Genomic DNA, 72,089 nt, shown 5'->3' on the forward strand with positions numbered 1-72,089 from the left:
GCTGCAAACAAAGGGGTCAAAGGTTTGCCGTCAATTCACTTCCAGGCAGAAAAACATTTTCCTCAAAAGAAACAATTTATTTAGAATAAAACAAAAGCAGCTCAACTGTGAGCGCACGTTTGAGTGACAGCTACTTTTAAGCTGTGTGAGCCATAAAAAGGGTTTTTCTTTACTTTTCCAGAAATCTTGTGTACACAGCACAAAGCAAGAGGTCATTTTTTTTCCACTTAAAACACCGGCATTGGCATCACAATAGCAGATACACAACTTTAAGCTGCCATTTTAGTAAAATGCACAAATACTAAACAGATTAGCTTTCTTCCATCAAGAGGCCCATGTAAACTCCACATAAGCCACAACTTCTCTTCAAAAAGGTCCATTAGAGCTTTGAATTCTGTATCTTCATCCGCTGTTCACCAGTTTTGTTTGCAGGGGGAAAAAAAGGTTATTCAGTACAAATGTTTACAGTATTAAAAATATATATATTTCCCCTATGCCATTATAGATAAACATGTTAGTAAGACCTTCCTGGATAGTTCACCTTGACTTCAAAAAGCACCAATAATACCCACTGGCACAAATCTTGAAATGAATTTACTGTACGAATAGACAAGTAGAACAATAGGGTGATTTTTTTAAAGACTGCAATTAAGTGAGAATATAGGACTGAAAATAATCCTTTATACTCAGGTAACTGAGTAAAACGTCAAAAATTTTCAGGAAAAATGCAAGTTATGATCAATATATTTTAAATATAACTTAAGAAAAATGAAACTATAAAAAGGTGGAGTTTAGTCAAACTTTTACCCCATTTTCATTCTATAATTTATATGGGGCAATGCAGAACTACTCCATTACTTTGATAGGGGCTAGGATACAAAGCCATTTAAAAATCCACCTTTACCTGTGTTACCAAAACAGCAAAGACAGCAGCTATTATTTTCTTACAAATAATTGGTAAACAGCCAAAAAACAATTTAGGACTCTTACTTCCATTTCCATTTAAATCACACATATAAAACTCTTCATTAAGCTAGACAGTTCACTGTGGCTACCTGAAATCATTTTTTCCCTTTAGGGACATCACTACAAACCAGAATGTTAACAGGGTCAGCTTCACTTCTCTCCTCTTCTTGTTCTCATACCTCACTCCTATCTCAAAACCAAACACTGTGGCAGAGGCAGAAAAAAAATGTCCAGAAATTCTCTCCAAAAATTTTTTTCACATAAAAGGTCAGTAAGGCCCTCTTGTCTCAAGAGGATTTTCTAATTCTGTTACCACAGGGTTTTTGGTAATGGCTCCTATATGGACCCAAACTGTAGTTCAAGCTGTATGCATTATGAGCAATTTCACTGTTTAAGGAAAGTGTATTAAAACTTTTTTAAAACAAAACAAAAAAGTGAAAAACTGCACATCAAGTTTTTAAATAAATTTAAACAGTGTTCGCCTCTGACTGCAACATATACACACCTTACTTTTTACTACTGTACCTCAAATGATCTAATTCAAGTTAAGAAGGGCCAGAATATAATACCTTCAAAATGTGACAAAAGCTTGTACCAGTCAGAGAATAGACATTTCAAGGTGTAATCCTTAAAGAGAAAACTATATACTCTCACTTGAGAGTCAAAGTATACAACCAGGATTTAATTTTTTGTGAGGAAAACTCTTTATAGAAATCCCACTTACAAATGACAAAATATTTAAAAAATGGCTAGGAGCTGAATGACTGCTTATTTTTTCCATAAACTTTGAAGCTGTGATCTAAGTCTTAATTAGCTTGATGTTTTTCACCAGTAATAACTAATAAGTCATTAAATGATACACTGATGAAATTTTTTTTCCATTCACTTGAATTGAGTTTCAGAAAAATCAAATATTTTTTTTAAGTGAAAGAAAAAAAAAACAATGGTTGTTACAAAATGCTGAGATTATGAAATTCTGGCTAATGAGAATTAGAACCAGATAATTTTAGACTTTTGCTTTCATTCCATTCTGAAGGTTTAGTTTACCAATATTATGAACCTCTATAATAGAATGGGCAACACAAATAAAATTCATCTGAATGATGGCACTCTCTAGGTAAGTACCAAACTGAACATAGTTATTTATAATACATACATTTAGAAATGGTATCAAGCCATTGTTTCAAAAACACTAAAGCATAAATTGCCCAGATCTAACAAAAGTTATGGTATCAGATAAAGATTCAAACATGGAACAAAATCCATACTACTCTTCGTTAAGATGTCACATTAACTTAAGGAAAAAAAAAAGAAGAAAAGAAAAAGGGATATCACACACACTTTGAATTACAGTAAAATTAGATGTTATGGACTTCACTCTCTAAAAGAGCAAAATCGTTTGTCCAGCCATCTTATCAAGATATCCAAAAAGTGAATGGTTAGTGAGATTATTTAAACTGGAAAAATGTATCTAGCCACAATTACACTTTGACCCCATGTATGTACAGACTACAGACTTCCATTAGTTTCCGAACAAATGTCTACTCCGTATTAGCATGCCAAGCACGGATTTTTAAAAGCAAAACCACCAAAATCTTAACTGTAGGATTTCAGGCATTTTCCCTACACACACACCAAGGATCTTTGTGCTCATAGTGGAGTACCTTCCTTCCTTCTCTCAAAATGGCTAGTTTTTCCAGTTTAAAAACAAAAAACATGAAAACTTTCAAACTTAAAAAGAAAATTTATAAATACACAGTAGAAACCAAAAAAGATGACACAGCAGTGATGAGGACTTCATGCTGACATGCATTAGACACCTGTCATAACGGAAAAGAAAACATTACATGACACTTCCCTGGGCTATTATTGGTGCTATTTCAAAACTACCAGCTTTGATAACAGAAAGAAAACAGTTGGGTTCTGCCAGGCTTTCAATAAGTCACTTTCACAGAATAGAAACATGACCATGATCCAAAAGGTCCTAAAGTTGCTAATCATAATTAAATATCAAGGGCATTAGCTGAAGTCCTCAGCACTTAAAATCAAGGGTTGAAAACAGACTTACTAATGACATGAGAAACTAGAGGTGCTGGTGGAGGGGTAGACGAAAAACCAAGAAAAAAACCCATCTATTACTGTTAAGCAGAAAAAAAACCAGAAGTCAACTTAATCTTCAGCTTTGAAAAAAAAACTGGGAAGGTGGGCTAAATTATTTTGTGTTAATTCCAGGTGTCCAGGAAAATAAAACAATGAGAAAGGGTTTTCCTACACTGACATTTCAATTCTCTGTGGTCGAACACCAGTGAAAATATTGAACATGAAAGTTCAAAGACATTCAAAACATTTTCAACAATGTAGTCGCTGCTACTGTTTAGATAGGAAAATAAAAATATAAGCAAAATTTTTGAAAAGCATGTCAAAGGCATTTCACAAAGACATTAAAAAATTCCTTAATCCAGATTTGGCTGATTAATGCCCACTGAAAAATAAGACGACTTAGGAGCCTGCAGACAACTCTTCTTTCTATTATTGAAACCAGAAATTTGAATGGATACAGAAACTCATCTCTGATGAAAAACACGTTTTGAAATATACACAATTAAATTAGAACTGTACCTGCTACACCTCTCTGAAAAAGTCAGTAAAAACGCCACCACACACCAATAACTGACCAAAGAATTCTGATTTTAAAAGCGCCTACTCACTTCTTGCATACTAGCATAAGACATAAATGGTTTGTAACATACTCCTCAATTTTTACTGAACAGTTACAGCTACAAACCAAAAGTGCATATACGGGATACAGAACTCAAGAACTAATCATAAAAATGTGTATGCTAAAGCAAATTCTGGGAATAAACCATGTGTTTTAAGAGAAATAGTCAAATACCTGATTAAAATAGTCATATAATTTACCAGCTTATACTTTTCTTTGAGATTCCTGATCAATTTTCAGCTACATAAAGTAACATTTCTGGTACAGGAATTATTTACCTACATACCAACCAAGCCACTTTTAGTTGCCTATTATCAGCTTTATATAATCAGTGGGCTCTTTTCTCCAAATTTCCAAAATTTTGGTTTTGTAACTTCGAGGATTTTTTTTTAAGCTCAAGGTTAAAAATGAAAAATTCTGAAGAAAAAAATACTCCTAAGAGGGGGTACTCCGAATTAAAGTAACTCCATCTGCCTGCTACCTTCAGGGCATCCCTTTCACTTGAAATAGCTAAACTGTCCTGACTTCTATTTTAAAGAGGTTTATAAAAATACAAAAAGAAAAAAGCTACAACTAAACATTTTAATTAAAGAAAATGTCATCTGATGCTGTATCCCATTACACATCATAAAACAAGAACCAAAATACAAGTTACACATGGACTTTAGGACGCACCACGGACAATGATCATAACCAGGTAATCTTCTTCAGATTTGGCCAGTGCCTTGGCAGGGGAATCCAGGAACTGCTGGGAGAACTCACAGGGTGGGAAGGCATGAAGGACCCCGGTGTTTTCCTTGTCTTTGTTGCCCCCCACAGGGAGGCTTATCACCCCTGCAGCCTGCTTTTGCTTTAAATAGGACACAAGGTTCCTAAGTGGCCTCTGAGTAGAGGTGGCAGTGTCTGATGTGACTGAAGAGGAGGACCTGCTGTCAGAACTTCCAGGCACCGCCAGAAGAACGGCATAACCATTGGGCCCTGCCACTTTGATGCGTCGAGTTACTTCATCCAACTTGGGCTGGTCCAAACGAAGCCGCTGAGTGATCTTGAGCTGGGCCACCTTGCCTCCTGTTGAGCCCTCCACAAGGAGACTACTTGCCACTTGCAGGTCACCCTGCAACAGATGCATGTTGGAAGGAAAATTGCTGTTCTTCAACAGAAGCATGCCTTGCCAGGCCAAACAGAGTTTGGGAGAGGCCGACGATGCAGGGGCTGTCGCACCATCCTGTTTCTGGGAAGGAGACTTCAACTTTGAGGAAGCAGTGCTGGTACTGGGTGCATTCCCATCAGACCTGTCGTCTTTTTTCAGAGGGCTTTTTCCCTCAGTGGGAGCAGTTGTCCGGTGTTTCCTATCCCGTTCAGCTGATGCAGAATTTTTTCGGTCTCGCTTGTCACTCTGGCTCTTCTCCAAACTACCTCGTCTGTCTCTGACTGGAGAGGGCCTTTCCAAGAGAAGAAGACGGGAAGATCGATCATTGTCGCTGTTGTAGCGATCCCGGCTACTGCTCAATTCTGGACTGCGGTCAGGAGAAGGAGCGCAGTGGCGTTTTCGTGGACGCTCACTCTCGGGGGACCTATCCAGATGCCGTCCCCCGCTCTCCTCAGGCAGCCTTCGCTTCCTAGGTTGGTCTCTGCTGCTGGGCAGATCTCGCTCACCTCTGTCTCGGTCCAAGGACCAGCCATCCCGCCTACGATCCAAGCTATCCAGTGGCTCATAAGCAGGCAGAGCAGTAGCTGCAGTCCGAGTGCTGCGTTCACGGACTGGGGGCGGAGGTGGCACCCAATCAGAGTCAGAATAAAGGTCCCTATCACGATCTCTGTATAACAAGGGTGGTGTTCTATCCCGAGCACCTCGCAAAGGGTCAGGTGCCCGATGTCCAAAAGCATCTGTCACCAGTTCATAATGAGTTAACGGCAAAGGCTGCAGATACTGCTGCTGGTAACGATGTTCTGTGTCTGCGAAGTCTACTCTAAGGCGACGATCTGGGCCACCAAGTGGGAAGCCCCGCATATGGGTCCAGGCAGCATGAGCTGCATCCAGGCTCTCATACTGGATATATGCCCAAGTATCACCTTTGCGGTAGTCTATGGTGCGTATGGTGCCAAATCGGTCAAACTCTCTTGCCAAGGCAGCAAGAGGTACCCAGGGTCCCAGACCACCTACCCAGAGGCGGGTAGTGGGTGTAGCTTTACCATAACCAATTTTGATAGGATTCCGAATTATAATTTTACCAGACATTGCTATTTTGGCTCGGTGAGACATGTCTAGGTTCTCAAATTTGAGAAAGCCGTAAGTACTGGTCTGACCCCGAGAAGGCCTCTTTATGTCTACTTCTGTAATGACTCCAAAGCGGTCAAAGGCCCTTCTTAGATCACTCTCTGTCACAGTGATGTCTAAATTGCCCAAAAAAAGCGTCCTGTTCGCTCGTTGATCATCCTCGGGTGAGATCTCATCTACTTCTCTGAAAGGAGCAGCACCTGCTCCAGCTCCCACCCTTGGCTCAAGACTATATGCTGGGCGTACTCTCTCGTAGAACGCGTAGTCCCGATCCCTTTCCAGGTCTCGGGGCAATGGTGGTGGAGGGGGAGGAGGCAGGCGGCCAAGGGCCAGCTGCTGCAACCGGTAGTCTCTGTATCCCAAGGCTGCGCCACCAGGGGAAAGCGATCTCTGGCTTCCACCTCCTCCTCCAGGGGGGTGCCGGTGACTACCTACAGACGCCCCAACCACGCTGGCTGAGGGAGGGTAAGAATCTTTGTCTAAAGGGGAGCGGCTGCGGCGCCGGCTCACATACACAGCTTCTATCTTCAGGGGCCGGTCATAGAGCACTAGGCGGCCTCTGGCATGCTTAGCCGCCCGCGCGTCCTCTGGCCGCCGGAAGTTCACAAAGGCTACTCTCTCATCCCCGCTGCCAGAACTCGAGAGATGACTGATTTTGACACTTACATCACCGAAACGTTTGAACTCGTGAAACAGTCCGTCCTCCACTGCTTCGTCACTCAGTTGGGACCCCAACTCGCTAATCTTAAGTGTCTTGTATTCCACGCCGTCCCCGCCGCCAGGAGCTGAGGAGGCGGCCCCAGAGGAACGTGACTCCCCGCCTCCACCTCGGGAGCTGCTGCGCGACTCGCCCCCGCCCGAGGAATTTTTGGTGCTTGGGGAGCTGTAACTATGCAAGCGGCTACTGGAGCTGCCCCCTCCAGTGTCATACTCGCGGCTGCCGCCTCGGCTGCTGGACTTGTCCAGATGAAGGCTGCGCCGCGACCCGCCACCGCTGTCGGTCTTTCCGCTGCTGCTCCCATTGCTGCCACCAGAGCCCCCTAACTTCTTGCTCCGCTCCCCGCGGGAAGTCGAGTCCTCACCACCACGGGAGCGTTTAGGCTTGACTGGGGAGCGCTCTTTTCCTTTCATTGTTGCGGGCCGTCGGAGGTCGTCTCCGTAGAGCAGATTGACCCGCCGCCCCGCGAGCGTTTCACACAGCGGAGCCGCACGCCGCCATCTTGGACTCCGCCGCGGCAACGGATCCCGCCCCGCAGTCCTCATTGGTCAATTAGCTCCTGTCTTCTACAGTATCATTGGGAAAACTATTTGTCTATCTTCACATCTCCCCGCGTTTCGGGAAGGCGCCCGCCCATCCACTGTAATTGGGTTCACGACGCCGTAGTCAGATACCTCATTGGTTATATTCGTTGTCCATCTCAACGGTTCCTCGCGCCCGGCTATAGCTCCGCCCCTCGCATTCTGTGGTCACCTGACCCAAAATCTGGAGGCGTTGATTGGACAAAAAGTCTCCCCTGTAACGGTACTTCTTGCGCGGTAAAAGCAGTGATCCCACCTCCTCATCCCTTTCATTGGTTTGTGACGCGGTCCTTTAACCCACTATTTGGAAAGTCGGGCCATCTGGTCTGGTGGTCTTTTTTCTGAAAGGCCGGCTCACAGAGATCTCGCGAGAAAGAGAGCGAGCGAGCGAGCGAAAGAGCGCTCCCTCTCGACCCCTTCTTCCAACTCCTCCGGCGGCTGAAAGGAGTTTAAATCTGATTGGATGTTGACGAAGAAGTTGATAGGCTGCAATAACTGTCGATCACTCGCTTAAAGGGGTAGACCCATATACTGAGGAAGCCGACTGAAGGTGAAAGTAAAAAAACGCTTTTGCTGTGCGACGTCACAAAGACGTCGCGAGATGGTGACTGTGAGCTGGGTCCGTCTCCCCGCGCTTTAGGCAGTTGTTCAGTCTCGCTGCTTGATTGGCTGTGCTTTGGTTCTCGGAGCTGGAAACTTCTGGGGTTCCCACTAACTGCCTTTGCGGTACTAGGAACTGGGTAGGCCCTCCGACTGTCAAGGCTCACGAATCCCTCAGGAAGCCTCCCAGGGTGCCCTGCGGACACCATCTTACCCTCTCTGGCCTCTGCGTGACCAACATGAAAAAGCCCCATTTTCCCAGCCCCCCGCGCGCAAGAGCACCGCCCTCGGTCCTTGGGGCGCACAGGGCATGCAGGGCCGGGAGTTCATAGTTCACAAAGTCCCGGGTCATTCTGACGGCCCGGGGCGGTGCTGAGGTCAGGCGAGGGCTCTTCAGGGTCCTGCAACAAAGAATCCACACAGCCAAGACGCAGCCCTCGCTCGGCAGCCCGGCTCTCCTTGGCGCTCCCGGTACCCGCCCAAGTACTCCGGGCAATCTAGGGGAGTGACAAACACTCCCAGCTTCGCCACCCGCGGGCGTGGCCGGAACTGCTGGGCCACGGGGGACGAGTCTGTGGGGTTCCTGCTTTATGTTGCGAATTCACGTGGATTTTAGTCCAGATATTGTTTTGTATTCTTTTTAATATGTAATGCTCTTCTGTGTTAATCAAGTGACATCTATGCTCCATGCAGATGTGTCGTTTTTTCCTGTAATTTCCGGACACCCAAAGTTAGTTTATATTTGAACCCAGTAGTACAGCCACGTTGCTGTCTCTCTAAATCCGTCTCGGCTCCTTCGAGCATCATCCGCTTCAAAACCCAACTTTAATTCTCTCCGCAGACCTTTATTGTGTAAGATCATAAAGCACCCGTGCCGGGTTGCTGGGGTTATCGAGACAAGAACAAGTACAGCCTTTGTCGTGCTGCTCCCTGTCAGGTGAAGGGAAGCAGTGCTGAGTTCGTCACGGCGGTTAGGCTTTCTGCAGTGCTCCTGGGTATCCTCGGAGAGAAGACGATTTTTGTATTGATCCTCTCAACTACATCTCTCCAGGTCCAATGTGTAGTAGAGAATGTGAGGTGTTTTTAATCATGACATTTTTCAAGGTGACATTAATACCCTAAACTTGAAAACTTTTATGATTAGGGACTGCAACCTGTTTAGCTTGTTTAGCCGTTTTTCCTTTTCTAAGTAATCTTGAGGAAAGTGAAAATCTAATCTTGATTAGATCGAAGAACTTGAAAGAAGCCCAATATATAAAAGCATAAAGATACACGGTATTGTAGTGTGTAAACATACTCATTGAATTAAAACTACTAAAAACTAAGTAAGGCATAGGACAATGTGTATAGCATGCTACCATTTGTGGTTTTAAAAAATAAATGTATGTACATATATATTTTATATATTCATGGAAATTATTGAAAATACTTGGGAAATAGTTACTAAGATTATGCCGAGGAGGGTCTGGGTAGGATACTCAGTTATTCATTGTGTAAGTTTATGTGTTATTAGAAAACTTGTTTTACCATGTGCATGCTATTACTGTTTCATTTTTTTAAAATACCAGTTATTTTTAGCTTTCCTTAAAAACTTTTTGTGGCAAAAAATAAAAATATACATAAGTAGAATACTATAAAGAACCCCTATGTACCCAACACCCAATTTCAACAAATACTGACTTGTGTCAGTCTTGTTTCATTTACACTGTCTTCTCCCACATACCCCTCTTCATTATTTTGTTCCAGGCTAATCTGGTACATTTCATACCCAGGACCTGGAATTAGCCATTTCTCCAAGGAGTTCTGGTTCCCTTTAGTAGGAAATGATATTTAAAGATAAAAATAGGGATAGTGGAGAAAAAAACAACTAACACATTGTTTGTAAAAGCACCACTCAGAAAAAAACTTTACATAGCTGGGGGTTTTAATCTGTTGTAAGGTTAATAAAATACAAAATTGAAGTTAAATAAATTGGTTACTCAATGTAATAGCTAATCCAAATAAACCAGGTTCCAGAGTGACTATTTTTGGCTTAAACTGACCTGCTTAGGTGACTCACTGATCAAAGAAAAAAATAATCAAATCAGTATAGTTTAAGGATTGAGAAAGCACAAAAGTTGAGGGAAAGAATTTAGGGAGTTGGCACCAGTATGTACTGCAGGACCTAAGGCTGTGCTAAGCTTAGTGGCCTTTGCCATTTGAAATACCAGAGAGCTTCAGGGAAGCAACTGCCCTTAGCTGGCTGCAGCAGGAAGGCTTGCCTAAGGGGAGACCTGATAGCCTGTCTGGTGTCAAAATGATTAGTATATTTAATGGGTAGACAGAAAAGGCCTGGATTCCATTATCAGTAACAGCCAAAATATAGCCTGTGAGGTGTGTTGTGTGTGTATTCTCAACAGAACTGAATAATGACATGTTGAGCCATACTGTAGTCATGTGACTGGTTTTCATTTCCTTTGTGTTATTTAAAGTATGAAGCTGCTTACTGAGAACACATTAGCCTGTGTTCACCCGTGTTTAGAGAGGACTGAGAGAGCATAAAAATGACCTATAGTTTAGAAGGCCAGGACTTTAAACCCTTTTTCTGGTGTTGATGGAGTTGTCAAGGTCCAGTCCAGGCTTTAATTTGGTCCCTTTATGATCTATGGCCAGATTGTGACGTCAGCTGTTCTGGGTTAGGAAGGTCTTTCAGAGGTCATGAAAACAGTTTAGCTACTGATATAAGCATCCAATATGGAGTTTCTTATGTCAGGCTTCCAAAATGGAGTTACTTATGTCAGGTTTGCCTGCTTTCACACCTACTGCCTCTGTAAACAAACCCCACTCTAAAAGGCATGCTTGTGAATCCCAAATCAGATAACACCATATGTGCTTAGACATACCCCACCTTAAAGGGCATGCCAGTGAATGCCCAAACCAGGTGTGTACTGTTTCCTCTTATCTCTGACCCCTGGATGGATGCACTGGACTATATAAAGAACTGGACATAGAGTGCCTGTGCAAGTTCATCCCAGAGGTCCCTGACACTAGACAACAGACGTAAGTTCCAAGGCTTGCTCCTTCTCATTTCCCTGTGCTCCTGCTCTCTCATGGATTCGTCACCCCGCTGGACTGTCTCCGCTGCACCGACTTCCCCTTTGGAAAGACTAGACCCTGATAGGACAGCCTGGACCCGAACCATCCGTCTTGACTGGTATGAGATGTATTGATCTGTTATATCTGATTCCCCCCTTTGAGTGTTGTGTGAAAGGAAAGTGCAAAACAAACCATGTGATTTGTGCTCAAGGGTGTAAAATTCATTACTCCGTGTTGCGGATTCATACTTCCTGACCCACTCAGGTCAGCTCCCAACAGTTTTCCTGACCATCGTAGCAGTATGCTGATCTCTCCTTTTAGTGCCTTGTCAAAAACCAAGAAATAGCATCGAGGGAAAGCTGCCATAGCTCATCATGGCATTAGTGTTGGCTCCTTGAAACTGAACAATTCAAAGGCATTAGAGGACACAGCCCAGCAGCCAAGGCCTTACAACTAGCTTTCTGTATAAAGTGTCTTTTCATTCTCCTTTAAAATCAGCTTCAGATGTAAAACGAAAAAGCAAAATAAAAGTTATGTGCATGGAAGAAAACCATACAATTAAAAGAAATCAGTATGTTTTCAACCAAATACCTTCTTTTCACCCTCTTTCTTAGGTTTTATTGTTTGTGTATCCTCAGTACACACACAGGCAATTATAATTGCAATATGAAATTTAACTTGGAAGCTGAGAGCCATTTGATTTCCTGGCAGATGCAAAAGGCCTGAAACTGGGAATTGAAATTTTCTTTCCCACCAACAATAATGGATTAAAATTTCCTATTTCATCATTTTTCATAAAGTGGGTGGTCTCCTGACAGTGAAACTTGTTTTGTTTGGTCTCAGAAAAAGTGTGCATTTTACCCAGAGGCATATATTAAATCTCCAAAAATAGCAAACAATCAGCTAGGGCCCAGTTTGCATTTTAAAGTCCCTTATTTGTGGTTTGTGGGGTTTTTTTAACAGCTCTATTAAGATACAATTTACATACCATAAAGTTCATCCATTTAAAGTGTACAACTCAATGGTTTTTAGTATACTTACAGAGCTGTGCATGTGGTTCATCCTTTAACATTGTTACAGAAAGTACTCTGCTATAACTTCTGCATGAATAGGCCTAATATAATTATTTTTCATTTATTAGACATAGCGCAGTAGCTAAAGCATGGACTCTGGAATCAGTCAGCCTGGATTAAGTTCCAGCTCTCCTGTGGACCTCAGAAAAATAACTGTCAATTTCTCTGGGCCTTGATTTTTTTTGTCTTTTCATGAGAATAATCATAGTATTTCTTCACTGGGAGGATTAAATGGGAATCAAACATAGAGCATAGAACAGTGCCTGGTACATGGTAAGTACTACATGAATGTTATTACTAATATATTTTCTCTTTGAATTTAATGCATATGGAATTAGATTAACCATGATCCTTAGTTCATGATGCACAATTATCAGTGGTCCATCCATGGGGCTTTAACCTTTGCATTTACTTATCAAGAACATGGTGAATACCCAGGAACCTACCACTTAATCCAAGAAATAGAAAGTTACTGATAATTTATACTTAATCTTAAATGTTTCTCCCTTATCCACTGCCTACCCTCATAGGTAGCTACTATCCTGACCTTATCCACTGCCTACCCTCATAGGTAGCTACTATCCTGAATCTGGCACTTACTTGTGTATTAAGAACTTTAAATAATTTTTTTAAGGCATTTAAAAAAACATACATATGTGTGTGTGTGTATGTGCACACATGCACCTTAAAATACATTATTTTATTTTTGCTTGTTCTTTAACTCTATTTAAATTTATATTTGAACAATATAGTATTTGTAATCTCTTGAGACTTGCATTTTTCATTCATAATGTTACTATAATTCTTCCATGTTGTCATATTTAGCTATAGTTTATTTCCATTGCTGTAAAATATTCCATTGTATTGAATATACCACCATTTATTTATCCATTCTTCTTTTGATGTGCAAATGGATCATTTTCTGTTTTTGTGCTATTATGAACAGTACTACTATAAAGATTCTTTTTATGTCTCCTGAGGCCCACCTGCAAAAATTTCTCTGGGATAGGATAGGGAGGTTGTGGGTAGGGGGTACCTAGGAATGGAATTACTGGATTAAAGGGTATATTGAATAGTCAGTTTTAAAAGATAATGCCCAATTGTTTTCTAAATTGGTTTCTATCAGTTTATCAAAGATCTCTTATACAGCAATCTTTTCACTTAATTGAAATTTTTTAAAAAGTTCTTATTTAAATAAGGTTGAGTTTAACAACCTTTAAGGGTTAACACTTTTGATATCTTGTCTAAGAAATCACCTTCATTAACTCCAACCCTGCCACCAGTATTTTCACCTGTACTAAAGTTTTGTTCTTCCTTACTAGATTTTGAAATCAGTTCAGCAGTTTCCATGAACAGCTGTCTATGATTGGGGTTTCATTATATCTATGAGTTAATTCAGGGAAAAGTGACATCTTTATGAATTTAAGTCTTCTTTCAATGAATAGAGATATCTTTCCATTTAATTGGGTCTTACTTAATTTCCTTTAGCAAAATTTTTATAATTTTGTGAGTTCTCTTGCATGTCTTTAATTATTGTTTGTTGCTATTGTTAATGGTGTCTTTTTTTTTAAAGTTGTGCTATTAGTTGTCAGTGATTTGAAATACAGATACTTCTAAACTGTCCTGTTATTTATATTAATTTAGCATGTAGTCACTGAGTTTTCTATGAGACAATCATATCATCTACAAATTATGAAAGTATTTATTTCTTTCTAATCCTCATCATTTTACATTTATCTGGCTTTGTTGTGCTAACTATAATATTTGACACAACATTAGATAGATAGCACTACTATGTTATTCCTTACTTTAAAGGGAATACTTCTAATGTTTCTTCATTTAGGATGATATTTATTACGTGTTTTGTGTGTTTGCTTTTTGTTAACTTTATGTTAAGGAAATCTGCTTAGTCTTAGTTTGATAAAATTTTTTATCATGAACAGATGTTCAATTTCTCCCAAAGTGAAAGATAATAAAGAGACAAGGCAATAATACCAATGCATGGTGCCACATTATATCTTAAATTGGGGCAGAAGCTATAAAGAAAAATACTAGGACAACTAAGGAAATTTGAATATGTGTTGTGAATTAGTTAACAGTAATGTATCAATGTCATACTTCCTGATTTTAATCATTATGTGGTGGTTATTAAGACAATGCCTTCAATCTCAGAAACACATGCTGAGATAGTAAAGGGTAAAGGGAAATGATATCTCCAACTTAGTCTAAATGGTTCAGAAAACTTCCAAGGCGTAGATCACTTCATTCTATTTTCTTGTCCTGCAATTCTTAAGCAGCCTCATAATCTCATATGGCTTTTCAAGTTCCAGCCATAAAATAAGCATTCCAGTCAACTAGCAGGGAAGAAGGGAGGAACAATGTCATGTCCTCCTACTTTTAAGACAGTACCCGGAAGCAGCTCACTAAAATTTCACCTCTAGCTCATTGGCCAAAATGTGGCAAGGAAGGCTGGGAAATGTATTTTTTATTTACTTTAGCCCAGCCAAAAATCAGGTCTTATTTCTAAGGAAAAAGGGGAGCATAGACATTGGGTCAACCAGCAGTCTCCTGCACAACTACCTGGGAGGGAATTACAGGACACGAAACATATAAAGCTTGAGGTACTTAGTAGGATTCAATGAAAATATCACTCCATGATTCCACTTATATTATCCAATTTGATCCTCAAAGTAAGCATATAAGGTAGGGCAAATATGATTATTTTAATTGCAGATTAGGCAAATAAGACTCAGAGAGGCTAATTATAGCTGTTGCTGGCTGTGTTAGTTTTTGTTTTGTTTTAAAGAAGATAGTGAAGTCAAGGGCAAGAAGCAGTAGCACAGTTCTGGAGTCCTTGCTTCTCCACACAGAATCTAACCCCCATAAAGTCCTGTAATTCACTTTCTGTGAATTTCTCAGGCTGGCACATCAATTTGCAAAGTGTGGGATAGAACGCAGGTTCCCCTGCGGCCACCATGGGATGCTTTCCACTGTTTCCCACGTATTCCTGGTTTTTGGAAATGACATGGCCCTCCAGCAGCAGCTTTTCCTCCCCACAGATAGAAATATGAACAAAGAAAACATATTGCTTAATCCAGTCATCGATAGATAACATTTTAAAAACAAAACCCAGCTTTTTTGAGCATATACTACATACCAGGCCTTCTACTAAAATTTTCCTTACATTAACTCCTGTCACCCTCACAACCACCCCAGAAGGCAGGTAGGCTTATATCCACTTTTCTTAGGTAAGGAAATAGTGCTTAGAAACACAGTGTATTTTACAAATATTTAAGTAGAATAATATGTGTATGCTAGGAGATTTTTTTTTTCTAGTCTGGGAAAAGCATTTGATTTGAAGTCATTGTATACATTATGGGTGACACAGCTGGTTGCCTAACCAATATCCATTCTCCTCTTCATTGTTGTGAATAAGTACAATACTTTGAGGGGGAAAATTTTGTAATACATGGTATAGATCATTCATAGGCCACTAATGTAATGGGAAAATATATAGTATCTGCCTATTTTAAGAATGGTGCTTTAACCTCAGTAGTTTATAGCTACTGGAAGAGAGTATTTCATTTAGCTGTAGGCAGTTTAGAGGAAAAAATTAGGTGTCTTGCAAAGGAGATGAGGATTCAGGGACTCTCAATTACTGGACAAAGCTTCTAAAGTCAGAGGCAGTAAAAGCTTGATCTCCTGCTCCTTATTGGGTATTAGACAAAATCCTCTTGCTGAGTCAGGTGGAGATTCAGATTTAAAGAGCTCTGGATAGTGTATTCTGTATCATCTTCTTATCTTCTGCATGTCAAATTGCACTCACCTGTAAAAACTAGTGTTATAAGGTCAATAGAATGTAAATGCTTCTGTCAGAAATTGGACAGAAATTCCAACTGGACAAAAAATCGTGGATTCAGATATTTTCTGGGGTGTTTAGTACTTACAGTTTCTCACACAAATGCAATTAATTTCTGAGATCTCACAGCCATCTCTGTGAGCTTGCTGCTATCTAGAAGAGACCAGCTTTGAGGAAACCCAGTCCCTCAACACACCTGTAAATCATTTAGTGGAAAAAATGAACTTCTGCAAATGTTTGTGTATATATAGCAAGAGCATAAACAATATTTCCAGGACATTTAAAAAATCATAAATTAGTCTTTTTTAAACATGTTCTATGTGCCTAGCACAGTGAAAATACAGGGAGAAATTGTACAACATGATATAATTTGCTTGAATGGGGACAAAAATCAGGTGCACTTAAAATCAGTAAAATATTAAAGTATAAAAATTTTAAAGTTAAGTACAAAAGTTTAGTGATAGGAGTGCTCTGTGTGGACTGAGGTAGACAGGGGTGTTATATGTGTTCTTTGAAAAATTTCAGACAATAAGGAATGCACAATGTAGAATTCTGGTTAAGTTCCAAGTACCATTTTGTACAGGGTGTTGACCCTAAATTTCCTTACTGTGTAACTTTGGACATATTACTTAACCTCTCTGTAAATTGAAGCTATTATGAGGAAATAATATAGTATATAAATTATGAGAATGGGAGGAATTATTATGGGTGAGTTGTGAGATGGTATTTAAGCTTCTAATGACCCTAGAGTCTTGGAGGCAGGTTGAGAGATCTATATCTGGGATCTTAGTAATTAGTGTAATTGGGGATAGAACAAATTGATTATTGTCTGAGATATTGTTAGATAGTAGAAAGAATTCTTGGATACAGTTGATGATTATCTCTATGATCCCTCCCAGTTTGGAAATTCTCAGACTTGGGAAATCCTATAATCACATAGGGTAAAAGACAGCCCAAAGAACATGGTTACAGTTGGGGGCTAGACTAGAAAGAGAGCCCTAGGGCTGTCTTTGGAGCCCAGTGACAGATGCTCCAAAGAGCATTTCTAATCATAGGACAGATGTTTCTATACAATGCTTTGCTTGAATGAATTGAGGTAAGAGCAGACAGCCCCCTTCACCAATCCCTCAGGTGCAAAAAGAAATTTCTAGTGAAGTGGGTGGGTGTCTATGTATTATTATGAAACCAGCTCTTTGTGGGCTCAGCTGCTTTATAGGAAAACAGGGACTTGATCTAGATCCATGAGAATGAATTATTTCCAGCATCTCTTTTATCACTGTTATCATGGGTCAAATTATCATCATCCTGCACTTCAATAGCCTTCTAAACAGCCCAGCTAGATCCACTCAGCAACTTGAGTGATCTTTCCAAAACACAAATCTGATGGCTTCTTGCTCCTCAGAGAAGGACAAATGCCTAACATGGCCTATAAAACCCTAAATAAGGGTCTTTAATATCATTCTAGCCTCATCTTGGTCCCCACCCCCAACTGGCCTTTCTCCTGTCCTACACACTTACTTAACTCCCTTCCATCCCAGAGTGAAGTCTCTTCACCCTCATCACTATGGGAATTCGTACTCATACTTCAGGTATCAGCTTAGGTCACCTCCTCAGGACGGTCATCCCTGACCAGAATGAAGTTCTCTGTTAGAGGCTCTCATCTGTCCCCGTAATGTGTCTCTCCTCCACCACTCCTGTAACATAAAATTGTAACCTGTAACCTGTTACAATTTTGCATTTGTTGTATTATTTGATTTACAGTTTAGTGCATTTGATTCAGGTCTATCTGTCCCCAAGTCTTCATAAAGACAGGCCTTTGTGTCTGGTTACTTACCATTTTATCTACAGTTTTCAGCACACTCATGGGCACATAATAGGCACATAAAATTTTCGTTGAGTTAATAAATGAATATAATCTATGGCAGTATTTCTCATTATCCCATATAATGGTTCTAAGAAAAAAAATAAAATGAGTTTCAAAAACACTTCATACCATATTACTCAAGCTTCTACCCCTATACCCACTCATCCTCGCATATAAAAGCCTGGCAAATCCTGAATTAAAGAAGTCCCCAACTTATTCTGACTATAGAATGTAAATCAGGGTTCCCCAGGACACACTCTGACATACATTTCATACCCCAAGGCATGACATTTCTACTCAAGGAAGACATCCTGGATGCCCATACTCAAGCTGTTTCTGGAAGTAGCAAACGGCAGGAAGAGTTCTAAATGTTTCCTAAGAGGAATTACCCAGGAGTTAAGCAGCCCTGGTAATCTAGGCAAGTCTAGGATTTAAGTTTCAAAAATGGAGCCTCAAGCATGAATAAGTTCTGTGAATTGAAGTTGGAAAATTCAAGTGTTAAGTGGCAGATTTCTAAGCTTTGATGGCTAATATATGGGCATTTTAACTAGCTTCTTAGTGAAGACTACAGCATAATAAACCGCATGGTTCAAAGGATTTTATCCAGTAACTGGATTTAAAGAGGTACAACTACCACTCTGAGGGTAAGTAAAAACTTCACTTGTTGGTTTTGTGACATTTTGTCAATTGCTATTTATTTTAGGATTTAACATTAACTTCCTTTTTGTCAAATCCAGTGTTTCCCTTTTGCCCCCAGTGTTCACCCTCCCTGATCTTTTGGTATCTTTTTGACAGTGTTCAGCAACCCTCCCTCTTGAAATTTCTCTCTGCCCTTGTTTCTGTGACCTGCACTTTCATGCAATTCCATTTTAACCAATATTCATTGATCATCTGTGATGTGCCAGACACTGGACTATCATCATTCATTTATTAACTCATTCATCAACATTAATTGAGTTCCTACTGGATCTTGGGCACTGTGCCAGTGACTGAAATACAAAGATGAACAAGATACAATCCCTGACCTAAGGAGCTGCACAGTCTAGTGAAGGCGACAACTAACATATCATGGAATGATGAAGCTGTGATAGAAAAACAGACTTAGGGGCTTTGTCCTCAGAGAAAGAATCAATTGTTTCTCTCTGACAGGGGGAGATACAGTGCACAGTACAGTGCCTGGCACTTGCCAAATCTTCATTAAATATTTGTCAAAGGAACAAAAATCCTCCACAGCAGAGAGAACAGCATGATCTTCAAAGAGAAACCTACAAGCTAAAGTAGTGTTTTTCAACTCAGTGGGGCAGAGTTTTAGATTCTCTGGGGGCTGGAGCAGTGATGTTGGGGATAAGGTTTCATCTGAAAGAGATATTTTCCTGCTGTTACTGTTTAACCTATAAATTTTATGCACATGCATATTTACAACCACATTGCATAAATTATTAATTTACAGATTCAATTTTATACACTTATATATCAAGAATGAGAGTGAAATCATTGTTTTCATAATACAAATTACAGAAATAAAAGCATGAACTAAGAAAGCTGGTGCATACATATAGAAAAAACAGAGGTACTGCAGAAAACCCATTGCTTTCTTGGGTGTACTGGTGAGATTTGTAGGTTTAATAAAAGGGGGAGCAGAATACTGGGTTGTGAAGGACCATACACTGTACTTTAGGGTTTGTTAACCAGTCTCAGAATCAAATCACCTGAGGATCTCTTTTTAAAAAGCAAATTCCTGGGCTCTACCTGTCTCAGGGTTCTCCAGAGAAACAGAACCAATAGGATACAGATAGACATAGATATAGAGGTTGTAAATATAGATGATGTAGATATAAATACAGACATAGACACAGATATAGACATAGACATAGACATAGATATAGATATAGATATAGATATAGATATAGATATAGATATAGATATAGATATAGATAGATATAGATACATCCCAAGATCTGCTGTCAGCAAGCAGGAGACCCAGAAGAGCTGATGATGGTATATATTTCAGTCCGAGTCTGAGGGCCTGAGCACCAGGAGAGCCATGTGTAAGTTCTGGTCCAAAAGCCACCAAGCTTGAGATCTAGGAAGCACCGATTTCTCAGTTTCAGTCTAAGGACAGGAAAAGACCAACGTTTTGCTTCAACAGGTCAGGTAGGAGGAGTTGTCTTATACTCAACCTTTTTGTGCTTTTCAATCTTTAATTGATTGATAAGACTCATCCCCATTAGGGGGACAACCTGCTTTACTGAGTCTACTGATTCAAATGTTAATCTCATCCAGAAACACCCTCACATACATCCAGAACAATGTTTGACCAAATGTCTGGGCACCCTATGGTCATACAGTTAACTACCATACTACTGCATAGTGTATAATGAAATTTGAGAAACCTTTGAGGCCACTTGGAATCAAAGAAGGTTTTCAAGAAGGGAAGTTGTTTGATTAAATTATTTGGAAAATACTTAAGCAGGATCCCTAGTTGTTATGTGGAAGGTGAATGGTGGGGTGGGGTGGGGTAGGGAAAGTCGGGCAGAATGCAGCGGGGCAGAACAAGATTGCAGAATGAGAGCTTATTATGCAGGACCCAATGATGAGGTCCTATTCTCCCCTATGCTAATAACTCCCGGCCCCTTGCTATTGCTCCATAACAAATTACCCCAGTGCTTAGCAGCTTAACACAGTTGTGGACCAGGAATCTGAGAAGGGCTCCACTGGGCATTCCAAACTTGAAGTCACCCTTGTTGCACTTAGATATTGGCTGGTGTTCAAGTTGTCTCATCAGGGCTGGGCATCCAAGATGAGCCATTCACATGGCTAGCAGTTGACATGGCTTGTTGGGTAGAGTAGTCTGAGGACAGCCTGACTTCTTACATGGCATCTGGCTTCATTAAAAGACAACCAGGCAGAAGCTACATGGCCTTTTCTGACCTAGCCTCAGAAGTTACACAATATAACTTCCACCATACTCAATTACTTGAAGCAGTCACAAGCCTGTCCAGATTCAAGGGGAAGGGAATTGAACTCCACTTCTGGATGGGGATAGTGGCTAGGTCACAGTGTTGAAGGGCATGTGAGATGGCAAATACTGTTGTATTTGGAAGATGTAACTCCCAAACTAACCTCTTATCCTGCCCTCCACTTAAAAGTCTTGTCAGTACCCCAAACTAAAGTCTAAAACAGGATTTGTATCACAACCACCTTCAATCCCAATAATCTTATTTGGGTAATGTGATTACTTAAAAAAGACAACATAGCCTAAATCTTATCTTTGACTTCTCTTTGTCTGAAATAACCTGCTACCATGTCCTGTCTTTTCTTCCTCCTTCATTTTGGCTCTTGAGTTTTCTTCATCCCTGCCACCACCCTGCCCAGCTCTTCCTCCCCTCTTGGTCTCCTAGCTGTTCTTCTCACCACCATCTGCTCCCTTGCAGGTACCCATTTTGCCCATTTTACATACCCTAGCCTGGTTAGTATTTCCCAAATCCCACATTCCACTTTCCAACTCAGCATTCTGGGGTGGGTATCTAATGGAAGTCCTCTATCTAGCCTGAGAATGGGTTCCTCAGAAAGTGAGCTCTGAGACAGAGCTTAGCATGAAGGGTGTTTCTTCTGGAGTGACTTTGAGATTGATGTATGTGAAAGGAAAGAGTAAGGGCTAGGATCAGGAATAAGAAAAAGTGGAGCTGAGGTAAGACCCTGCCAGCCCCCTGGGGAGCTCTGGTGTTAGAATGTCTCACTGATTAGTGACCTTCAGAATTGTCCCGAGATGGGCTGAGATGGCCAGGCTTTTGCATTTCTGCATTGTTCAGTCACTAGATAGGCCACATGGGAAGGAGCATGCCCTTGGGCGAGGCAGCTCTCTGAAGTTCAGGAAACCCCTGAAGTGGCTGACGGGCAGCCAGTATCCACTCACAGGGCTCCCAGAGCTGGACCAACAAGTCCTTCACTGAAGTGGCCCATGTGCAGCCTGTCCCAGAGTCCCCCCATTCACCAGTACCCTTGCATCTTCAACCATACCACCCAGGCGCAGCTTTTCCTCAGTGCACTCAGGCTCAACTACAAGTCCTTCTTTCATTTGACCTTCAGCAATTCCCATTCCATATCACTTTCCATTCTGGCTTGCCCTCTGATTATTTCCTAGAACCCATCCCAGCTACGTTAGGCACTCTTTGAGAGTAGGAGTAGAGGCATGGATTATGCCAGGATGTCCAGCACAGAGGTAAGTACCTATGTATTTATAGTGGGAGCTCAAGAGTTGCTTGGTGATCTGTTAGCCAGAGCCTCTGGCAAAAGCAGAGATTGCTCAGAGTGCACTCTTTGCAATTTCAATGACTACAGCAGAATGAATGATTAGGAAACCATCACCTCATTGTGTTTCTGGGGGAGAAGAAAGGTGAAACCCTTATCATAATCCAGAACTTGCTGTGCCAAGTCAGGAGCAGGGGCAGAACATGAAGAACAGCACCACTCTGGCTCAGGTGAGAGCCTGAGATCCGACTCCCACTCCCTTGTTCCTGGCCTCAGAGCAGAGCCAGGGATCCTGCTGGGTCTCACAGGGTGCCATGTGCATTTAACTAATTAGTGTCTGTAAAGTGTTGCCCAAGTGCCAAGTGTAATTATTGCGACCAATCATTGCCCGGGGAGGCTGCATTCCAGCCATTGTTGAGGGAGGGACAGAAATGATAGTGTGTTCTCTGGGGGTCTGTGGACACAAAGCTGTTTTCCTGCCCTCAGAGGATCAGGCACCTGGATATAGCTTTCTCACACCCAGGGCACACCTGGGTGAGAATCCCCCCCATAGGATCCTCTTTCTCAGTAGATTCATTACTGCTCTGGGGAGAGGGGAAGGCATTCCCAAAGTGCACTGCCAGAAGCCAGCACTGAGTTTGCCTGGGTGTGTGTTTAGGCTCGAAGGCCACTCACAGTGACAGATACCTCCTCCTTTGGACCCCAGAGAGATTGCGGGCAAAATTTACATGGGATTTTCCTGCTACATAACAGTGTCTGAAATTTAACAGTATCCTCCACAATCATAATAATAAATTAAAAATAAAGTACTTTGGGGATCCCTAAATGGAAGTTCCATGTGGTTTTTATATTTAGAGTTCTGTTTCTCCTTCCTGGTAGATTTTATAAATACCATGGGGAATGCTGAGGAGAACTCAGTTTCCATATTGATTCTCTTTCTTTCATGTAAGAAACATCAAGAAATTTCGATCATGTGACCTTTCTCCCTGAAGGTTTATAGAATTATGTTTGTAGAAACAGAAAGGTAAATAGGAAAGGAAGAAAAGAAGGGAACAAAGGTGTGGACACAACTTAAGTAATATGTTTATTTTGAAAGAAACTCAATTCCATCTTATGTCTGGAGATAAATACAGGTTCATCCCAATATCCTAAACTTGCATAGTTGAAGCCTTGGGATAATACTATTTAACACTGGCTAACCACTTGCCTCGTGTCCAGCATGAGTCTAAGGTGCTTCGTAGGTATCTCATTTACTTCTCACATTAATGCTGGAAGTAGATACTATTATTCACTTATTTTACAGAATAGAAACTGAGGCTTATGGGAATTAAATACCTTACTCCAAGTATCAATCTGAGACCATAGCCAGGGCTTCTAAAAATATCACTCTGCTACCAAAGGCTCGGGCACACCGTAAATGGATATGAACTGCCATTTTTAAAATGGAGAGCCAGGGCCCTGTAAGACCCAGGGATCATGAGGATACTCTCCTGCTGGCTGACTCTGGACACCAGAGCAGCATTTCTCCCCCTCTTCATCTACTCAGGGCCTGTGCAGTCTCAGAAGCCTTATTGGTGATACCTTCCTGGTAGGAAGTAAGTATTGAACCTCTTTCCCTGGGTGAAATTTGAGTCTGTGTCCATTGTTTACACTGGCTCAGAAATAACATTAAAGATATTCTTTTATTTAAAAAAAACTTTCATTTACACATCTAGAGCAAAATCTCTCCTGTTGCAGACCCTCTGCTCCACTGGCCTTGGTCACCTGCCTGCATCATGTACTCTCAAAGCATCTGGAACTTTCCCTTCAGAAGGCTTGTCATGGTGTGGGACTCTGTTTTGACATAATTATTTGTCCAGGATCTCTCTGCCTCACCAGACTGCAAACTCCATGGGTTAGCAACTGAGTTGGTGTTGCTCTGCACAGCACCCCAAGGGCCCAGCACAATGCCTGATGTGGCACAGGCGCTTGGGTACTGCTGAAGGAAGGCAGGATGGGTGGTGAGAAAATGCTGCCACAAGCTGTAAGAGAAAACTACTTCTCTGAAACCTTTAAAGATCCAATTAATTTCTCATAGAAAATAAAAAATTTTCAATCTACCATTTCAATCATTTTTTGAAATGAGAGTAATAACTGACTCCCATTGTGGTTAAGAATGCTTGTTCTGGAGTCAGAGGGCCTGGTTCTCACGCTCTGACTTGGATCACCACTCACTGCGTAATGATGAGCAAGTGTTTTAATCTCTCAGGGTGGTTATTTCCTCCGTCAAGTGGGGCAAATACCAATGTCAAAGCAGTGATGTAAAACTTAAATGAGTTAACACAAGTGAGTGTTCAGACTTGAACCTGGTACATGGGAATCCAGAAATGTTGGCTTTATTCTCAGTATAGCTATCAGCTTAGAACTCACACAGATTCGCATGCTGCAGATTTGTATCATTCCTAAGAATTCATAAACTATGAAACCAAATTGAGGTCAGGTGTAAAGGCCTCTGGACCCTATATCCTTGCTGTCAGGTTTCCTTAAGAGGCCAAAGAGAACCTCTCCCAAGCCCAGCCTCCCAAGAGTCATTTATTTTATTGCAGTTGTTCCATGGTCTCAGGAAATGGAATTTCTTCTCTTCCAAGGCCTCTGGCTGTGTATAGAGACTTCTGCCTTCTCTACTGCCTGGTTGGATTACATGCTTCAGAAAGATGCTTGTAATTCAGAGAACCCGTGACTCCATGAGAAGATCAGGTTCCACTGAATATCAGTCAAGTTCTCCAGCATTCCCTCCCCCTGGCGCAGCTCTAGGACTCTTTCCCTGTATGCCCCTATATGCTTTACCCACCCTCCATATTCTGCCCCAGTCACCTCAAATGGCCAAAATTTCCAATTTAATAATAAAAATTCACTGCTCTAAGCACTTAACAGAAATGTTCATTGTGACCCACAGAACCCAGTAGGGCAGATGCTGGTGTCAGCTCTCCTTACAGGTGATGAAACCGAGGGGAAGCAAGGCTGCCTGGCGTGCCTAAGGTGCTCAGCTGGATAGCGCAGAGCCAAGATCTGAATTGGCCTCTGGGCCCTCACACATCACACATCACACAGCCCCTGATGGAAGGGCTCCTCTCCACCATCCCTGGAGAGCTCTCCTTGAACTTTCTCATTAGTCAAGAAAATGAGAGGCAAGAAGAGAAACAAAGGCATGTGCCCAAGCTGAGGCATGGAGAGGTTAGTGATGTGAGTAGGCGCTGGCTCTGGAGCTGGGCTGCATGGTTAGTCAGCATGCTGGATTTTGAGCTTACTCAACTTGAAGAGTAAATGGGAATGATAATAATTATACAAATCTTATGTGGTTGTTTTAAATGTTAACTTAAAATATCTTTGAACAGTGTCTGGCATATATTAAATGCTCAGTACTACTTTTCTACCTTTTTTTTTCTTTTTCTTTTTTTTTTTTTTTGGTCATTTTACATTCTCAGAAGGCAGAGGCAGCAATGAATGCTTTTGTAGATGATAGACTTGGAATCTGAAGAGTGGATCTGAGTGCCAGGTATCTTACCTATTCTGTGATCATGTACCCAGCATTTTTTCTCTCATAGGCCTCCCTTTTTCTCTTTTCTCAGCCCTAAAATGGGCCTGAAAATAATTTTACTCCTCTGAGATAGTGTCTGTAGCAAAGCTTTGTAAGTTCTAAATCTAAAATACTGTGCAAGTAGTAACTGGAGAATTATCCCATGTGTTGCTCAGGGCTTCTCCTAGGAGTAGGTAGATAGTTGCCTTTCAGAAGGTCTTCAGACTGCAAGCACCTCCGCCTTTTAGAATTCCACCACTGGAGCGTTATTGTCTGATTCCCAGGCTTTTTGGTTTTTGAGACTCTCCTATTAAAGAAGTCTCAGAAAGTAAGAAGTCTCAGGGATGTGGCTGCCGTCTCTGAGGAGCTGACATACTGTCACAGGGTGGACAGGTCACACTGAATGACTCACCCAGGAGGCAACAGCTGGGTCTCTGAGTGAAAGGGGCCAGGGGCAGGTTTAGTGTGAGGAAGAAAGGAAGACCATTCTTTTGGTTATCTCTCTCAGAAAGTGGAAACAGCTGCTCTGATAGTGACTGCCCTATCCCCAGAGGCAATTAGTTGAGCGAACCTCTCAATGGGGATGTGGTAGAGGGGGTGGTAATGAGGCAGAGGGGAGAAGCTACTTGATCTGGGGCTGGGGAATTCTAGTTTATCTAGGAAGGCAGTGTGCCATGAAGGAGGGAATGGGAGGGGCATGCAGGAGGGGAGAAGGACTGACAAGGGGGGCGCTGATGGAAGCCCAAGCTCGGCTCCATCGAATTCACTGCTTTGCCGAGGGTGGTCCCATCTCTTTGGCTGCTTTTGGTCCCAGGGCCTAGAACTGTACATAATCCACTTACGGTTACTTAATTCAGCAAACATTTACAGGGCTGAGAGTCAATTTTACCGCAGTGGACCCTGAAAAGTGGCATTGCCAGCGCTCTCGAGCCTCCCGCCTGCCAGCCAGCAGAGGGCAGGAGAGACACACAGATGCCAAAGTCCACACAGCCTGCCTGCTAAGCCTCCCGGCTGGGGAAACTGGGTCACTCGGTCCTGCCAAGTGGCAAACATCCTAAGAGGGGTGGGCACATGGGGCCTCTCAGGCTTTGCTGGGAGGGCCCAGATGCTATGCGACTGGGCCATTGGAGCTCTTAGGCCTTTGGACTTGCGGAAGAAAGGACGAGATTGGTAACACGAGATGGCTCAGGACTGGATGGGTATGCGGGTGGAGGGTGTGGGGAGGGGGGGAGGGGGTTGGTGGGGGCAGGGGATCATCCATGCACAGGGTTTCATGTAGCTGAACACACCGCAGGCCTTGTGTTAGACGAGATGAGGTGGCACGAAGAGCCTGCTAAGGCCGGGATGGGTGCGGTTTGCTTCAGAGAGAACCTTAGACCTCACTAAGGAGTTTGAGGCTCCCTTTAGAGCTGGGTTGCAACCTCCATTTGTAGGCGGGGGAAGGGCTAACAAGCCGGATGTAGTCAGTGGGTGCTGGACCTGATCACTCCGTGGTTATGAGCAGGTTTGAGGTCAGATTTGCTTTGTGTACTGGTTTTGCCATCTATGTATCATAAGACCTTGGGCAAGTCCTTCTCAGACCTCAGTTTCCTTTTATGTAAAGTGGTGGCACTATTACAAAGACAAAGTGGAAGACTGATGTGAGTGTGCCTGAGTATTCTTTCTCCTCCCACTTGCTCTCATCCTGGTGGGCACCATCTGCCTGGGATAACAAGGAAGAGAGGTCTTTCCAGCCTGGCAGTGAGGGGGGGATGCCCACTCTGCTGTTGGTCCTGGCAGGGTGAGCTCCTCCTGCAGGGATGATGTCCAGGGAAGAGCCCACAGGGAGGCCTTCCCCCACACTCCTCTGTACCTCACAGCAGAGATCTGAGGGCCTGGGAAAAGCATGCTCTGTCTCCTTCAAGCTGTGGTCTCTTCAGGTCCTTGGGGGTTGAGGAATTGGACAGGTGGGGCAGACCTGCAATGAGAGGGGACCTGGAGGATGGAATTGGAAAGGAGACACCCCTGAAACTCCAATTCCTCCATGGACTCTGTGATGGTTAAAAGGGCTACTTGAACCTGAAAGTCAAGGACCTGTTTGTGCATTCTTCCTGCGTTTTCTCCACTCACCTAGGGCCTGGAAGCAAGGACCGTGCTCCCTCCATCCAGTAGAGGGGCGCGGGCTCTGGCACTGCTGAATGAGGCTCAGTGCAGTGCTCAGTGCTTGTTGGTTGTTAATAAGGAAGGAATCTTGGAGAACTTACATGAACCCCCCAGTTTTACTGATTTTTTTAAAAGCCTCAAAAGCTGCAGCTCAGAGAACAGTGGGGCCAGGGAAAAGATAGTGGCTGCCCTTTTCAGTTGCTTCTAGAATCTTCATCTATAACTGTTAGGAGAAAGGAGCCAGATCCCTGCAGCAAGCTGCCCAAACCTAGGAGTGTCCCTCTCTCCTGAGACATTTTTCTTTACATCTGCTCTGCTTCACCTCTGGCCACTGCTTCACCTCAGGTGTGAGACAGACAGTTCTTCCAGCCCCAGCCTGGCCTTTAGGGCTCCAAGGATCAGCCAGAGCTTCTGAGGTTGAGGAGGACTGGGCAGCACAATGTGACAGAGCCAGTTCTCTGAGGTGGAATCCCAGCATTGTCATGTACCTGCTGTGAGATCTTGAGCATACCTCAGATCCTGAGCTTCAGTATTCTCATCTATAAAATGGACACAACAGTTCTATTTTCCTTATAGATACCGTTCGTTCCAGTCCCTTTAACCTGCAATTGGAAGCAAGAATAAACTAAGCAGCCTTCTTTTTCCTGGGGAAAGCCAAACAGCAACACCCAAAAGGAAAGATATAGAAGCGGACTTTGGAAACTTCCAGTCAGAGGCACTGGAGCTATTGGGTGGTAGAAACAGCCCTGGGCTGGAGAACAGGGCTATGGCCCAGTCCATGTGCCCCCAGATTGCAGTGTGACCATATCCTAGTTGTGGTGGCTTTGGCTCTTTGTATCCTTGTCTGCACAATGGAGAGGTTGAGCTTGGTGATCTGTAAGGTTCCTGCAACCCTGCAGCCCCTGGGATTCCTAGCCGCTGAGCTGGGCCCTCATTTCTTGGGATGCAGCCCAAGCCTCACACAACCCCACCAGCTAAAGAAGCAGCCCCATGGAAGCCCCTGGTTTGCTGGTTTGTATGCTTGAAGGATCAGACAACAGGAACTCTGGCCTATTTGCATCTGGTTCCAGCCAAAACTTTTCAGGGAAGGAAAGGAAGTGCAGCAGGGCTGGCAGAAGCCGGGAACTCACATTCTGTGACCTTGTTTTGAAATCCACAACCTCAGCCACCTGGGAGATGGTGAGGACCTGAAAGGAAACAATGGCCAGGGATCCAGGGGGAGTTTCCTGTTTGAAAGCCTGGATTCCATGTGGGGGGAAAAGTGTTGGTAGGAGGAGGCTCTGCAAAAGCATACAAGCCAGGGCCAAAGCAGGTCCCCCACCACTGCCTCAATCAGTCAGTAAACAGTGATTCAGCACATCCTCTGTGTGTGGCACTGTGGTAGGTGTGGGGGTGTCATCAGAGGGGCCAGATGGGGCTGACATGGAGGACACTATGACCCATGAAAAATGTATGTGGTGTGGACCACAACATGTGAGGAGTAGAAGGAGGAAGGACTCAATCTCAGGGGCCGCCAAGGATGCCCAGGAGGTGGCCTGGAGCTGGCTGCTCTCCTCTGTCAGGCTGGAGATAGATCGAATTCTCCTCCCTCCGGCAGTGAACCATGGCAGCTACCCACCCACCCCACTTCATTCATTCAGCAACTACTACCGGCAACAGCTGACTCTGTACAGAGTGCTCCATGCATTGACTCGTTGCTCCTCATGACTACTCTCTGCAGTCATTAGAGGCTGGTGTTGATTATGATCATCCTGGTCTGCAGACAAGCGCACTGAAAACTGGTCAGAAGTGCCTCACCCAGGTCACCCAGCTTCTGAGGCTTAGAGCTGGGATGAATCCACATCCAAATATTATCAAACCCTATGCCCACGCCAATAAGATGCCAACTCCCACTGTCCTCTTTTTGTCTTGTAACAGGGATAGGTAACACCTCCCTTAACTCCCATCCTATGCAGACTGGGAAGATTTTGCCAGAAATGCAGACTTTCCAGAGAAAATCAGCTGCTTTGGTTGCCTATTGCTGCTATGAGTGGGAAAAGAGCTCAGTATTTCAGGATCACCATGAGAGTGCCCGGTGACCTCCTCCTTCCACAGATACTTCAGCTTGGGACCTGTTGTCCACTGAGGTCTCCCTGGATCTTGACGTCTCCACATCCACTTGGCAACTCCACTCCAGGACTTCGTGGCGACTTGTACAGAGGAAAACCCATGGACCTGCAGAGCCAGACAGAGCCCACTGGAGTCCTGGTGAAGGCCTCTCTGTAACCAGATGACCTTGAGCAAGTCACAGAACCCTCTGAGCCTGAGCTCCTCATCCATTAAAATAATGAAAACAACTGTGCCAAACAAAACTTATTGCTTGGTTCTGAGAACTGAAAGAGTTAGCCCATGTGAGGCCACCTCACTCCAAGAAGATACTCAGTAAATTCTATTCTTCATGGGGTAGAAATGGGGGACTTTGTGGCAAGAAGAAAAGTTCTGGGACTGATAATCACTGAGCACATAAAATGTGCTGGTTACTATGCTCGAGCCTTTATTTGTGCCGTATTATCTCCATTAAGCCTCCCAACATGCTTATGAAGCAGGTAGTATATATTTCACCATTTTGCAGATTAAGAAACTGAGACTCCAAGATATTAGGTTACTTGCCCAAGGTCACAGTGATCAAGAATCTGACCCAGAGCCCAGGCCTAACCACCTAAGATGCTCCACAACAATTGCCACCTTCCTGCAGTGACTGGACAATTCTTCCATGAAATACACTCATTCTATCTTTTGATTTTTGTTTAGGTAAGCAAGACCCTCCTGAAGGAGACTTCATGTCCATCACGCTAATCATTACACCTTCTCCTAAGTGTTCAGAGCACTGGGTTGTATTTACTCTTACATTTTCCATGTTCTATTAACACATCTGTCTCTGGCACTAGGCAATGCTCTTTGAGGACATGGACAGAATCTTGCTTTATTTCTCTGTTTTCTCTCCAACTATTGCTCACAGTGCTTTGCATACTATAGGCTTTTGATAAATATTTGTTGACTTGAGGTGGGTGTTAGGCAGAATGAGTAGAGAGCATGACTGACCTGGGTTGGAATCCCTACTTGCCCTGACTGTGTGACCCTGGGAAAGTTACTCAACCTCTCTGGGCTTCCCTCAGTTTCCTCACCTCTAAAATAAGATAATAGTATCTACCATCATGGGGTGCTGTGAAGATAACATGAAAAAATACAGGCAAATTATTTACATGGTGCCTCTCACAAATTACACACTCAGAAAGTGATATGTACTATAACACCTGATGAGGTGGATGGTGGTGACAAGGTGGCTGGGGGGACATGCAGAAACATGGGTGCTGCCAGCGACCACACTTGTTTGTGTTTCTGTCTTAGGGCTCAGTGGACTAGAGATAGATAAAAAGGAAGGAGATATTTTAAGGAAAGTTCAGTGAAATGGAAAGCAGCCAACAAAATGAGTGAGGTGCTGAGGAAGGGGGGAAAGACTTGTATAGGCATGAAGAAGCCGAAAGCAGCATCCCAGAGACTGTCAAGGGCAGAGGAAGAAGCCTGGAGAAGAGAGACACATGCCCACTCAACCAAAATAAGAAAAGGGCAGGGGGTGGCCGGGAGGACATCACAAACTAAGGTAGCGGTGGAAGAAGCAGTTTCTGGATCCAAAAGGCATCTCAGAAAGCCAAAATGAATGAATAATCCAGGAGCTGTTCATTTATGGCTTGATGGCCACTTGACTGAGCCTCTTCAGCTAGTTTAAGAAATTTCTAATGCACTTTGAACTGAGAAGTCTTCAAGTAGAGCTCGCACTTCACACAAGACCCCACCCAAAAGGGAGCAGACAGCAATGGAAGCAGAGGGACCTGAGACCCATGGACACAATCTGTGGAGACTGCTGCCTGCTCTCAGCTCTGGATAGGGGAGCAGAAATTTGCCAAAGACAGTGTGAGGAAGGCCTCTGTTGGCAGTGCACTGGGTCTCTGTCAGATCATGCAGGGGCTTTCTGCAATTTAAATCAAAATTTGCTGACACGGGGCCTTCTACCTGCAACAAATCAGGGGAGGGAGGAAGGCCAAACATAGGAGCTCCTCTTCATAATTCAGAAACCGGAGGCTGCTCTCAGCTGGAGTCCTTGCTTTTTCCTCTGACCATCACTCAGCTTAATTCTCCACAGCGAGAGGGAAAAAGCTTGCCAAGTGGCAGGAGCCAAGTCATTAACCAGCCTACAAGGGCAGAAATGGTCTTCCTGGCCTTGGGACCTGAGCGAGATTGTCCAAAGCAATTTGCAGACTAACTTGAAAGGTGACATGGGGAGGGAAGTGGCTGTGAAGCAAAAGTTCCCTCATCCACAGAACCTCAGGCAAACATGCCTGGCCTGTGATTAACCAGCAGTAACGCCAGGAGCTGGAGCCCGAAGGAGCACTTCCAGCCAGATGTGAGGGACCCCAGGGACAGATGGCCCCTCTTGCTCCAGCGCAGGTTGGGGGTTGGGGTAGGGCTCTGCTGTATACAGTTACTCAGGGACCCAGGTGGCCCTGGTTTTGCCATCTTCAGCCCAAGGCTGCCTTTTGTTCCAACAGCCAGCTGATGGGGAAAGAAGACAGAAACTGTGCCTGAGACATCTTTGTAGGCAAGCCTGGAAGTTGTGCCCATTCCTTCACAGGCCATTAGCTGGAACTCATTCCCAGGGACACAGCTGAATTTGCAAGGGAGGCTGCAAAATGAAGCCTAGCTGTGTGCCTAGGAAGGAGATGTAATGGATTTGGTGATCTCTCAGCAATCTGCCACATGCCCCAGATCACACAGGACATTTGGTGATAGAAGGTTGGGAGGAGGCACATGAGAGATAAACAGATTGAAGACACAGAGTAGGGCTTGGGACAACAGCCCACCTTGGGGTAGCCTTACTAGGTGCCCTCTTCCTTAGCCTTAGGAGCAGGGGACTCTGAGGGGAAGACATGTGATAGGGAGAGTCAGGTACGGTTCAACTTGGAGCACTGGAAGAACTGGGAAGCTCTGGTCCTGGGGGAAGGGGTGCTGCCCAGTCCTAGAGAATGCTCTGCAGAGAAGGCGAGGGCCTGGTTACTCAGGGTGACCTCTGGGCTCTGACAAGACAGATACAGGGAGCCATAGGTCTGGTCCAGGTCACCAGTATAGGAAAGAAGCCCAGGATGCCTACCTATACTGCATTCCCCACATGTAAGTCCCCTGTGCCCCATCTTTATGGAAGGGGAGCCAGGGAGCCAAGGCCTAGGAGGACCGGGCAGCCTGGGCAGGGGTCAACAGGCGAGAGGGGTAGCCCTGCTCAGGAAGGTCAGGCCAAAATGGGAGAGTCTGGGGAGGAGGCACTGGGAGGGCAGAGAGGGCACTACAGGACAGGGAAGTGGGAACTGGACAGCTCCAGGGTAGAAGCGGTGTGGCTCTTGCTGCTCATGCTGATACCGCAGCTTTGGGTGATGCAGATCTATCCGAGATAACTTTCTGCAGTGAGGCCAGCGCTCTCCTCCAGCACTGTCCATGATGGGAATCACTAGTCACGTGCAGCCATGAGCACTTGAAGTATGGCTAGTTCCCCAAGGAACTGAATTTAAAATTGTATTCTACTTTAATTAATGCACATTCAAATTGCCACACGTGGCTAGCAACTGCGTATTGCACAGCACAGGCATAGTTCTGGCCCAGGGGAAGTAGTATGTGGGTTATCAGTAACTTTGGCAGAATCCTCACTCAGCCTGTTACCATTCCTGGGCCATCAGCTCTCTCCCAGCTTTGCCCTGTAGATGAGCCCCCAGGTGGGAGGGGGCCTGGTTCTCCCCTCGAGTTTGGGTGCATTTTGTCCTCTGAGATGTTCATTTGCTCTCATCCCTGTGGGTCTCTGAGACTGACCAGCACGGTATGGTGAAGAGAGGCTAGTCAGAGTGCCCAGCAGCAGGGTACTGTGCACTTTGTTGCCCTCGTTCTGAAGCTCCAGAAGGCATTTGGCCCCTGCATTCTCCGCCTTTGGTTTCAAGGCTTTGGGCTTTGGTTGCTCCTCCCCTATAGGCAGAAGTGCCAAGCCGGGAGGCCTGGCTGCTGCATTCTGCAACATACTGAGGGGCAGTGTCTCAGCTCAAGGATGGGAAACGTAGTTGCATCTGCCACTCACTCACTGCTCTGTGCTCAGACTGTCTGAACAGCAAATGCCTTGATGCCCTCCCCACCTTACTCAGCAGCCATGCCTCTGTACTCTGCTTCATTCTGAATCACCAGCACTTTGCTCCCTCCTAGCATATCTCCTCTCCTGGTTCCCAAAACAGCTGAACCAGTTGCACTTGGGAGCCTATTGTCACTGTCTGTCATCCTCCCTCACTTCAAAATATTGAGGGAGAACATTATCAATAGACATGACTGTCCATCTCTGTCGCTGAGGGACCCCCAGGCCAGGGCTGCCTTGCTGGTACTCAGAGCAACATCTGAGTCCCTGGAGTCTTCTCTGACCTCAAGACTGCCCCCTGCCCACCTCCTGGCCCTGGCATAAAGTTGGAGGGGCAGGACCTACATCAATCCCTTCCCTTCTTTCAGCATAGCCCTTTCTCCTTTACTCCTTCTCTAGGCTCCTCCCCTCTGGGGAGAGTCGGTTTTCATCCTCTCTATAGGATACAAGGTTGGCTGGCCCTTAAAACAGTGAAGATAGTGAGAGGGAGTTCATAGGAGAGACGGAGCACAGTGCGGCTTGGGGCCCGTGGACTGGAGCCCAGGTGGGTCTGGCCTGCTTCCTGTCTCCCTACCTGGAATCTACTTTTCCTCAAGCCCAGGCTTTTCTCCCAGCCTTGAAGGCCACCCACTCTCAGTCTGCCTGAACTGAAGCCATCCTCGAGTCCTGGCTCAAGCCCTACTTGTGATCTCACTAGACCTTGGAACAAGTACCAGGACGCCATTTGCAAAGGGCAAAGCTAAGGTATACTGCCCTTGGTCACATCTTCCATCTTCCAATGGGCCCTCAATGTCTCCTTAATAAAGGCCAGACTCCTTAGCATGACTTAGAAGGTGTGTCCCAAACCTTTCCTCTTCTCCTGCCTCACAGTCTAACCAGGCCAGGATCCCTCTAGTTCAAGCATGAGGTGTGACAGCCCCAATGGAAGGCCTTTTCCTCTGGGCAGAGCCAAGACCATTCACAGTTCCCTGTGATTTAGCCTTAAATCCACTCATTTCTCTTCTGCTCAAGAAACACCCTCACTCTGCATCAACTTTCTGATCCGCTTGGGCACACCACCTCTGTAAAATATTCCTTGTCTCTCTGATGCCAGACAGCTGGCAGTTGTCCTTCTCAGTTCTGTCAAAGCATCTTTGTGAGGGTTTGTAGTTTTAATTTCCTTATCTATCCCCACACCGACCCCTAGCACCCAGGACTCAGTGGGGCTCATTCATATCAGCCAGGTGACTGGCATGCAACCCACCCTGACCACCAGCCTGGGAGGCTTTCTCCCTGCCTGAAGCCAGATTGTGGGGTCTGGCTCAGAACTGCCAGCTGAAAGAATGAGCGAGGACCCACAGTTGCTATTGTTTACCAAGTGCCCCTCAGACATTGTCTGGTCCTGAAAGCTGTCATTTCCCAGTGCGGCCTCTACTCCCAGCCCTCTCTTTTCAAGGATGGAGACCCAGGTGGGGTGGGATAGTCTCTTCCACAGAGCAGCTGCTCTGTAAATATTTATTGGATGATTAAACTCCCGGTGCTCAGCTCTCAGGGTGAAGCTGAGCTCAGATTAAGGTATGTTGTTTTATTCGTTGTTGTTTTCTAGCTCACAGGGAAGTGTAAAGGATAGTCTCAGGGACATCTGATGTGATCTCAGGACACATCTCTACCCAGGACGCTTCTCTACCCATTGCCCCCGTATGAATCTAGAGTCAGAGATTTCAAGGCTGGGGCCAGCAAGCTCTCGCCCACCTCTGGATTGCTCTCTTGGGACCATCTTCCCACAGCCTCCCCCGTCCCCAGGAGCAGCCAAGACATCTTATTCATGGATGCTCCTTCTGTGGAGGGCTTTGGCAGTGGCTGCTCTGCTACCATGCTGCCACTCGCTCAGCCAGAACCCTGCCAGGTTTCCTCCTCCACGCCTGATGGTGTACCTGGCTGCATTCGCAGCCTCACTTGGGATTGCTTTCTTTGGTTCCAAGTTGAGCTGCCTTTCCTCTTCTTCTTTGAAGGAACACCCATGGTGCCTGAGCTATTGCCAATTTGCCACCCGACTGCTTGCCCCCCTAGCCTTCTCCCTGGGTGCATGTCCTACCATGCCGCCAGGGCCCTCCTTGCACCATCGTCAGTACCAAACCATTTGGCTTTCTTGAGCCTCGATGGCACGGGCATGCATTGCCTTCCTCAGCTGTGCTGTGGATTCCTTGAGAGCAGACCTCGGGGCCAAGTGCAGCTTTGTAGCCTCCCACATTCTCCACATTCTCCCACAGGACCTTGCACATGTACACTTTAATGCCTTGTTATTGATTACTCAGAAGAGCAGGCTCATTAAAGGGTTTGTAATACCTGGTTTCTCTTCCATTAGGACAAGGGAACTTGGGATCTCTTCCCTTAGGACAGTGTTTCCCAAGGTATGTTCTGTAGGTTGCAGGATATTAATAGGTCTTAGAGGGTAAAGAGACCTATGATCAACTAAAACACATTTCTTAGAGGTCTTAGTATGTTATTGTATATTATAATTTTCCAAGAAAGAAGATATGGAAGGCCAAGACCCCCATGGATTAGGGCCTGCAGACAAAGGACCCTTAAGACAGTACTCAGGATAGTGGAGAAGGTCTGTTTATCTCAGATAAAGGATAGACAGTAACTGGCTAGGGTAAAGATTAGAGTACAGCCCACAAGTAACGCCAGCCTCACAAGGATGCCCTGTGGACCATAGGGCTCACACAGCTGATGTCAGATGGGGACCCATGAGGCAAGGAAGCATGAGTCTCCTCACTTGCAAGGTCTTAACTCACCCCAACCCCAGGGGATGGTGGATTGTCATCAATAGCTTAACCAATAAACCCTTCACTCAAACCAACATACACTTGGACCCAACAGCCAGATTCCAGATACAGAGTTTCTAACTAAGCAACAGAACTAAGAATTTTCCTCTAAGTCAGAACTTCTATGCAAAATAGGGGCCTTTCCATGAGGTTGGACTGGCTACAGTCAAGCAGTTTGGCCAAGAAACACTTTCCTTCTTGAAACACTCAGAGATTCTGCTCTGCCAGTTACTATTTGTGGGGTATCTAATCTCTGAAATGGGAATATCTGTCTCACAAGGTCACGGACAGGATGAAATGAAGATGTGTGTTAGTGTATTGTGTAAAACCCATTACTCCTGTATGAATTTGTTGGGCCCGTGCTGTGTGGCTCTCCATAAAGAATAGCTGCCACTCACCAGGAGCCTATTGGATACCACAGAGTCTCAGCACTTTCTGTATGCTATTTAATGTAATCCTCACAATAACTTTGGGGGGTTGGCTATTATAATCCCAATGTTGTAGATGAGGAAACTGAGGCTCAGAGATTTGAGGTTTGCCCAAGTTTATATACCTAAAGTGGCATTCAGAAAACGTGAACTTAATCTTATCATGAGAAAAAAATTCTGTAACTCTGTATGATGATGGATGTTCACTAGACAGACTTATTGTGGTGATCAATTTGCACCATAATCAGATATCCAATCATTAGGTTGTGCACATGAAACTAACAAAATGTTGTACATCAGTTATATCTTAATAAAAAGAAAAAAGAAAACTTTAACTCAGAGTCAGATCCAAAGCCCATGTTCCATGCTCTGAATGTTAGGAGTTAATGATGCTAGTTCTAAAAAAATGAAAAGACAAAACCTACCCACACTCAAGAACAAGCGAACAAAAACAAATGACAAAAACACTACCTTTAGGCTATACTGAATGTGGTTCTAGATTACAAATATTAACAGTATTAATGTTAATCTTTAAACTTAAAAGTAGTAAATTGATGTTAAAAGAAGTGTATCCGATACCCAGAAAATGAACTAAGATACGATATGAGGAGGAGCTTCCGGCATCAGCACTCTCTGGAGGACTCGTGCCGGGGGATGAGCATCAAAAAGCTTCCACAGGGATCCGGACGATGCTGCGGTTGTGGCTGCATCCAGCCCACCGTCTCCTGGACTTGCCATAAGAAGGAGGAGGGAGATGTCTAGGCTGGCATGTGCATACAGTGAGACAACGAATTTGACCGTATCTGTACTGTTGGAACTCAACCAGGAGTTGGGAGGGGTGCAAGGTGTAGCACTCCAAAATCTCATGACTATAGACTATCTATGGTTAAAAGAACATATGGGATGTGAACAGATCCCAGAAATGGGCTGCTTTAATTTGTCTGATGGTTCAAGTACAGTTGGACAATATCCATCATATCATAGATAAATTTTCACAAATGCCTAGGGTGCCTAAATGGTTTTCTTGGATTCACTGGAGATGGATGGTAATTATAGATTTGCTTTGTTTATGTCACCGTATTCCTATTATGTTAATATGTGAGTGCAAATTAGTTAGTAGTTTAAAACCTATACATGCTTAAGGTACTCTACAAGAAGATATGTCAAAGAAATAATCAATCCTCCCATGTTTTCTTCCATATGCTACCTCTATAGCTTTCCTTCTTCCTTCCTAATTACAACCCTTCAATAGAATTTGTGCCTCATATCGAATTTACCGAGTATCATAATTCCTCCAGGTGGTAAAGATACCTCGAGACAAGTGCTGGGCATAGAAGCCACAGGGCATAAATCTGCAAAGAAGTAAAAAGCTAACCTTTGCAAACAATATGGCTTCTCTCTCACTTACCAACTTTACATTTCCCTGTATGGCCCCGGAAGATGACTGGTTAGCCAGAGACGGGTAAGATTCCTCAAGGGAGGAACAACCTAAGACAGGCACAGTCGCAGGGGGGCCATCAGGTGAGAATTTGGGGATCAACAGAGGTGAGGCTCAGAACCTCACCCCCCCTGCTTTGAGAGAAATCTTCTGCATCCGTGGATGTCTTGCTGCCCTTGTCTAGCCTGGATTAATACTTAGTCCATAGGCACACACCTGATCATCTGATCATCTACATTTGCCTTCTTACAGCACTAAACTATGTTTTCTACCTTTATCTTGCATCTACCTACCACTTCAGCATTTTATTAAAAATAAAAATAATAATAATAATAGGAGAAATGTGGGATCAACATATAAATCAAGTACAAAAATCAAACGAATATTCATATTTGACCTGATTGTTTATAGGTCATATTGCATGATCAAAACCGAAAGTTTCTGTGATGACTGCCCTTGTACTGTTCACCATGTAAGAATTTATTCACTATGTAAGAATTCGTTCACCATGTAAGAACTTGTTCGTTATGCTTCAGAAGATTGGAGACTGACGAGAATTAGGCTTGAGATGGATTAATGATTGTACATTGAGCGTTGACCCCCCTATACTGAATTTTATTGTTGTTAACAACCATTTGATCAATAAATATGAGAGATGCCCTCTCAAAAAAAAAGAAGTGTATCTGAAGTGTAGTTCCACTAATTACTGGTGTAGCAATTCTCTTGCTTGTCTCCCTGTTTTCCGACGCTGGAAAATAGAGGAAATTGCCACCATTTCCCAAGGCTGTCGCAAGAAGTAAATTGACCTAGAATATGCAAAAGCAGCTACAACAGTGTCTGGCACTTGGCCGATGCTCAACAGTATAGCTGAATGGGATTCCTCATAGCTTATAATCTAGCAATGACACTCATGAACATGCTGTAGATGTACGGATTTTTAACACTGAACTTAAACCAGTGAAGACATCAGGGCTCATTTTTATAACTGTGTTTGAACAATCGGTAAAACAGAAACAATTGTATTTTAACAGACATGTCAGCTAAGACATGAGGGCAGGGCAGGAGCAAGGGAGAATAAACTAAGGGTTGAGAGCACCTGGCAGCCCAGTCAAACCTGTTACCAGCTTTGGGCCCTTGGGGAAGTCAGCCTCTTCATGCCTGTTTCCCTGTCTGTAAAATGACAGAGTAGTTGTGAGGATTACAAGATTGAATAGATGCAAAGCACCTAGAACATTGACTGGCACAGAAAAGTGCTATATAAGCATCCCCCGATCCTCTATCAGCTGTCTTTCCCTCCTCTAAATGCTTGTAACTCATAAATGCCAAGAACAGCTGTGACAACTCTCATGCTTTGACATTTTTTTAGTGTGTACATGTTTTATCACTCGTACTAGATCTAAGCAGTTTGAGGGCAGGATGCTGTCTGATTCAGTTCACATAGGGCTCACACCAAAGTAGGGCCATCTGTGGAATCAGTGAAGAAACCAGTGAAATAACACAGCCCTGGGGCCCAGTTCTGAGGGGCACCAGGGCCATCTGCTTCCCCACCCACACACCACATGGCCAGGTCCCTTCACCACACTGGCACCCCTGGGTTTCTCTGCTTCTTTCCTCTTGCCCTGGCTACGGAGGTCCCGAGAAGAGCACTTGTGCTCGGGAAAGGCTGACGGAGGCTGTAGAGGCCCCCCTACCACTCCCCACAGCTCTTTGGCCAGTTAGCTGCACCTTGACACCTGGCAGATTCACTGTTCAAAGGCACTGGGCATTGTGATGTAACATAGTGTCCCCTGTAACCACGCACTCTCTGAAAGTCCTGCATGATTCCCCAGGCACCCTCTGGGACACACCTCAGAAAGGATTGGCATGCGAAGTCATTAGCTACAAGGCTCTCTGCAGCTCAGGGCAGGCAAAGTGATCAAGGCCCTGAGGGAGCAGGAAGGGGTGGAGGAAAGGAGGCAAATTTCTGGAACCTGGGAAGTGGGCTTGCTCTCAACTCGCCAAGGTCCTGGTTGTTAGGGTCTGGCTCACAGTGTACCGGAGGGGAAGGAGCTCCTGAGATCCTCAGTATGCAACCCACCTTGGGAAATGACGAGAGATGGCAGCCCATGCTGTTCTCACATCCTTTCTGTGCTCATTCCTCACTCCTGTCTTCCTATTCTCTTCCCAGCCCTCTCCACTGATGTTCAACACATTGGCCATCCTTTCAGGAGGCACCTGGCTCAGCTGCCCAAGCCCAGGTTTGGGGAAAGATCAGACCTGATTTCAAATGTGGACTCTGCCAATTATTGTTCATGTGATTCTGGCCAAGTTTCCTAACCTCTCTAGGCTTCAACTTCCGATATTACTAATGTTACTATTTTAATATTACTAATTTCACAATATTGTTGAAATTGATGAGGGCTAAGTTAAGTCTCCAATGTTTCCCAGCACACAGTAAGTGTTCAGCAAATTATTCTTTGGAGATGCAGTTCCAGGTCTAGTCATATTGTACAGTCTCCCTTTCCCTCTGTTTTTAACCAACTGAAAGCCAGCGAGTCACCACAAGTCATCAGGTGGCTCAGGGGAGGGATGGGAAAGCAGGACAGTCCTTCCTGCTGTCTGGGTGACCCAGAGAAGGAGGGCCAGGAGAGCCACAGGCAGAATGCTTAGTTGAACCCTGTGTCTGTAGGCTTGTGCTGGGCAGGGGCAGTTGCCACCCAGCCTGAGCCGTTCCCCTTTCCTGAATTCACCCCTCTGGATTAGCTGTCTATCTCCCTCCCCCAATTCCCTACTTGCCTCTCTCCCCCATCTCTGTGGTGCTCCACTGGGGAAAGAAACATTGCAACACTGATACCAGGAAAAATCAATAACTAGCAAACTTTTGAGGACAACTCTTTGCCTGGCATTTTGCATGTCCTACTTAATCTCATTATCATAATTCTAAGAAGAAAGTGCTTTTATTATCCCCATTTTATAGATAAAGAAACTGAGGTTCAGAGAGACCCAAAAACACATCTAAGTTCATATAGTTAACAACTGGGGATGTGGGGTTTGAATTAGTCTGACTCCAGGGCCCACCTACCATGAGCCCAACACCTTACTAGGTGCCTTAACTTAAATAATTTCTAATCCTCACAACAGCCATAGGAGCTGGATATTCCCTTTTTCCTAGGAACACAAAGTTAGAAAGGATAAGTGATTTACCCATAGTTTTACAGCTGGTAGCTGTGGAGCCAGGATCCAGATCTTCAGCCTATGTATTTTCGCCATTCCTCTCTGCCTGAGTGCCTCAGATTCAGCAGAACTTGGAAAGGGGATTCCAAAGGGAAGGAAAACTGACTTTAATCAGCACCTAGTATGTGATCAGCAACTTCAAATAAGGCACCTCATTTAATCCACACAACCACTCCCTTAGGAGGGTATGATTGGCCCCAAGAAGAAAACCAGGCTCAGAGAGTCAAATGACTTGCCGAAGATCACACAGCTACAGGCAGTAAAATCAGGATTTTGGCTCCAAGGACTTGCTTTTTCTACTGGGGTATCCTCTACAAGACCCCTTTCCTGGCTCTGTGATTTTGCTTTACTCCCAATCCAAGACCCATTTTCCTGCCCCTCTGTGCTTCAGGACACTGACCTCTATGGATGCTATCACAGGGCTCCTTGCCCTCTGCATTCCAGTTTGGATTAGATCAACAGGAAGGTTTGGTAGGAGATCAGAAGCACTAAGAGAGAAGTCAGAGTATTTGTTCCACTAGCTCCTTCCCTGCCTTGCTTTGCTTCTATGACTATAGCTCTTTCTGGTGGCCCTGTTACGTGGCTCCAGCTCTTACTGGGTCCTGAGAAAACACCATTTTGCCGAGTACCTTTTCAGGCCTAGGAGTAGAAACAGCCTCCTGCTGTTGCTCTAGCTGCTGCTGCATTCCTTATTGGTCTTCTAACCCTGCCACTTCTCTGCCAACAGTCCCTTCCTTCACTTACCTTCATAATCCCAGTTGAGTGTCCTGTTTCCTGCTGGGGCTTGAACAACATCTATCTAAGGTTACTCTTTTTGGACTTACTTGGAAGGAAGGCCACTGGCTTCTCTGCTGGTCAGACAGGTCCAAGACTTTCCCAAACTAGTTAGAGGATAAACAAGACAGAGGCCAGGGACTGGAAGTGGGCTCCCTAGGCTATCTCTGCCTCCATCTGCCTGGAATTACACCTTGTGGCACTTCAGCCTGACCATGTCATCTTCAGTACTGGGGTTCAGCTAGAGAGTCTCTCCACTCCCTCCCATCCCTGATGCCCCAGGTCTGTAAGCTACTTACACAAGGTAAGGAAGGAACTGGCTGTCGTTGCATAGCAAGGTGATATGTGGACTTGAACTTCTGGATCTTAAATCAGTTGCTGGTTCTCTGTTTTACTCTGCATTGTTTTCTTTCACAGTTCAATAAATATTTCATCAGTGGTGACTCAAAATAATCACCCTCCTTCTATGCCATCCCAGAGAGCTCACACCCTAGAAACTGTCAGCACTCTTTAACATGTTCTGCCGACTTGCCTATCCTGGTCTTCATTCTTTCAGCAGCCTCTGGTTTTTCTCACATGAGAGAGCTGGTTGAAAGCCACCATTCCCAGATGCTAATGGAGAGAAGAGCTCAGGCAGAAAGGAAGGAGACTGATCATCAGGCAGAAAAGGGCACATGGAGCTGCCTCTCCCTACCTGTATAAATACCCAAGAAGCTAGATGTGACTCTCTGGGAGATCAGCTGTCTTCTGGGACAGAAATACTTTCATTGATTTCATACATACTCCATTCTGGAAAACATGGTCCTTGAAATAGCCTCAGCTAATCCTTGCCCTGGGTTGTGAAAGCTGTCTCTGAACCCCACCCGTCCCTTCCACTTAGTGGATTTGGAGAAAGGGCTGGAGACAGGGAGAGAAGGACGCAGGGCCCAGGATGCAGTGGGGTGGAGCAAGCAGAGACTTGGTGAGGGTACACCTCTAAACTCTTGGGTGGCAAATAGAAAGGCCTGTGGGGGTCTATGCAGGGGCAGAAGAGGGGGCACAGGGCAGAGCCCTCTTGGTGCAGGCACTGTGCACAGAAGGAAATATGCTTCCTCTTTACCTCTCCACTTTTCCCTTTTAACAAACACTCTTTTCCTGTTTACACATTGGAGGCCCTGCCTTGAGAAGGTAGAGAGGAGAGCCCCCAGCAGCTCAGGAGGCCGATGCTGGGAGGGAGGGAGAGGAAACACCAGGAGGAGTAGCAGGAGGAGAGACCCGTGCTGTGTCCTGGGGGGAGGCAGTAGACAGCTGGGATGTGTTGGCAGACTGGTCCAAGGGGGGCGCCTGTGAGGGGAGCGGGGGCTGCTGGTAGAGACAAACAGGGCAAGGAGAATGGGGGAGCTGAGGTTGGGTACAAGAGGAGGGGGCACTGTTCCTCCATTTCCCTGTGGGCTTTTTCTGTTTACTGAGGAATTATTGGCCCCAGAGCCACTCAGTTTCTCTGCTGTACGCTAGAGATGTCACTTAATTGCCTAACGATTCTGCCTTTGTTGGGGTTTTTCCTTTGGAATTTGCTCAAATGGCCCAGCTTTACTCTGACTGCTGTTTTAGTGTGCTTTGTTTTCTCGGTCACCTAATGTCCCAGAGGTTCCCATAAGTGCACACCCTTCAGAAGGCCCCAGGGCAGGCCTCCCTCTGCAAGTCTAGGTCAGGCCTGGGAAGACCCACTCGTAGGCTGGGGTTTAGGCAACTTGCCCCCACACATGCCCTCCTTTCTAGAACACATCGACTCTTAGGCAGTGTCTGAACCACCCACAAAATGGAGAGAGCTCATCCTAATTCCGCAGAAGAATGTGTAGGCTCCCCCTTAGGCCTTGGACTTAAAATGCAGGAGGATAAACTGCCTTGCTAGCCTAGGGTGAATTTATCAAGAAGCTTTCATCCTCTGAGAGAGAGACGGATCTGACAGTACCTGGAATCACTGAGAACTGCTCCACCTCTGGAACCTTAACTAGAAACATCTACTCGCTGGCCACAAACCTCCCACCCTTTCAGCTTTTCCAGGGACCCATCATTCTTCCCCAGGATCTTCAGCCCTAGACCCTCTGAATCCGCTGGCCCTCCTACCCTGCTCCTTCCTGACTAGGTCTCCACTCCTTGGTCAACTGTTTGATCTACTTTCTCCGTGCCTGTGGTCTGGCCCTGTGCTGTTTCCTCAGGCTGCCATAACTAAAGACCATGAGATGGGGGGCTAGAAAGAATGGGCAATGTATTGTCTCACAACAGAGGCCAGAGGTTCAAAACCAAAGTGTTTTCAGAGCCATGTTCTCTCTGAAGGCTCTAGGGGACACCTCTCCATTGTCTCTTCCAGCTTCTGGTGGCTCCAGGCAGCCCTGGGCTTGTGGCAGCATAACTCCCGTCTCTGCCTCTGTCTCACGTGACTTTCCCCCTGTGTGTCTGTGTGTCCTTTCCTGTCTCTTAGAAGGACAGCAGTCATGGGATTTAAGGCCCACCCTAATTTAGTATGATCACATTTCAATTCTTACCTTAGTTACTTTTGCAAAGACCCTGTTTCCAAACAATGTCACATTCCAAGGCTCTGCGTGGATATGAACTTTGGGAGGACACCATTCAAACCACCACAAACCCATATTTTCCTTCTGCAGCACCTGCCTTCTGTTAAAGAGAAAACCACAGGCCCAACCTGGGGTCATATCTGCCAGCCAAGTCACCAGACCTGGGCTTAATACCTACAACCTAACTGCAATTTCAATCTCTCCCAGAAATGTAGGCAGTCAGGAAATTTCTGTTCAGCATCATTAAGATAATCTGTCACCCAAAGACAGAAGATGAGATAATCAAGACTATTTGCCCTTCCTCTTAATTCCCTCTGGCACCAGGATGTATGTGCACTCCAACCCCCTTTATTTTTAGCACCACATACTTTATGTAAATGAAATGTATACCTTTGAAGTTCTGGCTTTCTTGCCTGCCTCCTCGAGGATAAAAAAACTTTATATGACTGTAGCCCTTCTGAACATTCCTTCTACTAGTAGAATGTATCTGCCACTCTGGTTGTCAGTTTGGCTCAAATAAAACTCTGTCTCTATTTCAAGGTAACTTTAGTTATCTTTCCATTGACAATTCCAGACCCTAAGCTTAGTTCATGACTGCAGTCAAAATCTCTTTTTTGACCTTGGGGGCTGCTGCAGCTATTAGCTCTTACCTCTCCAGGTTCCTCAGCCAAAAGAGGTCCTCCCCAAGCCTCTATTCCATTTCCCTTAGGAACCAAGCCTCACAGAGATCATGGATAGCCTACCCTTGACCTGTGCCTCCCACAGTCCACATCTCTAGGCAGGCCAAACTGGGCTATTGTACTTCCATGCCATGATGCTTTTCCTCTGATTGAAATGCCTCTGCCTCCTGTCTGCCTGCAAAACTCCTAGTCATCTTCAAAGGTTCAGTTCTAATGTTACTGCCTCCTAGGAGTCTTCCTTGACAGTCTTGTCCTAAATCCCCCTTTTTTCACCACCCAACTCTCATTTCATGAGTCATACCATTTTGTGATGATTTGTTTACATGTCTGTCTCTCCTTTCCCTTGAAGTCAAGGACAATATTTTATTTACCTTTATGTCCTCTACATCTAGAATTTGTATATGTTTGATAAATGTTTAAGTGTTTAATAAAAGAGAGGGTGGAAGATTCAAGGCAGCTGAGAGTTGGTCCTGGCTAGAAGGGTCACAACCTCCCCCCCTCACTTCACCCCTGCACCCTCCCTCACTGTGCATTTCCTAGAGTTACCCATTACCAAGGATTAAGGGTTAATAAAAAGTGTTAGGCGTTGAATTGTGTCCCTTCAAATTTTTATGCTGAAGTCCTAACCCCTAGTACTTCAGAATATGACCTTACTTGGAATTAGGGTCAGTGCAGATGTAATCAGGTAAGAGGAAGTCATACTGGGGTGTTTAGGGGGGCCCCTAACCCAACATGACTGGTGTCTTTAGAGAAAGGACAAATTTGGACACAGACACATACACAAGGAGAACACCTTGTTAAGACAAAGGTAGAGATTTGGGTGATGCTTCAGCACACTATGGAACCCCCAAAATTGCCAGCAAACCATTGGCAGCCAGAGGAGAGGCATGCACAGATTCTTCCTCATAGCCCCCAGAAAGAACCAATCCTGTGGGTGCTCTGATCTTGACTTCTAGCCTCCAAAACCGTGAGCCGATAAATTTATGTTGCTTGAGCCACTTAGTTTACAGCATTTTATTAGGCCAGCCTGACAGCCTTAGGAAGTGAACACAGGAGATAAAAGTACTCAGAGAAAACAATAGTTTGCATTTCCATTAGCAAAACCCTTCATCTTTCATACCCATGTGTCACTTGAGCCCCACATAAACCAATGAGGTAGGGGCCTCAGTTATTATCATCCCCACAGCACAGATGAAACACTGAAACTCCAGAGCAGCAAAGTAATTTGGCTTACAGTTTTCCCGTTTTTGTTTTGTTTTTTTTCCTGGGCAGAAGCAGACTTCCATTTTGGTCTCTTTTCACTACCACATCAGGCTGCCTCGAGGCAGCTTTGAAAAGTCTAAACTGTTCCACGCTTCACGAAGTTGTTCTCATTCTTCGTGAATGACAGCATGAGGTTAGTCTTCTCCAAGACAGCCCTGCCTCCCTGGCTTCAGCCCGTTGGTCCCACAGAGCAACAAGGGAGGTCCCGCAGAACCCTGCTTTCATGGCCCCTAAGAGCAGGGGACTGTTGGGCCACTAGAGCTCATGCATCCACGCAGCCTGCCCAAGCTGAGGACCAGGGAAAGACATTCACCTGGGCCCAGGGACCTCTGCCAGTGGAATCTTCTTTTTAAAGCTGCCACCACCACTTTCACCCCTAGGGCTGTCCACCCCACTGGCTGCAAAGGGAGCCAGCCTCCCCAGTGGTTCCTCCTTGTCTGCCCCTAAAGACAGGCACACAGGCCACATTCCTTCTAAGTATTTCACTGTGGGTCACTGCAGGAAAATAGAGAGGGGGTGATAAAAATAACAACCCTGGGAATATTTCATAGCCTTAAGGAATTTTCCTGATACTCGGCTGAGTCCTTGGTTTTCTTTACAGTCCCCCATCTTGGAATCTTGGTTTTATTCCTTCCTGTGGGCATTATCAAACCCACTTTTTACGAAGAGAGTAAAGATGCCATCAGGACAGATCACTCACTGCTAGCCAGGGCTGCTCTCCTCCTGGCGGCAGTGGGGGTGTGTGTGTGCTTTCTGGGGCTTTCCAGAGGAGGTTATTCTCACCTCACTGTGTTTCTGAAATTCTCCAAATACCACCAGGGCTCCCTTGTGATTCCCTGGACTCACAGCAAGTTGGTGAGGCCTGGGGATCCTTCTCAGAATAAAGTTTCTAATGTTTAAAATAAGATACGTGGGCTTATAAAGGAGATCAATTCCACTGAAATAGTTACCAGAATATTTTTAAAATCTTGTGATATAATAATACATTTCTTTATTGCTGCTACATTAAATAGCATGATCTAGCTTCAGAATTAATAACTATTGTAATTTTCAAGTAGTGGTGAAATATATACTCTTTCAAGATATGTAAAACAACTGACATGTTCAGAAAATACTCCTGATTTTTATTGGTAACAAAGTCACAGGTACTGTTAACACTTCTATGACTTATTGTCTACTTCCATAGTTGAAGTAAATGTTAAATTTTGGTTAGTGATTAATGAAAATAATGGTATAATATTAATATAACATTCCCCTTTCAAGTTCATGGACCTGGGTTAAGAGCCCCTGTCCTAAATCTGTGCTTCTTGAAATTTCCTAGTCATACAAATCACCTAGAGATCTTGTCAAAATTCTCTGAATCAAAAATTCAATCAAAATCCTGATTCAGGATATCTGGGGTGGGCCTAAGTTTCCGCATTCTTTACCATTTCCCAGGACAGGGATATACTCTGAGTAATGAGGCGGTTGATAGCAGTTACCACCCAGAACCATTATGGGCAATTCCAGTGCAGGAGTGTCCATTGCTCTGAGCCTGAAGTAGGGTCAGGGCTTCTGAGCCACTCAGTGAACCCTCACTTCTTGGTAGGCCTGTGGTGAAAAGACCATCCCAGCCTATCTCCTGAAGAGAATGCAGAGGACACTCACCCTGGCAAAGCTTCAGGGAACCTATAATCTCATTAATGCCCCAGTTGGAGGCTGACTACAAGACCTTTCCCTTTGCCTGGCAGAAACCAAGCTGGGCCAGTTAGATCAGACTTCCCTAAAGGAATGATGAACAAAAAATAAAACGGGACCAGGGACCATGAATCCAAGACACCCTGCCCACTCAGTGATGGGCTTCAATAACAGGGCCTTGTGCCTTTTCTCAGGCTGGATCTATAAAAGTGAAGCCCCACAGGAGAGGCAGAGGACATTATCAGAACAGTCCTAGGGGAGTATGAATCTCTGATCAGACACAGCCCAGCCCCCTTACACACTAGTTTTGGAGATCTGGGATTTTATTGAGAGAGATGGCAGGTTTCCCTGGCTCATTGGTCCTGCCCTCTTCCTGGCTCCTGGCCACTTCAAAATGGTGGATGCCATCTTCTCACCTACCTTCTGGGACCCCAGGGAGGGAATTCCCTCTCTGCATCAGCCTAGGGTCTGCCTCCTGAATCCTGGTGTGAGAATCTTCTTTTTCCCCATTATGGCTTCTTCCATGACTAGTCACTCTATTAGGAGCAATCTCCCTCCATCCACCCACCCAAACTCTGTAGCCTTAACTCACAGTCATGTTTTAGCACAGCACATTAAATTTAATAACCATGCAATAGAATCACACACACACACACAACAAGGGGACCTAATATGTACCATCTTGACTTTGCATTTGTAATCTGTATCTCTCTGGAGCCATGGTGACGATCATGATCATTGCTCTCAAATCTGGATTCCAATTACACTACAGATGAGCTGCATTAGGAATTTGATTAATTTATCCAAGCTTCAGTGTGCTAGTCTGCAAAATAGGAGTGATTAAAGTATGTTGGAATTTCCTGTGGTGAAAATGGCCGAGGTGCCTTTTGTTACGTTAACAATGTGACTTTTGGAAAGCCCCAAAGATGAGGGCTGGTTGCCAAAGGAATTAACCATGAGATAAGAGTGTTTGAACTTTCATTCCCACAGGGACCTCTCTACCCTGCCAAACCCAAGGAGAAGAGAGGGGCTGGAGATTTGAATTCAATCACCAATGACCAATTATTTTAATCAATTGTGCCTGAATCCTCCATAAAACCCAGGAAGATGGTATTGGGAAGGCTTCCCAGTTAGTGAAAACACATGGAGATTCCAAGAAAGTTGTCTGCTCAGTGAAAGCATGGGAGCACTTTCCTCCATACCTTGCCCTATGCATCTCTTCTATCTGGCTGTTCCTGGATATATTCTTTTCTAATAAACCAGAAATTTAGTGAGTAAATGTTTCTCTGAGTTCTGTGAGCTGTTCTAATACATTAATTGAAACCAAGGAGAGGGTTGTGGGAACCTCCAATCTGTAGCCAGTCCGTCAGAAGCACAGGTGACAACCTGGTCTTGTGATTGGTGTATGAAGTCGGGGGCAAGGGAAGACTTGTAGGACTGAACCCTTAACCTGTGGATCTGACACTCTTTCCAGATTAATAGAGTCAGAATTGAGTTGAATTCTGGGATACCCAGCTAGTGTTGGAGAACTGCTTGGTGGTGTGAGGAAAATATCCACATATTGGAATCAGAGTCAGAATCATAGGGACACCATCCATTCCAATTGAGATGCAACACATCTATGTCTCCCTTGATTCACACACTCTGTGAAATCATATCCCCATTTTGTCCCAAGGAAACCAAGGCTCACAGAGGCTTAGAGACTTGCTTAGCAAGTAGCTGAGCAAAGCCTCACAAAGAGACCCAAGTGTACCCTGAAACAGCATCAAACCCTGTCTGAAGCCATGTGGCCTGACAGGTTTCATTACAAGGACTCTATGTACCCAGGGAGCTGCAGATAGTCCCAGAACCTGGAGAAGAAGTCATTTTCAAGAAAGTAAAGCAGCTTAAAATTAACAAAAATGAATACATTTAGTTATTTATAGAAAAGATCCACCTCACAAATGTGTAATGAAGAGATTGGGAAATACCCAAGTCCAAAAAAGATGACCAGGACTAAAATGTAGCTATAGAGATTGGACTGCAATCAATAGTTCTTGAACTGACAGAAGAAAGCGGATGGTAACTGACAGTCTGTGGTCTGCCTGGAGCCCAGAAAGGAGGCAGTCAAAGGATAAAACTAGTCAATGTGTCTCCAGTTCCACCCTGACTCTATAAAGAAAGACTGCTGTGGGCTAGGCAGAGTTCATCAAAATTTTCCAACACCTTGACAAAATGTCCCTTTCTTCTGTACTCACTAAGCAGTTTTGATGATTAGATTTCTGGATTAGCTTGTTACCAGAAAGGGGATACCTGGTGGGAATTATCACCCTGTAATTTTAGGGAAAGGAAATCCCAGGACAAAATACTTCTAAAACCAAAATCAGTCAAAAGGAGAAATAAACTTTAAAACCCATTTACTGCTTACAAACTGCGGTCCAGGGCCATTTCTCTTTCCTACTCTGGCAGAAGCAAAACCAGAACTCCACTAACCTCTCAGGCTCAGATAAGCCCTCAGTCACCCAGGTAATCACCAGTAGATATGGAGATGAACATTTATCCACCCCTAAGGAGTGCCTATTGATATGCAGATACACTAAAAACCATACTTTTCTACACCCTTGAGGAACATCTACTGATACGCAGATGCACTAAAGCCGGGCAAGATACTCTGGATATATTACAATTTTACCCACATACCCTATTTTACATTTGCCTTGGGTTCTTCAGTCTCTGAGGAGTTTAATGATTGTGAGTCAATCTCTCTTGAACTCTGTCCCTCAGTTTTCTATTGGCCTCAGCTTCATTAGTGTCTATTATGAATTTAGTGTTTGTTAGCCAATGCTTCTTGAGCCTCAACAACTATAAGCATGCTTTTAAATTCAACATCTGCAACTACAAAGCAGAGATCCAATGTCTGGAACTTCAAAGCAGACCAGGGCCTTGCCCTGGTCCACAGCAACCTTGCAAAGGTGCCTCTACCCTGGGAGTCCTCCAGCTTGCCCCCAACAGTGCACTCAGGATCCCTCACCCTTCAGCCTCTGACCATGTACCTGCAGAGTCGAGTGAGGCTCACAGGTCACATCATCAGGTGCACTGCTGGGCACCCCCCGCCTATGGAGCTCTGGGCTCCCTCAGCAGACCCAGGAGCTAAAGGGGGCCAAAATAACCCAGGCTGATTAGAAGAGAATAGTGTCAGTCACTCAGGTACCTCCAGGTAGAGGGTAAACGAAATAAAGCTCTCATCTTTTCTCCTACCCATGGCCAGAACTTCACAAGCCCTTCTCCTCCCCATAATAGCAGAAGGAAGCGTGAGGAACAGGTGGAGTTAGAGTTTAGGGGACACAGGAGGAGTTGTAAATCCTGGAGGCTGTCTCTCACCAGGGAGAAGCAATACACGAAGGGCAAGGTCCTCCAGCACCATCAAGGGATGACAGTTTCCTTTTATCTCTTTCTCTCCTCTGGGATTTGGGGAGTGATGGAGATAATTTACCATTTAATGGGGGCAGATGGCTTCATTAAGCTAAATCAAAAGGCATTCACAGAGGTTCTGAGTGTGTGGTTCACTTGGGGGTAGGACCCTGGGGTCACCTGCCAAATGTGTCCTCACCCTCCAGAATCTCCTGCTTGGTCCCAGGCACCAGGGTGCAGGGCACCCATGGGGGGAGCCCCTTGGGGATTCAGGGTCCTAACTTCAGAAGCAGGTTCCCTCTGCTACCTGTGGCAAAGCAGCCCGGGCAGGTGCCTGCTCACACTTTGAGAAAGGCCCTTGGTTTGCTCACAGTCTCCAGGCCCAGAGGCAGCAGCTGCAGAAGGAGCTGGGGTGCTGACCTCCCAGAGGCTGGCTGGGTTCTGGAGGCTCAGTCACCAGCGGACTGAAGCCACGTCTCTGCCCCCAGGAGGTTATAGTCAGGTGGGGACACCAAACTCCTAGACCTTTATAGACCAGGCCTAAGAGCTTCTAGTCCCAAATATTACAGACGCGCACACTGCAGCCTAGACAGGGAAGCAACTGGCTCACCAGAAGCAGCAGACAAGGCATAAGAAGCAGCGTCCCAACTTCTGTGCCACGAGCATGCATGTGTGTGGACGTTTATGGGGCAGGGGTACAGAAAGCACAGCTCCTCTAATTATTCCTCCTTCCTGTGGCCCCTTCTTCCTGTCTTCCTCAATTTCTGGGGTTCCTGCCCAAAGGCCAAGTCCTTCCCCATCTCTATGGCTATATCTAAAGGGAGGTGTGGGAGCACCCCCCAACCCCTCCACCCCCACCCCCAGGCAGTGAGCTTCCAGGTCCCATGAACTCCAAGCCTGGAGCTTTACACCCTTGGGGAACAGGCCCTAGGGGGCAGCCCCGCACCATTTCCTGGGTGAATTCTACCTGCACAGTTCATCAACCTGCCCTACCTGCATTTGGCAAGTCTGGGGGACAAACAGCAAACATGCCTCCTTTCAACCACACTGTCGGAACACCTGAAATGATGGCTTTGGCTCAGAGCCAGAGAAAATTATGAAGTTTTCCAAACCTCAAGGTACCATCTCTTGACTCATTAGCTTCATAACTTTCTAGGCCAGAAGCCCCTCATCACCCTCACATGGAGCCTGAGTCTAAGGCCCGAGGGAGGACCTGAGCACGCTGAGCAAGGATGGTTCGAGGCCTGTCCTCAGGGCTGCAGCATTTGCATCAAGGAGGGTGCCAGGAGAGGCTAAGCTGGGTAAAGACTGCCAGCAGCTCTGCATAGGGAAGGTGACACAGGGACTCAGGGGCCTCTGTGGGGCCAGGCATTTCCCCTGGGGATAACAGGGCAATGGAGCAGAGGGTGGTGGACCAGTAGACTAGGGGATGGTGGGGCAGTAAACAGGGGATGGGGTAGCAGACAAGAAATATACCCATCTGGCACCTCTAAGGATCCCCCACCCCAATCCTTGCACTAAGTTGTTTCCTAAACTTGGGTGCTGAGAACCTATATCCAGGCCAAGTCCATGGGAATTTTTCAGCCTTCCCTATTTTTTTCAAGCCTTCAGCTGCTCCCCTACCACCTCCTCTCTTGGGGCTCCTCAAACTTGCCGGAAAGATGGAGCACGCATCTCCTCCCACACTATAGCCACTAAGCACAAGCACCCAGACTCTTCTGTCTGAAGGGTTTGTGAATACCGGCTTTGGAGGCACACTGGCCTGGGTGTGAATCTGAGCTGAGTCACCCACTAGCTGTGCATCTGGGCATGTAATTAACCACTCTGAGCCTCAGTTTCTGAGAAATGGAGGTAAAAAGAGAGCCAATCTATCGTGATCATCTAGTGGGTTAATGTTAATACAGCTGTCAGATCATAGTACTTCATAAATGATAGCTTAAAATGCCTAAAGCCCTCTGATCACCACAGGAACCAAGCAAGGGATAATAAAAAATAAAAAATGTGGGAAAATTCCACAAGTACTAAATTCTTTCAAAGTTCTCAGTCATAGACAACACCCCTCTTTTAGAAATAATGGAAACCATCATTCTCATAGTCTCCTTTTATAACTAAAAGTAGAGCTCACAAAATCACCTTTCCTCCTTCCTTCCCTGCCTTCCCTGGGACTACTGTATCCTGCATTAGCCCAGAAGATGAGCCCATTTACCCCTTTCAGCCAAATAGGTGTGGACATCCTAAGAGACCACAAGCTTGGAGGCTCTTCATTCATTCAACAACCATATATTGAGCCTCTCCTGTGTAAATGGGAATACACTAGTGAGTGAAACAGTCCCTGTCTTTGCCCTCATGAAATTTATAAACCAGTTGAGGGTCTTATCTCCTTGCCTCTCCCAACCAACACCATCTTCACTTGAATAGTACAGAAACTAGGATGGCAAATTGGTTAAAATTAGAATGTCTTTTCCAGTCATTTAGAAGGGGCTCTGCTGTGTTGGGATGCTCCAGTTCAATGGAGAAAAGTTTTGTGATTGATTAGTGATGTCTGCCATGGGTGCAGGAGGGAGAAGTGGTACCACATGTGCCACTGATATGCACATTGAATATTTCCCTGAATTCCAAATTCTGGGCTACAACCTTACAGCTCAAATCCTGCTATCCTCTTCAGGAATTCAAATCTATGTCTCCAGAGGGAAGGGAAGAGCTTGAATCTTCAGCTCAAGGGAAGGTGAATCCAGAGCTGGCAGACGAAGTCCCAAAGGAGGAAAGCAATGGGCAATGGAGTAAGATCACACTCTTGGGTGCCTGACAGGCATGGCTGACAGACAGGAATAGAGTTTGCCAAGTAATGAGAGAAATCTGGCGGCAAGAAAAGTCCAGTGACAAGTGATAACCTGGCCAACTGATGGAGCAAGATCATTACAGACTCTGTCCCAACCCCCGTGAGGCCTCTCTAACTGGAAATGCTGTTCTTGATCATGAATGGTCTGCCGATGCAAGGGATGACAGATAAGGTGGCTGCAGATGGCGCTGGGTCCTGGCATGGAAGGTGAGTCTTAAGGAGGTAGGGACAAAAGCAGGTTCTCTCCTGGTTCCTGAGACAAGTGCCTCGGGGCTTGCCATAAAAACTCAGGAGGTCCCAGTTATACACGCTCATGTGGGTTTTAAATACCCATGCAAAAGGGCAGATATTCTTATAGCTTGAAGGGAATTTAGAGAGCATCCACTCCAGAGGTTCACAAGTTGGGCACTATTGACATTTTAGAACAAATAATTGTTTGTTGTGTAGCTGTCCTGTGTGGTGTGGTATGTTCAGCAGGATCCCCAAATGCCGGCGGCACCACATGCTCCCCCATACTAGTACAGCCCAAAGTATCTTCAGGCGCTGTCAGATAACCCCAGGGAGCAAAGTCGCCCCTGGTTGAAAACCACCAACTCAAATCATCTCAATTTATGGATAAAGAAATTGAGGTCCAGAGATGTGACCTGCCTAAGGGGACTTGCATTTGCTCACTGGTGATTCTCCCTGGAGGAGACATCTGTGACACCCCATGCAGGGAAAGGGTCTTATAGATACATACCTATGTGATCATACAACTTAGAAAACAGCTATATAAAAACTTGTAGAGTTGTAGCCTACATTTAATCAGAGGAGGGCCCTGCTCCTGTACCTTCTCCTGGGGGTGCTGGGGCTGGGGCTTCTTACACTATTCTTACACTATTGCTTCCTACTCAGACCTTCCTGGAAATCCAGTTTAGAACAAAATGTACCAGGCCTTAGAGATGGAAACACTGCCACTCTCAGATTCCATGGCAGTACCACTCACTTGAATGTCAGACCTTACTGGCATTCGTGGTAAGGCTCCAGATTTCATCAGTAAGGGAACAACTCCAAGACTAGACTTAGATGGACTATTTCAGTGGAGGGTGAGGTGACTGAATAAGAAATGTGGTGGACTATCCATTTCACCAGCAAATCTTATTTTCCTTTTCTTAAAGAAAAGAACATCCACTGTTAATTTGCTGGAGCACAGAGTTGCCCAGGGCATTAAAAGTGGCACAGGGGATAATATTACATTTCTATTATCTTCCTGATGCAGGCATCCAGGCATGCTCCTGCTATGTTGTTTCACATTTCCAGGGAAAAGCAAGCAATTTCAAAGGCATGTTGCTGGCCCTGAACATTTTTAATGATGCATTGTTTCTGGACTTCATTTATAATATCACCCCTGTCAAGTGAGTCTAAGCCTCTGTGAGGCTGTGCACTGGTGACAGGAGACAGCTAAATGTAGATCTTGCCAGGTATGGAGTAGTAGGTAGTGCTGAAAGCAGAGGATTCAGAAAAAAAGGACAGCATACAAGTCCTTTGCAATTTTGTTAAACTTGAGTCTCTAACTAATTGAAAATGTGTGAGCTACACTGGTAAATAGTATGATCCAGATCTCAGCACTGTGAAGAACTTCTTGGGGGATCTGCCCGCTATCAATTCGCTTTGGCAGCTTTCCCCCTGCAGTTCCATGTTTGCCAATCTTTAGTTTTTTTTTGGCTTGGTGACACGATGCACTGTTTCTGCATGAGATATTAAGCTGTTAGGGCTGTTAGGACACTTGTTTTCATGCTATGTTGAATACAAAACGTCCTGCTCTCTCTGCCTGAAGATTATGCTCTTGCATTTAGATACACAAGGGGACTAACTCATGCCAACTAACCTCCTAAGAGATTGATGATAAATCAGAATTGTCTTGAGAACAGTCACTCTCAAACAGCTTGGAACCCGGAGTTGCTTGGATGGGACTGAGGCAGAATGTGGCAGCAGGAAGTTGGCCTATGTTTCTAATGGCAGTGTATCATGCCACCTCAGGAGCCAGAAACATCCATCTCCACTCTACAGGAATTCCTGCAAGGAGTCCAGATACCCGGGCTGCTGGTCAAGGCTCCCTTGCCTTCTGACAAAGCTTGAGACACTGATGTTCATTGGCCTTGTTTGCCCGGACACCAGGAAAACTGCTCCATCTCTATGAGTTTCTATGAGTTTACCCCATTTGAACTCATTCTTCATGTCAGGTACACAGGTCACAAAGCATGCATTCAGTTCTTGAAGCCTTTTTAGTTCTGGGAATATTCAGATCCTCTCTACAACTGGTTGGACTCTCAAGTCTGGGTGACTCCATTAGAAAACTTAGAGCACCCAGTGAACTTTAGGATAGCCAGTGGGTTTTGCCACTGGTTCTCAGCCCAGATGAGTGGCTATATGTGTAAGTTCTGGGGCATCTCTCTTATAGATATCACTCACCCACACCCAGAAGGCATGTGTTCTGAGTTCTTTCCCCAGTATGGATTTGAGAGCTTTCACCCACATTCTTCACCCCTTCTTGATCTCCTTTTGTGACCCAACAGCACATATTCCCAAGATCTTTGGGTCAGGGCCAGGGTGGCCATCAGTGGACACTGAGGAGCAACACAGTTCAGACCCACCATCCACTCATTATAGAATGAAAGAAGAAACCAGTTGAGGAAACACAGAGAACTTCCTCCCTCGGGACCAAGCCAGGTCAATGAAAGACTTTCTTACTCTAACTAGATGCCCTCTTCCAGCTTCTGGGCTCATTTCTTTGGGAAATTTTCTACACAGCTATAGAAGTGGAGCTCCCCTCCCTCCTCACCTTAGTTTCTTAATGGTCTTTCCCAACTACCAAGGCAATTGGCCCAGGAACTGTGGAGACAGACACCACTGCCAACTCCCAGGCTATCCCTTGGAGATTGGAAATGATAGTTTTTATATTACATGAAGATAAGGACATTTAAAATGGATTTATTGGATGTGAAGGACAGAAAAGCAGTCATGCAAGCCAAAGCCAAGGAGGTAGTGACTGTAAGGGTACAGGGTAGCTCATGGAAATAAAGAACGCCTCAGTCTCTCGGAAACCGGATCTGGGGAATCTGAACTCTTAGGGCTTGAGGCAGACATTCTCTTTGATTTGTTCTCAGGGGCCTCCTTGGTGTCTCACCTATTTACATGCATGTGCCATTTTCCTCTCTTCACCTTACTCAAGAAGCTTCTTGGCCTACTGATAACTTCAGCCTGTTCACAGGTTTGGTTTGTGAGCAAAGTCCCCAACTCTCCATAGCCTTTAATTCTAATTCAGTTTAGGCTCTGCAGCACTAACTTAAAATTTTCGAGGAGGTGAATCTGATTGGTTACTGACCAGCAATAGGTTGTTCAACACTGTCACAGAATGAGATTCGGGTCCAATCAGCTGTAGCTGAGGAGCTCATGAAACAAATATGGTAGCTTGGGTCTGTCCCTTCAGTAGCATTTATAGCCTAAGATCTTAGAGCAAGAGAGGTCCAGTTATCTCAGAACAAAATTACTATGTTAAGTTGGTTTTGAAGTCATCAAAGGTCCCCAACTTTAGGCAAAATTGTGGCAGGAAGGGGGGATCTGTCCTGGTCATGGTATTGATAAATTAGCAGAATGTAGGGTGATTATGGGTGACTTTGTATAAGCTTTTATGTGTAAGCAGAGCCTCCTCCTCCTCCACCACCAGCTGCCTCCCTGAGTCACTATACTGTTGTCAGTGAAAGGGAAGATTCCCAAAGCATGTGGTGGGGACAATCTCCTCCCCCACTTCATAGCCCACCCCCTTCTGCCATACCCTAAACTAGAAACAGCCCCACATGGCTGTCTGCTTCCTGGCAAAACTGGGCCTTAATGCTTCCAGGAGCAACCAGCTCACTTTTTGTTGCAATGGTCTTCTAAAGGAGAAAGGTGTCCATATGCACCCCACTCTCAGGCTTAATCCTATAGCCAGAGCTGCAGGTATTTTGGATAGAAATGAACCAGTCCAAGGTCTGGGCTCAAACAAGTCTTGTTTACCATTTTTAGCTCTCTGCTCTTTAAGGGAAATTTTCTTGTCTAGACTTTCCTGATGACCGCCAGGATTCTCTATTCAAAACTGCTCTTGAAAAAGTCCGAAGACCTGGGTTCCAGTTTTATTTCTACTACTTTAGTGGTGTGATGACTGGCAAGTCTCTTCCCAACCCTAGGCCTCATGCTTCTCACCTGTAGGAATAGGGAATTTGGAGTAGGTGATAACTACGGTTCTTTTCTTCTTGACCATCTCTTACCCGGCCTTTACCAGGACTGCACATCAGCGCTCAGCCATCCCCACCTCTGTGGGTACATGTCCTGAGCCCACAGCCACCCCACCTCTGAAGGTTTAACTTCTCTCTTCTCTTTGTTCAATTTCACCAGGGCCTCGGTGGCCTCTGGCCCTTGCCAGCCTGCACAAGGGGAACCGAATACCTTTGACTCTGGAGAGTCATTCACTGTTATGTTTTCCTGCCTCTTTCTACCCTCCTCCAGGATGGTAGTCCTCATCCTCCCTCCACTTGCCCCCAAACCGGCCTGGAAAAGACAGTTCTGGTCAGCCCCCTAGTGTCTAAACCTGGAGGGCTAACCTACCACATCAAAAGCCTCCTCCCTTGTCTCAGAATGTGTAACTCTGAACTGAGGCCACCGCAGAGCCACTCTCCAGGGCAGGGAATGGAAGATGCATTGTGACCGCCAGGCTCGATCAGGCACCCTGTGGTCAGGCCCTGAGGGACTGATTGGCTGCACCCTCTGATGCTGTGTGTCTGGGTCAGAGGACCCAGGCTCACTCTGGCAGGCAATCCCTCCCACCCTCCAGCCTGTGTCCCCCATCGCATAGTGCCTCTGCTTGTCTTCCTCCTCCCAAGCTTCCCGGAAGCCATTTCTCCCAGAGTCCATTTGCTCACCCTCCAGTTCGTGCTCACACCTCAGTGAGCAGCTGATCTCACCAAAGAAGCCCAGTAGCCCCACTGTGGGGACACTCATGGCACTCCCCATAGATATGTGGACTCAGGGTCCCCAGGCTGCAGTGCTGTCCCTCACTGTCCACCCTGAGCTATCAGTATAGTCTTGCATAACTGCTTGGCTTTGGCTTGAAGTTTCCAGCCAATAGACACTGTCCTTCATAACAGTTCCCTCTTCATCCCTCAGTCTTAACATCTCCCTGCTTGCTCATCCTCTGAAGGATCAGCTGGCACTGGAGGGGAAGGCCCTCTCTGCAAGTTTATTTTTAAAGGAATGAGACTAATGCAGCTGGCAGCACCCTAAGAGAACAGGGCCAGAGACAAAATGCTGAGGGCTGCATCAAGGAGTGAGCACAGAGGTAGCCCAGGCACTGAGCAGCAGGGTCTTTCACACATCACGGGTGGAAATGCAAATTAATCCAGCCACTTTGGAAAACAGTTTGGCAGGTTTTTTTTGAGTTAAATATATACTTACCTTACAGCTCAGAAATCCCATTCCTAGGTATTTACCCAAGAGAAATGAAAACATATGTCCACATAAAACATCTACACAAATGTTTACAGTAACTTTATTTATAATTGCCGAAAACTGGAAACAACCCAAATGTCCTTCAACTGGTGAGTGGCTAAACGAACTACTATAATCCATACTTTGGAATACAACTTTCATTAAAAGGGAAGGGACTAATGATCCACACAAGAACAGGAATGAATCGCAAAAGGATTACACGGAGTCAGAAAAGCCAGGCTCCAGATTCCATGTATGTGACATTCTGGAAAAGACAAAACTGGGGGAGAAAAATGAATCCCACCCAAATTAGAGAGGCTGTGGGTGGGGAGGACATATGGCCGACTACAAAGAGAACCTTTCAGGGTGAACCTTCTCTAACTTGACTGTGGTGGTGGTTATATGACCTTAGGTTTTTGTCAAAAGTCATAGAACTATATGCTAAAGAGGGCATATTTTAGTTCATGTAAATTATACCTGAATAAAACTGACTGGAAAAAAAAATACTGTGTGGTTTAGATATTATGCTATAGGAAGGCCTAGGAGGCACTTGCTTTCTCAGAAGGTGGCCCTATCCTGGGGGTGAGGTTTATGGAAAGTGCAGCAAGGAGGGTTAAAAATGGCAATGGAACCAGCGTCCTGCTAAAGGTAGAGAAGACTGTGGCTAAGGGTATGGCCTAACCCTAAGAGAGGTTGAAGTGAAGTTTCACTGGCCAAGGAAAGAAGCAGGAGCCAGATTCTAAATGTATTTATGATTCTTTGTGGGGGCATATGGGTGGGGGGATTGTCTGAGATGGACATATTCAGGAAGGACATTGGAGGCAGTGGGGGAGGAGGCATAGGCCTTGTATGAGCAGAGCCGGTGTATGTGAGCACAGCAGTAAGCCGGGAACGTGCTTATATGCCTCGCAGCTTGCTTACCAGTTTGCTTCCAAGAAAACCCCTAGACAGCCACTGCAGTATAAATAGCAAACAAGCACACAGGACACTGTTCTGCATCAGAATAGAGCAAAGAGGTCCCTGAAGCAGCCTAAAGGCCTGATGTGGGCTCTGACCTCATTGTCACTTGTCCCCCACCCTCCCAGCTGCCCCCTCAGCTCCCCACCAGCGAGGGCTCCTCTCCCCAGTAAAGCTCACCCTGCACGAGAGCCTGAGTCACAACTGCAGCCAAAGCCAACTGCTCCCCAAAGGCACCACCTGCAGAGGTTCGCGGGCTGCCTGCTGAAGGGAAGCTCCAGACCTCTGGGGCTGCTGCAGTTTGTTTTGCCACAGGCCCCTTGGTAGACACTATTCACTCAGCCTGCCCAGCAAGCCAAGGAGAGAAAGTGGGGTGTCCCAGGGGAACTACCCAGGAGATGGTGAGGGACCTCAAAAAGATCAAACACCGAAGGACGATAATGCATCAAGGCCCGGGGTCTGCAGAGGTCTCAGGACCCCCTGATTTCAGGGATCTCCTGGCATTGTCCATTGGGGTACAAATGCCAAGGACTTTGGGGGGAAAATTGGGGCCCTTCACCATCAGTGAATATTAGAAAAGGGGTCCGTCAGGGCCAGGAATGGCAACAACAGCTGTGGCAGTCACAGAGCTAGGACCAGAGGCTGGATGGAGTCAGATGCTTGGGTTCAAATCCCAGCCCTGCCACTTAGGGGTTCTGTGGCCCTAGTTACATGGTTTAACCTGAGTCTCCATTTCCTCATTTGCAAAACTGGGATAGTCATGGTGCCTACCTGCCAGGGCTAGGGAGACATATGAGTTATCCACATAAATTGCTCAGAGCAAGCCTAGCCAATAAGGACTCAGTAAGGGTCATCAGCAATGAAATATTGTGCTTCTGGAGAATCTCCAAGGAGTGCAAGATGTCTGGGGCCCGACTTATTTGTGGGACATGATTCTTCTGTACTTCAGCCCTACCCTCCTTACTCAGCCCCACCGTCTCCAGTTTCAGCCCTGTGGGTACGAACACTTCTCCTCCTGCCCCACAGCAGTATGGGTATCTAGAGACACAAAGCCTGTGCTTGCATCCCTGATTGGCCATTTAGCTTACTTTCTTGCTCATAACTTCTGCCCCTATTCCACGGGCTATTAGTGGGGGCTGAATGAATTAAGCATAAGAGTGCCTATAGCCAGTAGGTGCTCAGTGGTGGAGCTCAGGTAGGGCTGTCCTCATGTGGAGCTTCTGCTTTCACGTGGAGCTCAGGAGCCCAACCCCACTCCCTAGCTAATACCCCTTCACCACTGGCCTAATATCTCCATGTTCTTCAGAGGAGAGGGTCTAGTTCTGGGCAGAACTTAGCCTGTCCTACCCACCTCTCAGGGCCTCTTTCCTGCCTCTGAGTTCTTTGGGAACCAGAATAGGCTCCCTTATGCTGAATGGAAGATGGTGTCTACATGGGCTCTCTCCTTAAACCAATGAGGGTTAATATTTTGACATAAGTACTGTTGTAGTCCAAGGAACTCAAGCAGCTAGGAGATCAGTGCAGGGTGACCATGCCCAGTGCTGCCTGGGGAGAAGGGCCTGGATGATCTTCTTGGGCAGCCCCCTCTGAAAGCACCTTTGGATTCTGGCTACAGCTCTCTTTCAGCAGCCTTAGGTCCCTATGACTAAGGCCTGTCCTCTGGGTGGGGATGGCTTTTTTTTTTCTACCACTGCTGGAGACCCAGGAAGCCTGAGAGTTCTACAGTTCATTCATTGGCCATTTGTAAACCTGTTTCCAAGGATTCTAGCTTAGGAACTGCCTAAATGCTATAAAGGAGAGATTTTCTTAAGGATCTTCAGAGAGTGTGGGGGAAGGGGCAGGTAAAAGAAGGGTGGTATAGCATCAATAAATTACATTTTGATATTGCAACTGTTTGTGTACTTTATTTTCTTTTGATGTCAAGTCCCTATTAGAATTCCAATCTGCCTTAATTTTACTAAGGGCAACTTAGTAAAGAGACTCTTTTATTCCCAACTCAACTGATCAGAGAGAATGGGGGAGCTTTGTACTCAAATGGGAGACAAAGCCCAGGGGTAAAAAATGTTTGCAAGTGGCCCTCTTCAGATGAAAACCCCCTCCCAAACCTCCTCACTCAAAACTTGGAAGAGTACGGCTCTGTTTTAGGAAAAGGGACTATAGCCTGACAGGCCTTAACTTGGTTCCCAAAGTGGTCTTCCCACTGGAAGAACTCTTTCTTATTTTATGTGTAAAATCAGATTTTTGAACCATCAGTACACCACATGAAAAGTCCCTCTCTAACTGGACTTCTTTATATTATAGCCACGTCAAGCCCCAGAAACAATTGTGGGACAGGTGACATACTGTTTGGAGTGGTCCAAATATTTCTGGGAGTCTGTCTGTCTATGTGACCCAGACATGCTCCAACTTACCTTGGTAATGCTTTCTGGACCAAGAATGCCAAAGTAAATATGAGTCATTCTATCTCCAGCAACAATATTAGATGGCCAATGAAATGTCAGCCACAGGAAATAAACAGCCCTAATATTAGCCCAGACATGTGGACATGTTCCCCCAGCAGGTGTGGGGAAAAACCCTTAAATTTTCATGTATTTTTAAAGCATACCTCATGTACCCAAATCTCCCAGGATGTCACTAAATGTATCTTGACCCAGAAACAGCAGTTATTACTGTAACACTTATTCAAGGGATGAGCCAGCATCCAGCCCTCAGTTCCTGGGCTTAGCCTAGTTGGCTGTCCCCAGAACAGGCTGAGCACCCCCATGCCTCCTGATCCCATGTCCCCTCTGCCACCAGGCAGATGGTGATTCTAGCATCACAACACGTGGCCACTCCCTCCACCACAGAAAAATGTACATGTGACAGATACAGACAGACATGCAGATCCCCATGTCACACTGTCATCACTGGGCAATTACTGGACACAGCAGAAGTACCATACAGTAAGTCATGAGGCCTGTGTACCACCCACTCCATTGTTCCCAGGGATCTGTTCTTGATGCCGTAGCTACGTGGAGGTTCTGAGCCTCATGTTCACAGGTTTGGGAGTCTGGAGAGACAGGTCATTCTCATCGGGATGAGTGTGGATGCTGTCCAACTGCTCAGATGATGCTGTGGAGAAGTTTGCAGGGGAGGAACAGCCAGAGGGGACTGCAGAGGTCAGGGCCAAAGAGGTGCAAGAAGGAAGGGGATCTAAGCGGGGTCTTGGTGCAAACCTAGACCTCAAATAAGGAGGAAGGAGGAAGGCTCCTGCAGAAGAATCAGGAAAGGTAGGTTTGATGAGGCAGAAGCACAGCTGGACTGCATAAAAGTCAGGGTTTCTCCTTTAGCCACTGGGGAACCAGGGTAGGTCAAAGAAAGAGGCCTCAAACCAAAGGCTACGAGACTTGGGGAGTCCCAGCTGGCCTGAACTTTACATTCCCATTAACAAATGCAGCACCTGCAGGGCCATGATAGGCAGTGATAAGGCTGGGGGTGGGGGGTGGGGGCGGAGTGAGGGGAGAGGAGAAGCAGGGGAAGGGGAAAAAGAAAGTCACTGAGCTCCCACCCACATCAGAGACAAGGTGCCCTCGGGTGGTGGCCTGAGACAGCCAGTGGCACCTGACAGTCTATCAAAAACCTCACATAATTGCTCTAACACCCAAAGTCTGTGTTTGTAAGCAAACAAACCTTTCAATAATTCTTTATCATATATATTATATAATTATTATATTTTTATAATTTTAATAAAATGGAGTCAAAACCTATGGAGACCTCTCATTTAAAAGATTTTAAAACAAGTTAGAGAATTCTGTTTTCAATTTCTTTTTAAGCATACATATATAAGAGATTTAAAAGTATTACGAGCATGGCTTTGGGTAAAGTTGTGTGACAATAGAAACATCCAAACACATGTTCTCAAGTGCTCTTTCCTTAGCGTGAGTTCATTTTTTAAGAGATGATGAAGCATCACCTTTACCTTAAAGGGACAGATCAGGAGTGCTTATTCAAAGAACCTGACAGCCATTTGTCATCACAGAGAAGGGCAAAAAAATGAAACATTTGTCTATTTAAGAAAAACAAAGGATTTATCTTTAAATTTGATAACTCTTTTAAATACTTGCTGTGAGTAAAATAGAGAATGTTTATGCGATAGGAAAGATCTTTCTGGTCATCCCATATCCCGTTACAAAGTGGTATAAAGACTCTCTTATGCTTTAGAGACCTTCTGTTTTATAAAATTAACAACATCAATGACAACACTTAACATTTTATGAGCATCTGGCTTTAACTTCTTTGCTGTCAGTTGAATGAATTTCAAGTGTGTTTCTATCTTTATATTCTCCCCCCCAGGTTCCTCTTTTTATTCAATTCAAAAGTTTTCCCATACAATATTTTTTTAAGGAAGTCATTTATTCTTCTCCCACACATCTTTCCCTTGGTCATTCAAAAATATTTCTTCCTCCTTTGTTTCTAGTATTTAAACAAAATCTAGCAAACCCAATTAACTGAGAAATCTCTATATTTTTAATCAAATGTAAAGCACACTTTCTATAAGGCACACTTTGTCCTAATATTCACTTCTAAAAATTTTCAGCAATGTTCTCTATGCATCTTTCAATACTGTCTGCTGACAAAGGATTGCATTTTTTATTGCCATATTTTTGTGTGTGTATTATTTCTGCCATTTTTCATGGTAGAAAAAGCAAGTGTTTCCCTAAGGTCATGTGGCTTTTTGTGTTTTGCACTGTTAAGAAACATCCAAAGAGTCTTTTATATGTTCATAATTACATTTAATGAAGTTTTGTTAAATCCTGGGGTAAGTATTGTAATAACTTCAGGCATCAATGAAATAATTGAGTAAGTTTATGTTCATGTACTCTATGCTTAATTTTTAAATGTCTTACCAATTGGGAGGCTTCCTGCTTTTATTAGCTAGTCTCTCAAGGCAAAAACTCTTAGGCCAATAACTTTCATTGACAATAATAAATGTCAACCATATTTCAGGGAATTATCTCAAAAGTGTTAAATTTCTGTCAACTTGTTTTCAGATCCAATTAAATTGTCATTGCTTTTGCCTTATAATATGGGGATAAAAACTTAACCGGGAGGAGAAAGGTCATTCCAGATATCTCCTTAATATTTCTTACATTTGCATGATTGATAATATATCTAACCTAGGTTTGTTTGCAAAAATCTTTTAGAGCCATTTGCTCATTTTGTGATTATTTTATAGATACACAGTAAGCACTCAAAAATATGTTGGTTAAACTGAGAAAAACCTGATAGATGATACAGTCATCATTTCTTCCTTACAAAGCCCTAAATCTTACATTCCCAAAGGATTGAGATTCACAGTCTATGGAACCATCAGTAGGGAACAATCTTAAAGACTCCATGATTTGAAATGGAGGAGAAGATTCTATTCCTGAATTTGGGAGGATCAAGTTTCTAATTCTCAGGGACATCTCGGCCATGAAGCATTTTCCTGTATGCCATATTCTGTCTTAGGAGGAGTAAAAGCTATCCATGGGACTTAAGTCTTCACTCTCCCCCAGAGTGAGACCTACAGATGAACAACCAAGGAAGGGCTCAGCATGCCCAGGCCTGTGGGAGTTCTGCTGGGAGAATTCAGCCACAGTTTCCTTCCTAGATAAACGCAGTGGTTTGATCCAGCTGGCCTGGTTCTAACCTCAGAGGATGTGAGCCTGGGGACTGAACCAGGCCAGGAACTGTGTGTTGGTTGGCGAATCCATGATCACACAAAAAGGCATAACCTTTGGCAATCTAAGCATCAGTTAGGATTGCATTTGAAGTCCCATAACAGAAACCCAACCTGGCTCACCCCTTTGTCATATAACAGGTAGTCCAGGGACATTGTCAATAAAGTCATTACAGACTGCAGATCCTTCTAGATTCCTGCTCTGCCAGCCCAGCATGAGGCTTTTCTTTTCAGGACTGGGAGACAGCAGCTTCATTCCCAGGCATCTCTTTTTCACTCCAGGCAGGAGAAAGGGGAAGAGTGAGGCCAAAATGATCTTCTCCTCTTGAGCCTTCTCCTTCCTTAAGGGATAGATAGCCTTCCCAGAGATGGTCACCTATATTTTATTGTCCTACCCTGTGCACATACACAAGGGAGCCTAAGATATCAGATATTTCAACTGAGCACCAAACTAAACTTACGTTCACTTAGAAAAGATTAAAGGGAGAATGGATTCTAAGATACACTAGGCGTGGCTGGGCTATTTCATGAGTGAACTACCCATGCTTCAATTCTATGTTGAATAGACTGGCTCTTGCTTTTTCACAGCCCCCTTTCAAAAGCCTTTCATCATGCCCTGGACAACTTATTACTTTAAAAAATTGTCAAGAACCACCACACTGGGACCAAGTCTTGCAGTGGGTTCCCTGTGGGCTCAGCCATGCCCCTGCACTGTCCTGCAAGTCACTCCTGAAGTACTTCTTCTGGTATGGCAGGAGTCAGGAGGCCTGGGCTCAGACTCCAGTTTCCTGTGGGGCTCCTCCATGTCCTTGACCTACCTTCCAGGTACTTGAGGAGGACAGCTCCAATTCATAACCAAGCAGAGCCATCTGTGTGAGGCCATGCAAAGGCGTGCCTCTGTGGGGAACCGATGGCACTCCCACCCCCCTTCTGTTCGGCTTGACTCCAGACGAGCTTGCAGCCCAGCAGCCCTGGAGGGAGGACGCTGGATTTCAGCATCCAGGAAGACTGTGTGGGAGGTGATCCCAGACAAGATGAGCTGGGGGCTGGAGGCAGGGGATGCTCAGGGCTAGGGAGCTGGCTTTGCATGAAACTATGATATTCTCCAGCTCCTTGGTGGATTTGCCCCCTGCTCCAAGCTTCTTCCAAGGGTGATATCTACCAGGTCAGTAGATTTCCTTCAAACCAAATTGAATGGTCATCAAGTGTGTTCGATCCCTGTTTTAAGAATTTTTATGCTGTCCTTATGAAAGTAGCAAAACACAGATGACTCTGAGCAGGACCACTGGTTGATTAGGAGGAGTAAGCATGGGTAATTTTGTTTTTTATTCTCATTGTCAAGTAAATATAGAAAATTTCTAAATCATAAAATTTAGAAATACAAAAAAGCTTTAAGAAGCAGGAAGCAAAACCCTCATAAAACTTGGGGCCCATTTGTAACATCTAAGTTCATAATATCTCTATACAGTGCCTAGCAAAGTGTCTATGGCAGAAATTACTGTTTGCTCCCAATATCATTCTCCCATTCTTCATTGCCACCATGACCCAAATTTTTAGGGTAGCAATGTGCCTGGGTAAAAGATGACATTTCCTAACCTCCCTTGCAATTGGCAAGTGCAAATGGATTATAAGTGGAACCAAGATGGGCTTTCAGGAAGACTCCTAAAGGAGGGGAGTAGGGGCAGACAGACAGGGTGTTCCTTTCTCTTCTTCCTTTTCCTGCCTGGAATGTGGATGTGATGGCTAGAACTCCAGCAAATTCTAAAATGTGTATTTTAGAATTGAGCATGTGTGCTGAAGACAGGGATGCAGAAAACTAGAAGCAAACTACATTACTAATTACTTTGTCGACTGTCATACAGCACAGTGATGTCTGCCTCTGGACTTCTTTTATGAGAAAGAATAAATCCCTAGTTTGTTTCAAGTCACTGTGGTCACATCTTTGTTACAACAACTAAAGGTAATTCTTAACTGACCCAGTGCCTGACACAGAGCGAATGTCCGGTAGAAGTTTGAAGCAGCACATTTCTCTGGAAAGGGCTTTGGGTGATAAGAGAAGACTGAGCTAAAGAATCTGGCCCTGCTCTGTCACCAACTCCCTGAGTGACCAAGTTCTGTGCTCTCTCAGGGCCTCAGTTTACTTTCTGTCAAGTGTGAGGGTCAGGCTACGTGCTAAGAGCTTCTTTGGGCTCTTATCCCTCTGGACCTATGGACTGGACAGACCTGGGTGCTCTTCTGGTTTCATCTTTTATTAGCTTTGTAACTGTAGGTGGGTCACTGAGCCTCTTGGAGTCTTGGGTTTTTTTTTTTTTATCTCAGTTGCCTATCATATTAGGAATGCAGGAAATGTTTGTTGAATAAATGAGGCAAGTGGGGAAACATGCCACCTGTCTTGGCTGCCTCCCCAGATGACAGCAAGGATAAAATAAGAGAATCCTGCACAGTGCCATCCAGAAGAGTAGGGTATTATAATTCAGATGGCTCCAAGATTAGGTTGACCAGGCCTCTCCAGCCCCTCACAGAGCTTGGTTTGTAGGTATTTGCCAGGCCTGGCCTCTACTATAAAATGGCCCTGTCACCTCCTCCCCAAGCAGCTTCCAGACTGCTACTTGGATGGCCAAAGTCCTTAGGAAAAGAAACAGGGAGAGAACTAAACCAGTCCTGTGGCAGGTATAAGGGAGAAATAGAATCAATCCCTTCCTGACCGAAGTTCCAGGGACAGGGTCCTCCATCTCCCAGCTGACCACCTTCTGAGGATGCCAGGGACTTCGGCCATCATTTGCCTTCAGAAGAGGAAGCTGTGGCCGTCCAAGGAGCCCCTCAATTCCTATTGGCTCAGAGCTCTACCTGTGCTGCTGTTTCCTGACAGGAAGTTCAGTTGCCCTGGCACTCAATCTCCATGGCAACCCTTGCTTTTGAGACACTGAATGGAGACTGTTGGTGTGGGGAGGCCAGTAGCAGAATACTGATTTGCCTGGGTGTCTGTAACACCGACTGCATCTCAATACCTTTCCAGATACCCAAAGAACTAAAAATACATGTGGCTCTGTCTAGGGCTCTCCAGCCAGGCTAAGCATCTTCAAGTGCATCTGTGCTGACCTGACCTGCTAATATTAGCTGTCTTAGGCAAGTTGGGCTTGGGGGCCATGAAGTGAGGCAAATGAAAGTAAACACAAAATTTCAGAGCACGATCTGGAGAGGTATGCTGAAGAGAAGGTCGAGAAGTAAGGAGGATTTCCTGAGAGGAAGCCGAGGGCTTCTGGGGAGACAGCCGGCAGAGAGCACATTGAATCCTAACTCTCTGCAGAGCTCCAGTGAACTTGCTGGTCCAACTCATAATCCAGGCATTTATTCATTGGCTCATTCAACAAACATGTATTAAGCCCCTACTCTGTTTCAGACTCTGTGCCAGGCATTATGAATAAGGGAGTGTCTATGTTCCCTGGTTTACAGAATGTTTGCAACTGGAATTATCCCTGAAAATGCAGCCATACTATGCATATTCCTGGGTATCATCTCTTCTATGCAGTGAGCAGCCCGACCTGGAGATTATTTTACTTATAACCCTGGCAGTGTTTTCAGCACAAAGTTGGTGGTGAGCTGATATGGGATTAACTATAGTGGCATGGAAGTGAATGGCATTGCTGCTGTGTCTGGGTCCTGTTCCACCCTGCTGCTACAGCCCTCTCCGTGAGCCTCCCAGAGGCTCTGGCCAGCTCTGCAAAGTGCATGCTTGGGCTGTGAGGTACTGTGTTCAGGATAGATTAGATGACCACTCCACTGACACCTGCTGAGGGACCTCTGTATAAAATGACAGGTTGAATTAATTCCTAGTCTGCTTGGCGGGATCTCTGGACAGACAGTCCTCCCCTCACCCCATCTCCCTCTTCCCATAATCACTGCACATGTCATTCAATTAATTCTGCATTTTCCAGAGCGGGAAGCTATGCAGAATTTAGAACAAGCAGTCTGTGACAGGGCTGCTCTCAAAAAACAGGTGTACACACTCAGCCCCATCCCCAGCTCCAACCCCAGCCCCTCCATGAGGCAGAGAAGCCACACAGCGGAGCCCCGAAAAGTGACCATGGCTCTTTGGGACTATTCCTGGATACGCTGTAGGTGTTGCATGGGCTCATGAGGATCCCACAAATGGTGAGCCAGGTCACGGGAGGATGCTGCCACAACCCTGGCTGCTCTCCTGAGCCCCCGGGGTTCAGATCCTGCATCTGGCTGGTTGGCTTGGAACCGAGAGATTAGCTGAGCTCCTGGACGTACCCCAAATCCTTTGGGCCATCTGCCTGAGAATGAGAATGGTTCCATACAACCTAATCCTCCTTTCTGGCAGAGCCAGTCTAGATAGACTCGCCAGGGGCACTGGCTGCTTGAGGGAAGCTGCTCTGCTTCCGGTTCCCTCCTGCAAATCTGTGAGCAAAGTAACATGGACTTCCACCCTCATTATCTGCTCCTCCACCGGAGGCAGTGGCAGGTCTTGTGGTTTTCCTGTCCCCTCCTGCTGAAGGAAAGCTCCTGGGGCTACCTGGGGATTGGTCTGTAATTGATCACCTGTCCCTGCAGGGCCATGGGGTGGCACAGGGACCCAAGACCCAGCATGAACCCTTTGGGGGGCACTGGGAGGGTCCTCTCCTGGACCAGGACCTCTCTGCCAGGTGCTGGCCTCATTCAGGGCTTCACCTGAGATGCTTCCTACAACCCCCACCCTCTGAACTCAATCAAGCTGCCCTCAGAGCAAGTCTGAAGACAACTTCAACAGGACCTTTCTCATGGCTCTGTGGAGGAAGAAATAATGGAGAAAATCAGCTGCTCAGGCGCACCATTCCATGAAACAGCTGATCATGCATCTGTGGCCCAGACAGAGAAAAGAGCCCTCCCTATGTGTGGGATTTAAAAATCTGGGTCCCAGTCATACTCTTCTATTAACCAGCTGGTCACCTCTACTATGCAGTGCCCATCAGAACCTGCACAC

General features: G+C 45.2%; 1 protein-coding gene and 1 long non-coding RNA gene across 4 annotated transcripts; both read right to left on the reverse strand.

Annotated features, from left to right (window-relative positions):
• Positions 1 to 52: 52 nt before the first annotated feature.
• RBM15 (RNA binding motif protein 15) lies at positions 53 to 11,057 on the reverse strand. 3 transcript variants are annotated; one of them, XM_073234435.1, is made up of 2 exons: positions 4,361 to 11,057; positions 53 to 1,170 (listed from the first exon to the last, which is right to left on the reverse strand). In XM_073234435.1, the coding sequence occupies exons 1-2, from the start codon at positions 7,224 to 7,226 to the stop codon at positions 1,052 to 1,054; spliced, it is 2,985 nt and encodes a 994-aa protein (XP_073090536.1). In that variant the 5' UTR covers positions 7,227 to 11,057; the 3' UTR covers positions 53 to 1,051. The 3 variants fall into 3 exon arrangements, with proteins under 3 accessions (XP_073090536.1, XP_017520464.2, XP_073090535.1); XM_017664975.3 differs by having other exon boundaries at positions 53 to 2,786; XM_073234434.1 differs by having other exon boundaries at positions 53 to 409; positions 4,361 to 9,802.
• A 13,271-nt stretch (positions 11,058 to 24,328) lies between these two features.
• On the reverse strand, positions 24,329 to 43,249 carry LOC140848946 (uncharacterized). Its single transcript, XR_012130281.1, has 2 exons — positions 42,841 to 43,249; positions 24,329 to 29,896 (listed from the first exon to the last, which is right to left on the reverse strand). It is a non-coding gene; the product is annotated as an uncharacterized lncRNA (long non-coding RNA).
• Between the last annotated feature and the right edge of the window lie 28,840 nt (positions 43,250 to 72,089).

Source organism: Manis javanica, chromosome 4 (genome assembly GCF_040802235.1).
Source record: "Manis javanica isolate MJ-LG chromosome 4, MJ_LKY, whole genome shotgun sequence".
Classification (NCBI taxonomy): Eukaryota; Metazoa; Chordata; class Mammalia; order Pholidota; family Manidae; genus Manis; species Manis javanica.

Excerpts from the sequence above, each read along its gene's own strand:
- RBM15 (XM_073234434.1), bottom strand. The coding sequence starts at position 7,226 with ATGAGGACTGCGGGGCGGGATCCGTTGCCGCGGCGGAGTCCAAGATGG. Across the intron at positions 410-4,360 it reads GGTTATGATCATTGTCCGTG|CGGATGAAGATACAGAATTC; the intron begins GTGCGTCCTAAA and ends ACTGGTGAACAG.